The sequence below is a fragment of the Delphinus delphis genome, chromosome 16 (genome assembly GCF_949987515.2).
Source record: "Delphinus delphis chromosome 16, mDelDel1.2, whole genome shotgun sequence".
NCBI classification, from domain to species: Eukaryota; Metazoa; Chordata; class Mammalia; order Artiodactyla; family Delphinidae; genus Delphinus; species Delphinus delphis.
Window position 1 is genome coordinate 71183617 of NC_082698.1, and position 72089 is coordinate 71255705.

At 40.8% G+C, this 72089-nt stretch overlaps 1 protein-coding gene and 1 pseudogene across 2 annotated transcripts; one reads left to right on the forward strand and one right to left on the reverse strand.

Moving 5' to 3' along the window:
• The first annotated feature begins 10244 nt into the window (after positions 1-10244).
• LOC138414289 (ferritin light chain pseudogene) lies at positions 10245-11321 on the forward strand (annotated as a pseudogene).
• Positions 11322-22133: 10812 nt separating this feature from the next.
• CDK1 (cyclin dependent kinase 1) lies at positions 22134-35405 on the reverse strand. Of its 2 annotated transcripts, none has more exons than XM_060033767.1 (8): positions 35300-35405; positions 33152-33213; positions 30680-30836; positions 29744-29867; positions 26838-27008; positions 25496-25659; positions 25244-25385; positions 22134-22499 (listed from the first exon to the last, which is right to left on the reverse strand). In XM_060033767.1, the coding sequence occupies exons 2-8, from the start codon at positions 33186-33188 to the stop codon at positions 22401-22403; spliced, it is 894 nt and encodes a 297-aa protein (XP_059889750.1). In that variant the 5' UTR covers positions 33189-33213; positions 35300-35405; the 3' UTR covers positions 22134-22400. The 2 variants fall into 2 exon arrangements, with proteins under 2 accessions (XP_059889750.1, XP_059889751.1); XM_060033768.1 differs by having other exon boundaries at positions 35286-35323.
• Between the last annotated feature and the right edge of the window lie 36684 nt (positions 35406-72089).

The following is a 72089-nucleotide window of genomic DNA, read 5'->3' on the forward strand; positions in this document are numbered from 1 at the left end:
AATGTATACCAGGTGCTTTGCTAGAATCTTGACATATGTTAGCACTAAGATTGACAATTCTCCAAGGTATCTATAAAAGTGAGAAAAGTGAGAGTTGGAGAAATTAAGTGCCCCAAATCACACAACTGGTCGGACTGGGATTTGAATTCTCAGTGGGCTCTAAAGCCCCTCCTCTATACACTACACCTGGCTCTCACTGCCCTTTTCAGCAGATGAAATACTTTACACACACCTTTAGTGTCTCAGATCTCCAGAATCATAAAAGCAAATTCCTTTAGAAGCCATTGAAATATATCCTGAGAAGAACCCCTGGCAGGTGCCCCTCAAATTCCACTGTTACGGTGAACACCTTTATCCACGTGCTCCTCATGTTTCCATAGGAGAAGAGGTTTTCTTCTCCACTCCCCCCAAAAAAGAGTGGTAAATCCTTCTGGTTGCCTCTCTTCCCCATCACTCACTCGACCCCCTAGGGAGAGGAGTGTGATATTTCAGTGGTGATACTTTTGAGAGTCTAACAGCCTTTGGATCACATGAACCAAGGGGCAGGACCCCTGACTGTAAAGGTAACACATACAGCCAACAGTCCCCTCTTTGTTAACCAATGTGTTATACAAAGCCAATAAAATATTAACTTTTCACATTAAATAAGTTAATTCTAAAGTTTAGTTGGAAAAACAAACAGGCAAAAGTAGTCGAGAAAATTCTGAAAAAGAATAATTACCAGATTTTTTCCAAACCAGAAATCAAAGCATATTATAAAGCTATAGTGATTAAAAGTGTATAGTGCTGATACATGAATAGACCAAGAGATCAATGAAAGAGAATTAAAAGTCCATAAATAGACCTAAGAGCATGTGGAAGTTTAGTATGTGATAAATTTAGTATAGCTTAAAGAACAGCATCTCAAATCCATGGAGAAAAGATACGTTTTTCAATTAAAGGCTTTAGGACAACTAGATGGCTATCTAAAATAAAGTTGGATCCCATACCTCACAACTTCACCAGGAAAAATTCCGAGTGGTACAAAAATTTAAATGTAAAAAAGAATAGCATATGACAAGTGACATAAGAAACCATGGGAGAATTATTTAATAATCTCAGAGGGCAGCATATCTTTGCATTTATGACACACACGAAACACAGAAGTCACAACATTCCGCAGAAAAAATCAAAGACAAATGACAAAACTGGAAGGAAAAAATATTTGTAATAGGCACAATGCTAATTTTTCTAAATATATAAAGAATTCCTAAAAATCAACAAGGAACAAACCAATGGCCCAATTAAAAACTAGACAAATGATTTGCAGCAACATGGATGGACCTAGAGATTATCATACTAAGTGATGTAAGTCAGAAAGAGAAAGACAAATATATCACTTATATGTGAAATCTAAAAAAATGATACAAATGAACTGATCTACAAAACAGAAATCGACTCACAGACATAGAAAACAAACTTAAAGTTACCAAAGTGGCAAGTGGGGAGGGATAAATTACGACCTGGGGATTAACAGATACACACTACTATATACAAAATAGATAAACAACAAGGACCTACTGTATATTCAATATCTTGTAATAACCTATAATGGAAAAGAATCTGAAAAAGAATGTGTATATATATATATATATATTTATATATATATATATACACACACACATATGTATAAGTGGATCAATTTGCTGTACACCAGAAACTAACACAACATTATAAATCAACTATACGTCAATATAAGTAAATACATAAATAAATTTTAAAATAGGCAAATGATATGAACCAACTCTTCCCAGCACGGAAAAGACAGAAGTTTCGGGCTTCCCTGGTTGCGCAGTGGTTAAGAATCCGCCTGCCAATGCAGGGGACACGGGTTCGAGCCCTGGTCTGGGAAGATCCCACATGCCGTGGAGCAACTAAGCCCACGAGCCACAACTACTGAGCCCGTGTGCCACAACTACTGAAGCTTGCGCGCCTAGAGCCCGTGCTCCGCAACAAGAGAAGCCACCGCAATGAGAAACCCATGCACCACAACAAAGAGTAGCCCTGCTTGCTGCAACTAGAGAAAGCCCGTGTGCAGCAACAAAGACTCAACGCAGCCAAAAATAAAATAAATAAATAAATTTATAAAAAAAAAAAAGAAAAAAGAAAAGACAGAAGTTTCTTAAAACATCTGAAAAGGGGTTCAACGTCACTCACAATTGGAGAGACGTACTTTACAACTATCAGGGAGCGTCGTTTTGCACCCGGCCCGTTGGCAGACCTGAGACTTTGGTAGGAGACTGTGCTGGTGAGGTTGTGAGGAAAGAGGCCTGCTCCTACACTGCTGGTAGAAGTGGAAATTAGAACAGCCCCTGTGAAGGGCAGTCTGTGAATGCCCATATCCTTTGACACAGCCATTCCACTCCCAGGGATTTATAGAACAAAAGATGCTCCCGTATGTAAAATGACTTAGGTACACGGTCATTCATTGCGGCAATGTTTAAACACCAAAAAGCTGAAAACATCAACCGAATATTGGTTAAGTAAGTTATAATACACCCACCTAAAAGGCTACCACGCAGCTATAAAAGAAGAAAAGGATGACATTCGTTATGTGTGGATATAGATCATCTCCATGAGATATTGTTAAGGTAAAATCCAGGGCTTAAAAGTGCATAGACTGTGCTATCATCTTGTGTTACAAATCAAAAAAGGAACGCAAAAAAAAAAAAAAAAAAAAAAGGAACGCACTGAATATACATATCTGCTGATGTTTACATAATCTCTCGCTTGAAGAAGTGCTAACTGTGTTTAGTTAAATAGCCAGAAAGAATGACCTCTGAATGTCTCAAACTCACTCAACATGGTGAGACCTTCGTGATGGTCAGGGCTATGCTCTCCACCCAAAGGTCAGGGGAGACCAATAGCTGAGGCGTGAACAGTACCCTCGGGGAGGCCCGAGCACTCCAACTACCGTGTCCTCCCCAGAATGGGGGGATCTTTTCAAACCATGCGGACACTTTTTTCTTAATTAATTGATACAAATCTGATACATTGATACATTCTCGTCAACAACATATTTACACTCGTTTTAAGATAAAAATAACGATTTATTTTTCCCCAAGGAAGATGCACCATATGGGGCTGAGGTCTCAGATACTCACAGATATATGGTGGTCTTCACCCAGTTTTGGCAGCAAAAGAGAATCACTTGGGATCCATGCTCACATCTTTAACTACCCAACATTTTATGCTTGATCTTTCCTCCTGACTTCCAAATAATAACAAAAATAACAGATTTTTTGCACGCCAGGCATTTTGATTAGATGCTCACGGCAATCCTAGGATGTGAAGATCATTATTATCCTCACTTTAAAAACACGGAAGCTGGACTTCCCTGGTGGCGCAGTGGTTAAGAATCCGTCTGCCAATGCAGGGCACACGGGTTCAAGCCCTGGTCCGGGAAGATCTCACAGGCTGCAGAGCAACTAAGCCTGTGCGCCACAACTACTGAGCCTGTGCTCTAGAGGCCACGAGCCACGACGACTGAGCCCGCGTGCCACAACTACTGAAGACCACGCGCCTAGATCCCGTGCTTCACAAGAGAAGCCGCCGCAATGAGAAGCCCGCGCACCGCAACGAAGAGTAGCCCCCGCTCACCGCAACTAGAGAAAGCCTGCGCGCAGCAGCGGAGACCCAACGCAGCCAAAAATAAAAAATTAAAATTAAAAAAATAAATAAAATCGCGGAAGCTGAGGCTCAGAGGGTTAAACGCTTGCACAGCATCACACAAGCTAAAAAGCAGAAAGGCTGAAGTTCCACCACAGATGGATCGGATGACAAAGTTATTTCTCTTTAACTGTATCAAGCAACTTTCAATTCTCTCTGCACTGTTATTTTTTGGGTTTTTTTTTTTTTAATTTATTTTTGGCTGTGTTGGGTCTTCGTTGCAGTGCATAGGCTTCTCAATGTGATGGCTTCTCTTGTTGTGGAGCATGGGCTCTAGGCGCACGGGCTTCAGTAGTTGTGGCACGTGGGCTCAGTAGTTGTGGCTCACAGGCTCTAGAGCACAGGCTCAGTAGTTGTGGCGCACGGGCTTAGTTGCTCCGCAGCATGTGGGATCTTCCCGGAACAGGACTTGAACACGTGTCCCCTGCATTGGCAGGCGGATTTAACCACTGCGCCACGAGGGAAGCCCTGCACTGTTCCTTAATGCCTTCTTTATTTGGTTCTCTTTCTAGTGGTCCTCTATGACATGTTAAACCTTATACGCTCCTCTGGCTTCAATGTCTACAAATTCTAGTGGTTCTCAATCCGAGCTGCACATTGGACTCTCTCGGAGAGATATTAAAACATACCCACCAGAACTCACCCACAGATACTTTGTTTTCATTGGTCTGGGATGGGATCTAGGAATCAGTGTCTTCAACCCCTTCCTCCACTCCATGTGTGTTTTATTCAACTTTGCATCCCCAGTGCCTAGTAGGCACTCACTAAATATTTGTTAAATGAATGAATGAATAGATGATGAATGAATGAAAGAAGGAAGGAAGGAACGAACGAACGAACAAACTTCCGGGTAAGGTAGGAGCCAAAATTGTTTTTGACAATAAAGCAAGAGCAGTTCTGAAAGCCCTAGGCTAGGTCATAAATGCAGAGTCATTTTGATCTCCTTCTGGGGCGCTGGAGAAGGAGGAAGCTGCATCCCTGTAACCCGCTCCATTTCCACACAATGGAAAACTATAAATAGCAGCCCTGAATCACATGAGGGTTATGTAATATAAGGTTCACAGAACAGGCTGCCTTTATCACTCAGGCTTAAGTTGCACTGAAATGGAAACTCAGCTGATGCCCTATGTATTAGTTTCTCCAAAAGATGAAAGTCTCTGGCATTTGCCCAGACCATCTATTTCCATTGCCCAGGTTTGAGGCCGGTTGCCAGGGCCTGTCTTGATAAGGAATTCCTGCTGTCTTTCCAGATAACAAGTAGGCAATTTCAGCAGAAGAATTATTTTTATTTGCAAAGATAAGACCAGAATTTCCCCTGATCAAGTGAAAAGGCCGTGTATATCAGCTTTTCAGACACTTGGGAACACTGGATCATAGCCTCCAGTGAGAAGGTAGATATGCCACACTCTTGTGTACAGTTCCGGAGAGGTCACCCCTGCTTGTTCCCGTAGAGATTTGCCGATCATCTGAAATCCTTTGGTGAGACACTCGAATCCACTGTGCGCCATTTAGAATGGGTTTGTCATCCTCTATAAAATGATAAGGTGGGCTTCCCTGGTGGCACAGTGGTTGGGAGTCTGCCTGCCGATGCAGGGGACGCGGGTTCATGCCCCGGTCCGGGAAGATCCCACATGCCGCGGAGCGGCTGGGCCCGTGAGCCATGGCCGCTGGGCCTGCGTGCCCGGAGCCTGTGCTTCGCAACGGGAGAGGCCACAACACTGAGAGACCCAAGTAGCGCAAAAAAAAAAAAAAAAAAAAAAGATAAGGTACCTCGCCTGCCTAGGAAAGGGATCCCTGAGCTACTTCTGAATACACAATTGATTCTCACTGGTTAATAAAGGGGGACTTTGGAATAAATGTTTCCATGAGCCAAAGCGTAAGGATGTGGTGGCAGAGATGGGCACCCACATTCTCCTTTTCTTCTTCAACGCCCAACTAGCCCTCATTTCCCATCCTGGCTTGCAGTTAGGCATGGCCATGTGACCGTGTCTTAGACGATGGAATGTGACAAGTGAGGTGTGCCGTGTCCACACCTGGCCAGGCACATTGCTCCATGTTTTCATCCGCCTTCTGGATGGCTGGTGTGGAGACGCCTGCTAGGGCAATTCTGGAAGCCATGGGATGAAGATGCTAGAGCGTCGCCGGTCTGGGTCCCTGAACGACTGCCTATAGGAGAGTCATCCTGTCATCCTTTTCATTACCCAGTGCTCTCATCAGAGCAAGAAATACACTTCTTGGAAATTCCCTGGCGGTCCAGTGGTTAGGACTTGACGCCTCCACTGCAGGGGGCACAAGTTCAATCCCTGGTCGGGGAACTAAGATCCCACAAGCCACGCGGCATAGCCAAAAAAATAAAATAAAATAAAACTTCTCTTGTGTTTGTGCCATTTTACACTATAGGCAGTGAGCCTTCCCTACCTAATTATAGATGTCATGAACGTGTCATTACACTTTAGCATCAAGGACAGGAAGCCCTCATTTGCTTTGGAAGAAAAGATCCCCACAGAATGGCTTACTCAAAACAATTCTGCCAGACTGCCTTTGCCCCCACGTGGCCCTGGGAGTTGATAAGCTCAGAATTCTTGTCTGAAACCAGATGGGGATGTTTGCAGGGATCATCTGGCTTACCTCTAACGTGGATGAGCAATTTTTCCAAATTTCATCTCAAAACACAGACACTCCATGCAAGGACTTTAGCAAAGGCCTGAACTGGAAGAAAGGGATACTTCAAGTAAAATTCACATTGCACAACAGATGGGTCTCTGGAACAGTTGATCAAAATTGAAATTTTGATCAAACTGATCATATGTCAAGAAAATAAAAAAGAATTTTTTAAGACCTTTTTGCAATTCAAATAATCACATTCCCCACCTAAGTACTTTTTGAAATATCATAGACTAGTAATTCTTTTAGTGAAACAACCTCTATTTTTCAGAAGCTGTAATGATTTCCACGATATCACTGAAGCGAGAGCGGAGGTGGAGTGGAGAAAGAAGAAAATAGAACACTTAGATGAAAGTGAAAATAGTCCTCAGCCCAGAAATCCACTACGGTACAGCAGAAAGGATTCCTGGGCAAGAAAGTAGGCAAAGAGTGTTCGATGCCCAGACACTGGATAAGTGAGCAGAACTCGTTGGTGAAGTTGGTAGAATGCTCTAGAATTCCATTCCAGAGATAGAATGCTAATGATAGAGGATGCTTGCTTGGTATCCATTGCCAAACGTAAATGTCTGGCAATAGAAGAGAGGGGAACTCGGGCCCCAACCAATTCCCTTCCAACTCCAGATCAGGGGCAGGAGGGAAGGGGGTTGATAAAGCACGGTGCTTACTTGGGAAAAGAGGTGAAGACTCAGTCTGCAGAAGAGCTCCAACATCAAATAAACAGAAAGCGAGTTCTCCAAGTATAAGGGGAAAAAGTACGCTCTTAAGATTCAAGATCCTGGCAGGAAGGAAGGGATTACTGAGCTAAGAAGAAATCTATCCTTCCTCTGTGTAAGAGAGAAGGTCTGGCACAGACTGTAAGACCTCACTCAAACTCTACTGCTCTAGAAACTTTGTATAAGTCTCTCCTCAGCCATCAGGCCAAATCTGAACCCAGTGACTTTGGAAAGCTCCCCAGATGAGCCTTTCAGCAGGGTTTTATATACTGCTGAGAAAGAAGAGGCAGTGTAGCTGTGGCTGTAGAGCAGGGAAACCCAAATTCTTGACTGCCCCCCCTTCGATAAAACACTATTGAGCACATGACATATGTGTAGTTATGGATTCAGAAAGTATATATGTGCACTACTGCATGTAACACTAACATATTGTACATTATGGAAAACACATTCCCAATAAAAGAAATGTTACAAGGATACATCAAAATATTTTCTTTTTGCACCCCATGTGGGCTGTCTTGTACATGTTGGACTCTACCACCTTCAATCTTGGTCCTGGAACAGAGCCCTTATCTTCACAGGGGTGACTATGGTATGAAAAAGAGAATAATGCCGCACTCAAGTCTGTTGCCCAAGTAACTAAAAGAGTCACGTGGAAATGGAACTCCTTAAGGGGCTAACTCAGGTTTCATTTCTAGGGCTAGCAGGGCGCCCTAGGACACCAAGGACATGCTGGGTCCTCAGTGATGCTTGTTGAATTCAAACATGATCGAGTAAATGACTGAACAATCGAACGAATGCATGACAAACATTTTTAAGCTACAGGAGAAACACAATATTTAAGGCGTAATTCTCACTTGTCAATGAAAAATTTCCATTGCTGGAGGAGTGCACATCTGCCTGGCCTACAGTCTGGAATTCCCAGGACCAGAAATCAGCTAAGGTTCTTTCCAATTTCTCATCAGGAGTTTTTCTTCGAAGGCCTTTGAGGTCTAGGTGGGTGCCACAGAGGCCAGAAGAAGACCAAGTAAGGCAACAGGGAGAAGTGATGGAAACTGGCTAAATGAAGGATGATGCATAGGGCCTGATGAGGGTGATCATATTTGCCTCTGTTAGGCCAGGTGTTTTCTTCTCTGGGTGTCTAATGGTTTTGTGACTCGTCTCATCAGCTACATTGCAAACCTAAACAGGTCTGGGGACATAGGGTGTTTCTTCTTTCTTCTGTCCCCTCCATGGTCTGGTGGAATGAGAACTAGACTTGGAATCCAAACCTACAAGTCTCCTACCCAAGTAGCTAGATGGCCTTAGACAAGACACTTAACCTCTGTGATCCTCAGTTTCCTTATCCAGCCAATAAGAATAGTACTACCTCACTCAACGGGCTGTTCAAAAGAGCAAAGAAGACTTTTGCAAACTGTGGTACTGTATACAAATGTAAGGAATTACTGCTATAATTAAAGTAGAGAATAAATACGTGTTGAAACGCCTTGAACTGAGTAGAGAGGTGATGCAATTCTTTACACTAGGCAAAAAATCAATATGTGCCTCTACTTAAGACTCCTTTTAAAAATAACACGTATAGAGAATATATATATACACATAGAAAAAAATTTAAATATACATATATATAGAGAGAGAGCAAACTAATGCATACATCAACACATCACATTATTGTCACCAATGAATTGGAAATATCGAACACTTGTGATTTTATGGTAAATAAACAAGCATTGATTAATGTTTTTCCATTTTACAGTTTAAAATCTATGTTAGGGCTTCCCTGGTGGCGCAGTGGTTGAGGGTCTGCCTGCCGATGCAGGGGACACGGGTTCGTGCCCCGGTCCGGGAAGATCCCACATGCCGCGGAGCGGCTGGGCCCGTGAGCCATGGCCGCTGAGCCTGCGCGTCCGGAGCCTGTGCTCCGCAACGGGAGAGGCCACAACAGTGAGAGGCCCGCGTACCGCAAAAAAAAATTAAAAAAAAAAAAAATATATATATGTTAATTGTATATGTGTTTTATTGGGACATGCAATATACCCATTATAAAGTATTGTATCCTAAACACCATAATGGTGATCACTGGAATCTTTCTGCTAGTAGAATTACTCTTACATTTTATTTTCTTCTTTGTGCTTTTCTCTATTTTCCAAATTTTCTTTAATAAACACATCACACAACTTTTTTTTTCTGATTCTGAAGTATTTAAAAAGAAAAAAAAATCACCCTTTTATACCTGACTTACATCTGTCTTGGACTGGTGGGTGACCACAGACTTTTGTAAGGAAATTTGCAAATGATAAGATAAGGAGGGAATTCCCTGGCGGTCCAGTGGTCAGGACACCACGCCTAATCTGTCTGTATATGCTGTTTTGGGGTAAAAACAGAGAGGTATAACAATATACATTCATATTTACTTGCATAAAGAAAATATCGAGGGGAAGGAGAGGTGGGAACCCAGATGACGAGGGCAAGAAAGAAGCAGGGCTTTGTGTACTTTTCGTTATACTGCTTGAATTTTTAAAATATCATGTGCAAGTAATAACCAGCCTAAAATGCACATGTTAGAAGAGCTCCTGACCTTTGTTCTGGGGAGTCAAGGCCTCACAGTGCGTCTGTGCTACAGGCTGCCGTCCCCAGTGGAGGGATGGATGTGCGGGCCTGGGCGGCGTGCAGGCGCCAGGCTGGTCCTGGGCTGGCCCTCCTCAGCCTGCTGTGTAGTCGTGCTTAAGATTTATCTGCTTCCTGTGGCAGCGCGAGGCCCCGGCCGCACACTGCCTCTGTTCTCTGCTCCAGCCCAGCATGGCTCTTGGTTGCCAGTTGGTCACATTGAACGTAGCTGGCTATGTTTCAGGGACTCACCCTGTTCAATACACTTTCCACGCCAGGCTCAGTACAAATTAAAAAACAAACAAACAAAAAAAACACGTTCCCTTTATAGGCTTGCGTTCAGCTGAGTCTGAGATACAGTTGGGCTAGAAAAGCCTGGGAGGTGCCCCCAGTGCGGCCAGGCCCCCTCCATGCTCCCACGTAGGACGGATCTGCAGCAAATAGAGCCTCAGACTTCCTCCCAGGAGTCTATTTACTCTAATGGGAAATGCTGACATAGGGTTCCTGACTAGCCAACTGCAAGCTGCCTTCTGCACATGCTCTGTCGAGGGGATGTGGGTTGCAGAATTTTGCCAATACAGGTAGGCTGGTCACATCTGGTGGCCCTCATCTGATCAGCAATGTTCTCAGGGAAAACATTGGGAATGTTTTCTCAGGTAAAACTCAGGGAAACATGAAAACTTTGTGAAAACTACATTACAATTAGAAACGTCTGTCCACGAGAACATACTATTGAAAAAAATGGCAAGACGAGACAAGGAATGGGAGAAGGTATTTACCACACGTATAGCCAACAAAGAATTAGTATGTAGAACATAAGTAACTCCTATAAATCAGTAAGAACCAAACAATCAAAAAATAGGCAAACAAGCAGTACGCTCCGTGGTCCCACGGATCTCTCTTGCTGCAACGGCGTTTGGAGGCCACAGACCCAGGGACGCCCCTCGCTCCAGCCTCCGACTACCCTCCAACGTTTCTTCCAGTCGCAACCCTCAGAATCAGCAGTTCAGGATCCTTGGCCTCGGGACCCGCCAACACCCTTTTTTGAGCTTAACTCCTTATTACGAACCAACCGTGAGCTCCCAAATTGGTCAGAATGATTCCACCGAGGTGGAGGCCATTGTCCACCGCCTGGTCAACCTGCATCTGCGGACCTCCTACACCTACCTCTCTCAGGGCTTCTATTTCCACCGCAAGGATGTGGCTCTGGAGGGCGTGGGCCACGTTTTCCGCAAATCAGCCAACGAGAAGCGGGAAGGCTCCCGGTGTCTCTTGAAAATGCAAAACCAGCGCAGTGGCTGCGCCCTCTTCCAGACGTGCAGAAGGCACCCCAAGATGAGTGGGGTAAAACCCAGGACGCTATGGAAGCCGCCATGCTCATGGAGAAGAACCTGAGCTAGGCCATTTTGGACCTGCGTGCCCTGGCTTCTGCCCACGCAGACTCCCACCTGTGTGACTTCCAGGAGAGCACACGTCCTAGATGAGCAGGTGAAACTTATCAAGAACATGGGCGACCACCTGACCAACTACCGCAGGCTGGCTGGCGCCAGGCTGGGCTGGGCGATTATCTCTTCGAAAGGCTCACCCTCAAGTACCACTAGGAGCCGACCAAAGCCCAGCGACCTTTGAGGAGCCCTCTGATGTCAGGGCTTCTGCCTGAAGCCCTTCTCTGCAGCCAGTAGGCAGCTTTTTAACTACCCTGGAGCCCTCTCCCAAGCCCTGGACCAAGTGGAAACAATAAAGTTTTTTGCAGGAAAAAAAAAAGGCAAACAATTTTATACCTCTTAGGTAGTTAGAGGTGGAATGGCTCGGTCATACTTTGTGGTATATTTCCCTTTTTAAGGAACCAACAAAATTTTCTGAAAAATGGTTGCTAGTATGCAGAAATGCAATATATTTTTCATACTGATATTATATTCTGTAGTCTTGTAAAACTCATTTATTAGTTCTAGGTTTTTTTGTAGATTCCATAGGATTATCTATGTTGATGATCATGTTGTATGCAAATAAAGACAGTTTTATTTCTAAAGCCAAGCAAGCAATTTACCAAAGGAAAACCTGGATGGTCAATAATATATAGAAAGACCCTCAGTCTCAAGGAAAGAAAACTAAAACTTCAGTGAAATATTGTTTCGGACTAATTAGATTAGCAAAATTGTAAAAGTCTGACAATCTTATTTATTTATTTATGGCTGTGTTGGGTCTTCACTGCTGCGCGCGGACTTTCTCTAGTTGCAGTGAGCGGGGGTTACTCTTCGTTGCGGTGCGCTGGCTTCTCATTGCCGGTGGCTTCTCTTGTTTCAGAGCACGGGCTCTAGGCACGCAGGCTTCTGTAGTTGTGGCTCGCGGGCTCTAGAGCGCAGGCTTCAGTACAGTAGTTGTGGCACACAGGCTTAGTTGCTCTGTGGCATGTGGGATCTTCCCGGACCAGGGCTCGAACCCGTGTCCCCTGCATTGGCAGGCGGATTCTTAACCACTGTGTCACCAGGGAAGCCATGACAATTCTTAATATTGGTTATTAAAACAATGGGAACACATACACTGTTGCTAGAAGCGTTAGTAGGTGTACCCACTTTGGAGAGCAATTTGGAGTTGAAGATATGCACAACCTATATATTAGGATGTAACTGGAAAAGAAAATCCATTCCAGGTCTTGAAACAGAAGGAATTTAATCAAAGGAATGGTGACCTGTGGATTGAAAGAGCTGGGAAGTCAAACAGCAAACAGTGAGGCAACCAGGGACCAGCCATTTCAGGAACTCACTCCCATCTCAGTCTATTGAGACAAAAGACTGAGGCTACAGAAGACCAGGAGTTAGTTGGGGTCTCTGGGCAGAAGCTAGAACCAGGGTGGACCTGTGGGATGGGAGCCGGAGGTGCAGAAGCGACATCATCTGAGCAAGAGGCAGATATGTACTCTGACTTCTCTCTCCCGCCAGCGCCTCCCATTGGCTAAGCCCAGAAGCAAGCCAGGGGACACGGGAATCTGGGAAATGCAACCTATGGGGGTCAGGTCCCTGAGATACAGAACAGAGCAGGGGAAGGACACGGAATGGGTCTGTAACCCCTACAAAAAAAGCCCTTGCACACTAGCAGATGGAGACATATATAATAAAACTTATAGCAGCGCTGTTCATAACACCAAAACAGGAGAAACAAGTGTCTATTAATAGAAGAGATGAATAAATTATAGTAGAGTCATACAATGGAATGCTGTAGTAAAAGCAAATGAACTATAGCTACATTTATCAACATGGATGAATCTCACAAAGCCAAACAAAATAAATAAATGTCAGAATCTTTAATATTTATGTAAGGCGTAAAAGCATGCAATATGATGATGATGATGAAGATAGATATGTTGTAAAAGTATAAAGAAAAGTTGAAAAAGTGTAAGGAAATACATCTTTTTGAAAAAGAAAGGGAGATGTGGACAGAAAGAGATATGCTGTGGGTTTCACATGTAATAATAATGACACTGGGTAATGGGTACACGGGGCCGCTGTGTATTGCCATTGACAGGTACCTTGACTTTACAAAGGGGCCTGGAGGAGCGTGAGTCTGAGTGGCTGTTCTACATGGCAGGAAGAGACTCCACTAGCTTTGATTGGAGGCAGAGCTTGATGCCATTTGGCGAATGCAGACTGGCCCCAGAAACCCCTTCCAGCTCTCTCCCCTTGGACCCAATCCAATTAGGCAAACAACCCTCGACCCCGCGAGCTCTAGCCATGCGCTTTGGTCCCATCCCAGCGGCACCCTCCTGACTGTCCTGCAGATATCGTGGGTAGGAGCTACGCTCCCGGTAAGTCTTCAGTGTTAGCTTCTCAGCCCCTCCGGCGGGCACTGGTTCTGTGTCTCACCATGGCAGGAAACACGTGTCAGAGCTCTTCAAGGGTCCCTCTTCAAGGGTCCCTGTGAACCGTCCCCGCCACTAGACTTGGGTTAGTTAGACGGTAGCATTCCCAAGCATAGCCCAGCTCTCCAAAGATCACCATCCCCCAAATCTCTCTTCTCTACTCTAAGCTTTTTCACTTTGTTTTGTTTTGCTTTTTTGGCTAAAGGATCTAAGCAGGGCCAGCTTCACAGGCATGTGACCTGTGCAGTCACAGGGGCCTCCACACTTGGAAGGGCCTCGGGCCTGGTTTAACGCTCTGTTGTTGCCGTCTGGAATTTAATACTTTCACTTTGCCCCGGGCCCTGGAAAGGCTGTACCTTTATCCTGGGCCCAAGACTTGTGGGACAGGTTCTTAGAGCCATTTCCTTGTAAGTCTGCGTATCAGGTATGGAATTCTGATAACTGCTCTGACAGCTACCTTACTGGTCAAAAGAGGCAGGAACATCCCATTACATTTATTTACTTGCTTATAATCTGTGTTCCCAACAAGGAGTTGTAAAGTCCATGACGACAAGACGAGTTGAACACTGTCCTCACGACCTAGTTATTTGGCTAATAAAACGTTTTCAATAAATACTCATTGGAAGAACAAACATTTACAGAATCATTAAACCTGTGCTTGTCCCAGAATTGTTTCCGAACAATAGTTTATATGAAAATCATATACCAGATTTTAGACAGAGGATATATCCTTGAAGAATGTGCATAACTCAATACTGATTTTTCCACAGAAGTTAATGGGAGATGCTTCCTCAAAATCCACAACTATTGTACATTTTTGCTTTCATGCTGCTTTTTATTTTCTCAAGATTATCACTAACATTTTACAGGGTCCTCGCTCTAAAATGTGCCACGGGAACTGTTTGTTTGGCCTTCATGACATTAAAGCCAATCTGAAGTTCATTCCAAAATGCCAAATTTTCAGGTCTAGCATTGTCACCCCCATTTAATGAGTGCTCAGGTGAGATTGCCTCAGAAGGTAAAAATATTTCAAATTATAAAACAGTCGATGTGAAAATAAGGAGAGTCAGGACTTTCCTGGCAGTCCAGTGGTTAAGACTCTGCGCTTCCAAGGCAGGGGGCGCGGGTTCGATCCCTGGTCGGGGAACTGGGATCCCACATGCCCAGTGGTGTGGCCAAAAAAAAAAGAAAAGGAAGTAAGGAGATTTATCATCACATGCACCTGCAGGAGCTCTAATTCAGGGAAGCCACAGCCTGGCTGACACAATGCTGACAAAGGGCTGCAGGTATGTTTTCTGTCAAAGTGCCAGTCGGCAATGGCATACACCAGTTTTACAGTCCTCTTGGCTTGCCAAACTTCAAACGAACTTTCAAACACTGGTGGTATTTCCATTATTTCAGACTCTATACGTGATCTGACACATACACTTATACTGACATTTGCATAATTAAATCCACACAAATGCCACCATACTGTGTGTCACTAGGTCACCTGTGTTTCAATGTGTCCATAAACACACCGCTTTACACTAAACAGAAGAACTAGTGGAGGGTGAGGCAGCACAGCAGCAGTGGCTCTGCAGCACCAGATGACCTGAAGTGGTTTGGGCAGCAAAATCAAACACAGGGATACTTCTTAAATGTAATTTGCTCCACATGGCAAATGATGGAAGAAGTGAAATATCTGACTAATACCTAATATTTAATTCCTAGACAAAACATTTCAGTGCAAATAGGGAAGTGATTTACTCTGATCCAAGTCAAAGGTAGCTGGATAATTAGTTTTCTTTAAACAACATTCAGCTTTGCTGACATCTCATTTTCCAAAAGCAGCTGTTAGCCAAATATAGTATTGTTTATTCACTCCCTGGAAGGCTGTTTTTAAAAAGAGCTTCTTCTGGTAAAAATATTGCATCACATAATTGGAGATAACAGGAAAAGTAGGAGTTGATGTTTGTATTTAAATAAACATCTGCTCAAAAGTCCAGTTTTCTGTTTGTGAATAACTGCTTTATTTTGTACCATCAGGCACACTGAATGATTGCTGTTTATTCCTTGCTTTTTCAGCCATGCTAGGAAATATTCCAAACATGGAAACACATGAGATATTTCTCTTGAAAAGGGATAAAAGAGATAAAGCTGAGTTCTTTGCCTTTTCCTTTATTATACATACGCCAGCTATTCCAGTGCCAGAGACCATATGAATATGTAATATTAACATCACAATGTTTATTACATGATACATACTTAAATTGCAGTTGGACAGTTTCTTTTTTCGGTTTTTTTTTTAGAATGTGACTATTTACAAATACCTGTAACATCTGAGTTAAACCCCCCATTACCCTCTGAAGGGAAGTAGAGAATGAAAATCGCTATTACTCGTGCAAAGAACACGCTCAGTACCTCTCACTGACAATGTGCTTGGCTTGCACGTGCTACTTGCATTGTTGGCTATTTCACTTTTAATTTCTAGTAACTGAAAATCTACGCAACGTTCTCTGATCTGACTTCTATTTTCTCCTCACTGATTACTTGGGTTCTCTCCTGTCTGCACATTTTATCCTTAAAATACATAATTTCTTTCTTGAAGCCATTATTGACTCCCAGCTTCACTGTCAGAGGCAATCTAAAACAGAGTAGAAGTCTCTTTAAATTGGAAGTCAGAAAACCTAGGTTCTGTTTCTCACTCTGTTGCTGACATCTGTAGGTTCCTCCTTGGGAAAATAAGGATTGAACCGAACAATGTCCAAGATCCCATTCAATTCAAAATTTTATTTCACTAACTTGGAAATGAGATTTGTTGCAAGTGGGTGGGTCACAGAGTGCCAAAATCTGGGGGGAGGGAGGTGAGATGTTGGCTCTTTAAGGTTATCCAAGCCGCTAGAACCTTCTGTTGGCATGGGTAACTAAGAGCTCTGAACATATAAATAACATTGCATTTGTCATCCAGTCCATGTGGCTTCAGATTGATGTTGACTGGTCTAAAATGTTTTGTGCCCACGGGGGAAATTGCAATCTTTCTATGTTCTGAACCATTTTCCATTAGTGCCTATGCATGAGAAGTAATTCAAACAAGAAGCCAAAAAGCATTTCTAAAACTATGTTCAAATTCTAGCAAGAAGATTTAAGATGGAGCAAATGTTCTGCTTCCCACTTGGATCTTTGAAGCAGTGAATGCAGTTCATGAAGAATAGATTTGTATTTTCTTGCACATAAATATGTCTGTCATGATACCAGAACCAGAGACAAATGGCTATGGTCGGTTGGGAAATGTATCTTTTCTGTCCATATTATAAAGTATGTTTTATGGTATAATTATTCTTGAGGTTTTATAGTTAAGGGCATTTTTATAGTATAGGAAGCTTCTGGCTATTGAAATAGCATAGGCCACTTAATTACTACAAAGCTCTTTACAAATACAAAAAACTACTAATACTCATTAGGAAACAAATTCTCCCCAAACATTCTGCTTTTGTCATTGCATTATTTCCTTAGCAGAAAAGTAGAGCATGGTTTTGAAATCCTATCTCAAGGAAAGGCATGACTGCCCATAGAAATAAATGCTGCAGATTTTTACTCCTGACTGGTAAAGAGTAGGTACACGTATGTAAGCATTCCTCAAAAGTTTGTAGGTTCTCTGAAAGGTCAATAGGAATACATCTATATCAGTACCATTCTACACAACCAATACTAGAAACAATGAAAACAATGATTATGAGAAATAAAGTGCTTTTAAAGGAAGATATTTATGTAAGGATTTATAACTATGAGGGTGCTTAAAATTCGGGGTTCCTTTAGGATTATTCTTCCAAGTGTTATCTTGGTATTGACAGCTGTGGCTCTTGGGGGTTGAAATGACAGAACCCCAACTCAAACAAGATTAAGCAAAAAATAAACAACCCACAACTCCTACCCCTACAAGGGATAGTGGGTAGCTCCAAATATTAAGGCAGCACCGCCGGAACCGGGACATCAAACTCCTGAGAATCTTTCTCTATTCACCACTTTCTTGGCTCAGCCAGTTCGGCAGAATGGGGGAGATGCCTCAGGCTTCCAGCCATGTCATCCCAGCTTAGCACTATCAGCAGAAAGACGACTTCATTCTCTCGAGGTTTCTACAGCAAAAAGGACCCTCATGGGCCTTGCTTAGATCGTTTGCCCACCCCTGGACCAATTACTGCTGCTGGGTTATGGTTTACTTGTTCGTTTGTTTATAAAGGTCGGGTCACGGTTTACTGCACTGATCCAATCTGGGTCATCCGTATGAACAAGGAGCCGGAATTAAGCAGCGCAAGAGGGCCACGTGCAACGTGATAAAAGGAGACAGTGCTGCCTAAAATGGGATAGCAAATGAACTGGACTGGAAGCGATCTCACCTTGGTCCTTTCAGCCTTGAGGTAGAGGTCTCAGGAGCTTCGGCGCTAATGAGGGGCTTGCAGGCCTGTGAGGGCTGGTTTGCACAACCCTGAGCTGGGTGCTCCTTGGCATCTGGGCTGCGCTGGCTTTAGCATTTGCCTGCCTTCTTCAGGTTCTTTCTTCTTAAGCTTTAGAAACTAAACACATGTTCACTTTATTGGTTTATTGTGGGAAACAACATGATGCCATGGAAAGAGAACAATGTGAAGCCAGAAAGCCCCCAGATCCTCGCTCCAGCGTTTACTAGCATCGAGACCTTTGGCAAATTATTTATGCTCAACGAATCTTAGTTTCACCACCTCTGTAAGGTACAGTTGCCCACTCCCTTACAAGGTTGCTGGGAAAGACAGGGAATGTGTGTAAAGCACAGTGGCTGCTCACTATAGATGTTCAGTTGTTATTGAAGGGGAGGTGCCATAACCCTTGAGCAACCTTAAAGGGCTGGGATCGTGTCTAGTGCTTGAGGTTCTAGACCAAAGGCTGTGAGGATGAAAGAACAAGACATGGCCCCAGCCCTCACTGGACTTAGAATTTAGTAAGGGAGAAAGTAAAAGTGCCAGAAGAGGTAATATAAGAAAAAAGTGCTGACACTTCAAAGGAGAAAGGAATTACCGTGTGCCAGGAACTTTACCCATATTCCCCATCTAGGGCACCTTGTGTTGCCGTTTAACAGATTTAAGCACCAATTACTGTGGCAGAAAAATAGCTCTAACTGCCCAACTTTTGTAAGGTATTGAAAAAAGAACATTTAGGGCATTCTGACAAGACATGTACTATATAATACATGCAAGATGCCTGGCAGCCCTATCTACATCCCTCACAACAATCCTACAGTCCTACCTATGTATTTATATAAATAAATCCCATTTATTACCTCCATTGTGCAATTGAGGAAATAGATTCAGAGATGTTGAGTGACTTATCCAAGGCTACAGACAGAATTGGCAGAACTGGGAACCAAGTTCCAATATGGCTCTAAAACTGGAATCTTCACATTACACCGTTCACTTTTCTCAATTCTCAATGACAATGGAAGATTTAGGTTCGAATTCCAGTTCAACCTCGAAATGTATGCCTGGCTCTAGGCCAGTTTCTCCTTCTGCACTTCTGTTTCCTCTACAAATAAGCTGACCAAATAGCTAGGTTTCTGTTCAGTTCTCTAGAGTTCTGAGAACCACTCAGGCAGTGATTCTCAAAGTGTGGTCCCTGGGCCACCAGCAACATCACCTGGGAACTTGTTAAGAAAGTATATTCGTGGCTACGCAGGATGTACTGAATCACATGCTGGGGATGGTCCAGAAATCTCTTAACAAGCTCTCCAGGAGACCCTAATTCAGCATTCTCAGGAATGCTGGTATTGTGATAACTTCTTTCCTCCTCAACAAGTCTATGACTCTCAATGCGTCTCTTCTGAAGCTTTTAAGGCATCTTAGAAACTTGATATTTACATGACAGCATGGGACTAAAAACGTCTAGTCTTGCTTCCAAATACTTCATTAAACTTCACTCCTTTCTCCAAAGGGTCTAAAGTTACAATCCTTGTCAGTACCATTAATATCCCACCTGAGCCTTCTACTAGATGCTATTTTTAGGTCGGAAGTACCTCCCTCTTCAGGGACTTTCACCCTTGATCCCTCCATCCCTCGCTTTCCCTTTAATCACTCAATACTCTATCCATCTTGTCCCAGACTTATTTAAACAATGCCCACTACTCTCTTAACTCCATAGCCCACAAACACCTCTAATTGTCTCTACTCTGTCCGCAAAATGTAAAATGATCCTAGGGTCCTATGGAACCTCACCGACTTCAGTTTGAATATGGCAACATTTAAAAGGCGTGGAGCTGAAGTTGACCTATTATGAACTACAGTTTGCTAAAGGCACTAAAGTGGAAGTGTATTCCACCTCGTAGAACTTTCAAGTCTCCTTAAGTACTTTAAAAATTACTTTTTACTAATTAAAAATTATTTTAGTATGTTAATCCGAGTCCCCAAAAGACCTTTTATTAACTCTAAAACACTATCATTTTTTTTCAAACATTTAATTCACATACGCCATGTCCACACATAAATTAGTAAGATTTTACTACAAATTACGTATTAACTTCTTTGCACCATTACTGCCTATATATTTTAACTTTAACAGCAACAACAAAAAAAACCCTTCTCTAAAGCCTACGGACAATGAGAGGTAGAGCAATTGTCATAGTATATGGAAGTCTTCTATTGGTGATGAAATATACAAGCCCCTCTCCTCACTAAAGAGTACAGCCTGAAACAGAAATAGAACAAGTTAAATATAATGCAAGGTGACATGAAGTTTTGAGACAACTAAAACTGAATGTCGGTCCAAAGTTGTTAAACTCACCACCAACTGGTGATAACTGGCTACGTCAGAATCACCCTGGGGAAATTTTGAAAAGAGACAAATTTTCAATTTCAGAATTGTTCAGGGTGGGACCAGCATTAGTCTCAGGTGTTTCTAGCACACAACAAATATAAGAACTATTGGCTCAGAGAAAAGATCCACTTTAAAATTAATCAGAAGCACCATGGCACAAGCCAATGTAAAAATATGCACGAGATGAGGACCCAATTCAGTAGCTCTTCACCCAGTCACTGAAGCTGACATAAACACTTCACATGGGACTACACAGATAGCTGGAGCAGGACAGAAGGGTGGTCACTCATTACAGCAACTGTTGGCAGTGTTCTACCGTCTCATTTCCCTGGTCCACTAAGTAGGTTCTCAATTGATGAATTACTGACTTTTCAAACAATTAGACTGCATGGAACAATAGTAGTGAGGATGCATGCTGCTTCTACCAAGTCCACAAGGCCCCAAACATTGGTGACACCAGTGCATCTATATATTATTGAAACAAAAACACCAAGAAATAATTATATAAGATACACCGGTAGTTTCAGCGTGGGGGGAGGGTATCATTGATTAATGCTGATCCTGAACCGCTAAAGGGCTGCAATGCACCATTTGAAAAGTAGACTCACTTCAATACTTCACTTCATAGGTAAGAAAACACAATTCTGCAGATACACCACGTCACCATCTCAATTCAATCTTTGGTGTGATCTCTCATTTAACAAATTCCCGCCATGAAATCTCTCCACAGTATGACCTCAAATGACTTCCAAGCTCTGCATTCCCTTACTGCAGGCGGGCTTCCACCAAAGCACCTAGGACAAGGCCACCAAAACTCCCAACTTATAAGCCCTGTTGCCAAAGAAAGTGACCCATCCTTTCTCCTCAAGTGCAAAAATTCTAAGACAACAAGATTAGGTAGATCACCCATTACATGTTCAATCAACTGGATCAGTCACACAAGAATGCCCATTCTAGCCATAGGTAACCAGGAGGAAAAATAGAGTCTATGGGCAGACAATGGATAGATGTACACTAAAAATGATAAAACTATTTTCAGAGACATTTCTCTAGGCTATAACAAATAAATTAGCCTGCTTACAGGTAAAAATCACAACGAGCAGCATTATTAATTAAACAATTCCCAAAGCTAGTGATTTTAGCTAAATAATTTTACATTAGAACCTTCTAAGAAGGCTGCTAATAAACTAGAAGAAGGCTGCTAATAAACTAAACTATGTCAAAATTTACAAACCGAGTTTTAAAGTCAGGCTTGAAAGCCAAGATAAGCCACTACTCCTTTGTATAGTTATTACCTCTGACCAAGGCACAAGAATTCACTCAGACAAATAACTTTCATAACCTACCTAAAAATAGGATAGCCCATAAATTTTCTAAACTGTTCTTCCCTGCTGTGGACAGCCCTTAATCTCTGACTGTAAAACTTAGCAAACTTTGGCATACGCTAATGTTAGTTTTATAAGTTACTAAAAACCTCTCTAAATTAAGCATCAGTTCTCAAATCTGGATAGTTTTCTCATCTGAATGCCTAAACATTTAGGTCACGAATTGAAATACCAGTAGAAAAATATTCATCTTTGGGCAGGTTGTAGAGTTACCACATGGCAAGAAACTGACAAGAAAATTTAAACATTCAGAGCATAAAAATACTTCAAAGCATTATGAATTTTCAACTTAGCACACTTTCGTAAAGTTTAGTATTTCCAACTACAGGAAAAGCAGACTGCTATAGGATTTTAGATGATTTAAGCTAACTCAAATTTTTCCCAATTCCTGACATCAGTACTAGATTTATATAGTTTTATTATAGTAACAAATAGTTGTTATGGTGGGATCTACAAACATATACAGAATTATTATATTTAAATTCATATAGAACAGTATTTACATTTTTAAGTTACACTTTTGAAATCAGAAGATGAGGCACAGCTTAAATTTTACAACAAAGAAAAGAAAAATACACAACACAAAAACAGTTAACAGTAAAAATACAGCTATCTGTTCTCGACACAACACATGGAAACTCTGTCAGAAAGCTACATCTTCTTAATCTGATTGTCCAAATCATTAAAGTATGGATGATTCAGTGCCATTTTGCCAGAAATTCGTTTGGCAGGATCATAGACTAACATTTTCTGTGGGAGGAAAAAGATTTTTTAAAAGGTTAAGAAATAAACCATTTAAAAAAATCTCCAAAAAGCCTTACTTTTCTACCAATAAGCCCTAAGCTAATAATTTTAATGAAAAACTACTAAATGAACATTTCTGTTAGTTTAATACCAAAGCACATAAATGTCTTACTTCACCCCCTAGCTCTAAATAATCTATTCCTTAAATCACAGATATCTCGATAACCTCTTTTTGCTATAAATTATGGTTTAAGACACAAGCATTCAGATAGTTTTAAAACCAAGGCATAAATTGAAGAAAGATTATCTAGTTAATTATATTTACTTTGAGAATTAAATGGCCCTCTGAGTTATTTACAGCATTGCTGAAGTGGTGGCAATTAACTATAGAGGTTTCTAATGTAGCTTCCAGCAAGTTCCAAATAAAAACAAAACCAATGTGTTATAAACATAGTTTAAATGAGTCACTAAATGAATTATGGTCAGACAACCTAGTATTAAAGTCTATTTACACATTAACAGAAAAGGCTGAATAAAGTTAAAATTTATCTTAAAGAAATATTATTAATCTTAAAGAAAACTAAATCAATAAGCAGACCCAGAGATACTTTTACTATCTAGTTACCATTTGAGCTCTTATTATATAGCTAGCACTCTATTAAGTGCTTTGTACGTTTCATGTTACTTAATCCTCACAAAAAAAGGTAGGAATTAGTCCCACTTTACAAATAAGAACTTTGAGGCTCAAAGAGGTTAAGGAACCTGCCCAAGTTCATAGAGTTTAGGAGTGATAAAGCTGAAATTTGAAACCAAGACTGACTTAGGATTTACAGCAGTGATTGTCAACTGGGTGAGACTTTGCCCCTCAGGGGACATTCGGCAATGTGTGGAGACATCTGGGGTTGTACAACTGGGAGGAATGTGTTAATGGCATCTATAGGACAGAGGAATGGGATGCTGTTAAATATCTTACAACGTACAGGACAGCCTCCAGCAGCAAAGAATGAGCCAGTCCAAGATGTCAATACTGGCTAGACTAAGGAACCATGATTGACAGTATGATTTTTCATTTCATTAACTAAAGTGAAATTCTTCATGTTCAAGAATCACGGAAGTTAAAAAGACAGACTGGGCCAGGAATATAGAAGGCCTTTTACATCATATCATCAATATTAATGTACAAAATATCTGAGTGGCAGTAAAGGATCTTGGACTGCACTTGTAAGCATTTGGGAACTCTAAGCTGAATTTGGTGGCATGATTTATAAATTGTGAAGGGGCTCAAAGATCAGTTAGAACATGTGTATGATGATATAGCAGTAGATTTTTTCCTTTGTTTAGTAACCTGTCAAAATCTTTTTTTTTTTTTTTTTTTTTTGCAATCACATTACCTGAGATTCATAAAAACTAGTCCCTTCTAAAATCCCAGTATTGGACTTCCCTGGTGGCGCAGTGGCTAAGAATCCGCCTGCCAATGCAGGGGACACAGGTTCGATCCCTGGTCCGGGAAGATCCCACATGCCACAGAGCAACTAAGCCCGTGCCCCACAACTACTGAGCCTGTGCTCTAGAGCCCGCGAGCCACAACTACTGAGCCTGCGCGCCACAGCTACTGAAGCCCGTGCACCTAGAGCCCGTGCTCTGCAACAAGAAGCCGCTGCAATGAGAAGCCCGCGCACTGCAATGAAAAGTAACTCCCGCTCACTGCAACTAGAGAAAGCCCGCGTGCAGCAACAAAGACCCAATGCAGCCAAATAATAAATAAAAATAAATATAAAAATAAGTTTAAAAAGAAAAGAAAAGAAAATCTCAGTATTTAAATACTGTTCTAAAACAAATTTCCTGAGGCAGGTCTATTATCCTAACAAATTTGTTTTTTATCTTGTTTTTAAAGAACACAACTGTTTAGTTGGGAACAGCAACATAACAGAGGGGAAAGGTTTTAAGAACTACATTTGTCCTTCTGCTAACCTGTCTGATGGGGAAACAAGGCAAAGTGAGAAATGGGAATTCATGCAGTAAAGACTTTAAAAATTAAAATGACTGTGTCTAAACTAAAAAGCAGTAAATACTGAGACAAAAAACCCGGAGAGGAAGGCCACTCCAAGTCCACAACTTAAAGGTTTATTAACCTCATCCTCTCCTTCAGAGTATCTACAGCTACCTATCAGATTAAAAACAAGTGAACAAGGGCTTCCCTGGTGGCGCAGTGGTTAAGAATCTGCCTGCCAATTTAGGGAACACGGGTTCGAGCCCTGGTCCAGGAAGATCCCACATGCTGTGGAGCAACTAAGTCCGTGTGCCACCACTACTGAGCCTGCACTCTAGAGCTCGTGAGCCACAACTACTGAAACCCGTGCGCCTAGAGCCCGAGTTCTGCAACAAGAGAATCCACCACAATGAGAAGCCCGCGCACTGCAACAAAGAGTAGCCCCCGCGCGCCGCAACTAAAGATAGCCCGCGTGCAGCAACGAAGACCCAATGCAACCAAATAAATAAATAAATAAATAAATCTATATATGAAAAAAAGTGAACAAATGCCACATCCTCCTCTCGAAACCACTAGTGGTTTTTGTATCTAAAATGGAGCTAGTAATGTGCTCACTTCAGCAATAAACATAACAGACATAATAGTTATGTGCCTGGCTCAGTATATGGTGGTTTTCTTCCTATTTCCTACATGAAAGAAAGAATTAAGTACATTCAGAATCATGCACAGTGTTGAAGTCAATATAAAGGGCATTCCTTACCGAGAGCAGATCCAAGCCATTCTCATCCAAGTTTTTGACATGGGATGCTAAGCTTCCTGGTTTCCATTTGGGAAATGTATTCTTATAGTCCTGTAAAGATTCCACTTCTGGCCACACTTCATTATTGGGAGTACCCAAAGCTCTAAACAGCCACAGCAAAACAAAAACTTATGGTTAAAGTATAAACATAACTCTTGTTATATACATGTTAATATAAAAGTTCTTAGTAGCTCAAGTATAAAACAAAAATACCTGAAAATTCTGAAGAGTTGGTCGATTTCTGAATCCCCATGGAAAAGTGGTTTCTTAGTTGCTAATTCAGCAAATATGGTACCTATACTCCAAATGTCAACTGGAGTTGAGTAGCGAGCTGACCCCAGCAATACTTCTGGAGATCTATACCAGAGTGTTACTACCTATTACAAAGAAAATATCTTACTTGGAATAAATGTGGCACGTTAAATTACCCAAATGTAAACATTTCTATTTCATTAGGACTGTCCTTTAGAATGCTGCTTGATTGCCTCTGATAACAGTGTTTAAAAGTCAATTAACTATACACAATACTAAATGTTAGATAAATAAGGAAGTATTTCTAAGTTATATTCATTAGGGGGAAAAAGAAAAAAGCATACCAAGTCTTTTCAAATCATTAAAATGCGAGGAACAAAAGAGTCAAGATAGCCTTCACTTACAAAAAAAAAAAAGCCCAATGATAACGGATTTGGGGTTGACACTGTACAAGTGCATGTAGCGATTACATGCTAAAATCAAAACGAAGTCAAACAACAGTTTATTAGTAGTCTAGCACCAATCTACTATTTTAGCATATCTAATTTATCACATTGGAGATCAGTGGCATATGTTTACGCCAATGGAAACCAAATAATCTTTATTTATAGAGCCATGGGAAAAATGATAAAAAGGAATAATTAAAAGAAGCCAAGACATCTGACCAGCTCAGCACTGTCATTAAGTTTTGATCTGGAGGAAGTCTTTGGGCAGAAGGGTAGACAACTCCACAGAAGACAAGGTTTCCCAATAATCCTTAACTATGTGAGTCAACATTCCCTTTCTCTCCAGAAACAGCAAACAAAATGCCAAGTCATCAATATAACACAAACAAAACTTGGTTATATTTAGAAGCTTCTAAATACATCTGAAACAGTAGCACTTAAGCAACAAAACCTGTCTTTTAACCAATCTTATTGTTTCAAGAGAGGATCCAATCAACAGACAGAAATCTCATGGTAATTTGAATGGGGAAAGTCTACTGTAAAAGATTAGTAACTATAACAGAGGATTGGAAGATTTAGATTGACTAGTAAGAATAACGACTCCTTCCTGTAATGCCTCTCCAGCACCCTCTACTGTCAAAGCGTAACATCACAGCAACTGGCAAAAGAAAAATACTCAAAAGGTTCCAGATACATTTTCACATAGCAGGCAATGAAGGATGACTTTGGAGCAGAGAGGCAATAAACTGATACTGGCACAGAGTGGAAATCTTTCTGATTGAGTATTTCTTTCTTGACTTAAAGAATATAGAAAACAATCCAGCAATCACACTTAACAAAAGCACCAAAAAACATACCTCATGTGTATATACTCTAATAGGTATTCCAAAAGCTCTGGCAAGGCCAAAATCTGCCAGTTTAATTGTTCCTTTATCATCAATCAATAGATTTTGAGGTTTTAAGTCTCTGTGTAGAACTCTTCTAGAGTGACAAAACACAATCCCTTGTAGGATTTGGTACAAATAACTCTGGAAGAAGGAACCATAAGTTAGAAACTTAACCATACCATTTAACAATTTTCTAAATAATCTTGGTGGCTTTCTTTCAAAGACATGAGAAATGATAATGCAGAGAAATAAACAATTTACAAAAAAAGTTCTCAGGGGCTTCCCTGGTGGCGCAGTGGTTGAGAGTCTGCCTGCTAATGCAGGGGACACGGGTTCGAGCCCTGGTCTGGGAGGATCCCACATGCCGCGGAGCGACTAGGCCCGTGAGCCACAACTACTGAGCCTGCGCGTCTGGAGCCTGTGCTCCGCAACAAGAGAGGCTGCGATAGTGAGAGGCCTGTGCACCGCGATGAAGAGTGGCCCCCGCTTGCCACAACTAGAGAAAGCCCTCACACAGAAAGGAAGACCCAACACAGCAAAAATAAGTAAATAAAAATTAAAAAAAAAAAAGTTCTCAGGCAATTTGAGACTAACAGGAAGTATTTGGGGGTGGGAAGCCCATTTACATAAGGTATTCATGTTTGTATACCTATGACAAAGATATTCACCTTATGGGCACATGTTTATGAACTCACTTATTCTTCTTTTACTTATTTTGGCCCCTAATTCTTAAGTTAGTTTTCTATATAGAAATTTTCTTAAACTTTTGTTTTATATAATTATAGCAACTCTATTTCTACCTTGAATAAGGTTAGTCTTTTCCATTTCAGCCTTTTATCTTTACATATTCATTTCCTCTTTGGAGACATTGGTCACAGACTCCAAAAGAAACAACAAAGAGAATATTATGACTGTGTATTTAAAGAGATACAATTATCGCAAAATCCTGTTTGGTAAGTTCAGAGAAGTGTTTTATAAGATACTTGTTGCCAAGACAATGTAATTGACATTTGAAGCAACATGGATATTACAGAAATAGAAAATATACATAGTTATAGTATTGACTTATAAAGTTCAAAATTATAAAATACATAAAATCAATCAGTTGGAACAACTGGCTAGCCATTTGGAAAAAAATTAAGAACCCTCGTCCTTACACCAAAATAAACCTTTGATCCATCTAGAATTTAAGACAAAAGGAGGGGGTGGGGGTAATCTACTAGAACTACTAGAAAAACATTGCCATGTATTGTTCTAATACATGTGATCTTTGAGTGAGGAAGACTTAAATAAGACATAAAAAATCTCAAAGTCCAAAAGTCATGTATAAGATTGTTAAATTATAAAAATTACTAACGGTGTACTCCATTAACAAATCAAAAGACAAAAAAAAGGAATAAAAGAACTATTATCAACATGTTACTGATAAGAGGCTCTTAGAAACCAGTGGAAAAAATATCCTAACAGGATCATCAGTGAAGAATATGTATAGGCTGTTTATAAAATGGCTAAGAAATGAAAAAATGTTAAATGACATGCAAAATGATATTAGTCTTTTTCACATAATAGATTATTATCAAAAAGATTGATAAAAACAAGTTTCAACAGTGAGGTATTAAAAGAAAATACACACCATGATGTTTAAGAGTAAATTGCTCTAATTTTTTAGAGGGCAAATGGCACTCTCTATCAAGATTTTAAGTGTAAATAAACATCTTCAACCCATTGATTCCACCTGTGAGAATCCATCCTATGAAGATGTATATGAAGATATAAAGATATTCACTGCAGCACTGACCATAAAGGCATGAATCACCAAGCTGGAAAACAATTTCAATGTCCACCAGTGTGGAACTGGTTTACATAACTGTATCAAAAATTAGGAAGACTCTTGAACAAAATGGAATTGAAGAAAAAATCATAGTGGGGATTTCCCTACGAGGTGATATTACAAGGAATACTCATTACAGTTACGTTAAGATATAGATGGATGTCAAAAATAAATAATGTTTCTGAGTAAAAAAAAAAAAATTAGAAAGACAGGTAGACCTATGGTCGAATAATGTTTTACACAGAAAAGGGAAAGTAATGCATATATATATATATATAAGTATATAATCCCATTTTTATAAAAACAGTATATGTATATACACATACAAAGTTGACATATAAGTATCTCTAAGATTACTAATAAAACAATGGCTACACAGGGAGATCAGCTCCGTGCTTTGTGACCAGCTAGAGGGGTAGGACAGGAGGGAGACGCAAGAGGGAGGGGATATAGGGATATATGTATACGTATAGCTGATTCACTTTGTTATACAGCAGAAACTAACACAGCAATGTAAAGCAATTATAATCCAATAAAGATATTTAAAAAAAAAAAAGAATGCCTACCTCTAAGGAGAGGTTTGGTAGAGATGGTGTAAGGACAATTACACATTTAAAATTTAAATGAAATTTAATGTCTAAATAAATTAACCAAAATATATTTAAAACCAGAATAAAATGAAACCGCCTGCCACCATCACCCTGCCCCAGGCTTTTGCTACTTTGTTTTACATGTACCTGACTGCCAAATAAAGACCAGAATATCCTAGCTTCCAACAATGTAATATGTACTTATTACTTTTGTTATCTCAGGCACTACTTTTCACTTTACAGCTAGAAGCACTATCTAGTAATAAAATGGGTAACCATTAACAACCTAACCCATAGACTAACTGTGTGGGAGAAAACAAAATATTCTTTTCTTCCTTGTTCTACTTTCTAACACTTTTTCCAAGCACATTTTCATGAAACACAGGGACTTCTACAGAGTAAATACTTTACATTCACAGTGGAAAAATACTAATAAAATTAGGCAAGATTCTTACCTTAACAAGTGAAGGATCCATGAACTGACCAGGAGGGATAGAATCCAAGTATTTCTTGAGATCCATGGAAAGGAATTCAAAGATGAGATATAACCTGGAATCCTGCATAAGCACATCTTGAAGACTGAAGAATAAAATAATTATATGAAAATTTAAAACACTAACATTTTTGACCTCTCACAAAATAAAACTATTTCTATACATTTCACAGTTGCTATTACAAAAAGTAGGGCCATAAGAAATTTTACTATACTGTTTTGGGAAAGAAGAGGTGGTAGCTTCCCTAGTTGTGAAAACCGTAGCACTAACCTAGAATTTGAGAAAGGAACCTCAGGGCAGCAATTGAAAATTAAGTCATATTATATTAGGCGCTAACTGGCAAGCGGCTTCTACTCCAGAAGAACGTTTCTAGGTTGACTGCTTGTTGCTCAGAGCTTGTCTTTCCATTGAGGTAAATAATAGAAACAATAGTATCTGACTTTACTAGTTGCTCACTATCTCTAGCCCCAGAAAAATGCAGTTAAATCCTGATTTGGAAAGATGCCAGTCCAAATACTTGGAAAGAAAAAGTTTTTCTTCATCTGACCTATCTACCTGTCTCAGGTCTCTGATTAAGGAGTCTTTAAGGATCAGAGCTCTCAGAGTGGGAGCAGTGTCAAAGCTCTGTGAAAAAGACTTCCTTTTCTCCCTTGACCAGTTTACCCTGATTTTCCAGCCCCCACTACTAATCTTCATCACCAAGCTCCTCTAACTCTGTTCCTGCTTTACCAGCCTTTTTTTCTATGCCCAGCATTCTCAATGAACAAAAATAGTAGGGTTCTAGTCAGCTCAGCAAGGTTACACCAGAAATTAAGCAAATGTAAAAGTTTCCACAATGAAATTCACATTTTGAAATAGTATGCGGAAAATGATTCAAATTCAGATATTACACCATACCTGACTATATTTGGATGACGAAGTTCTTTTAATAGAGATATTTCCCGAATTGCAGTACTAGGAACTCCTTCCTCTTCACTTTCTAGTCTGATTTTCTTCATGGCTACCACTTGACCTGTAGTTTTGTGTCTACCCTTATACACAACTCCATAGGTACCTGAAATAGACAAAGTGTCTGCTATGTGACAACCTCCACAAACTAAAAAAGATTTTAAAAATGATTGAATCCCATAAGGTGTCACATGATAGAAATGTCTGCTGTGGCCAGAGAGGAAGCATCTTAGTCATAATTATACCCTCATCACTTCCAAAACAACACTGAAGGTAACTAAAACCTATCATGGCTGTAGTTTAGAGAATTCATATAGTCATCACAGGTTTCCCATACATTTAAATTACCAGTAATTTTCCAGCACATTTTAGAGAAAAAGGATCGTTTGCAGATTGGAATGTATCTCCTGTCAAATATCCTACCTGGCAACAAGGTAGGCATAAAATACAGTGCAAAGATTTGGGCTCAGGAAATATTACTAACAGGAGTCACTGTGACACTTTCAGAAAACTTCATATAGAGTGCTTCGTACATTTCAAATATACAGTCAACAATCCTCATCTAGAAAAGAATGAGGATAAAATATTTTATTAAATATTTGATCTATTCAAGCTCATATTATCTACTATATAGCAGAAAGCCTCACATCCATTTGGAAGTTGAGAACACTGATTCTGAGATATGGGCTTCAGATAATGAGCAACAATGTCAATATTGACATTGACAGGGATCCTGGAGCAGACCCCACTCAGGAAGATCAGTCATTTGCATAATATAGTCAAATAAACTGTTAATGGTAAATTCAGAGCTTTTTTTAAGTATGCTTACCTCTCCTCAAGTGTACAACATTCACCTGGTCCTAAAATTTACTCATAACAACCACTGATAAACTTATAGCAAACACTAGATATGCATTTTAAAATATATATTTATTTATTTGGTTGCGCTGGGTCTTAGTTTTAGCTTGCTGGTTCCTTAGTTGCGGCACGCGGGCTCCTTAGTTGTGGCTTGCAAACTCTCAGTTGAGGCATGCATGTGTGATCTAGTCCCCTGACCAGGGATCGAACCCAGGCCCCCCGCATTGGGAGCGCAGAGTCTTAACCACTGTGCCACCGGTTAGGTTCCTTGATATGTACTGAATTGAGTTTTAGACATCACAAGTGCTCTATGTCTCTCTTCTGACTCTTTTTGAACCATATCACTTCTCAATGAACTACTGGAATAGAACGCTAGTTAAACAGAGCACAGTGATTCTACTGGTTAATTACCAAAAATTATTTGTGACATACAAGGTATGGGCTCTGAAATGAACTAAGCATTATAAAATTTTAAAATGTTCGATATGGACAAGTTATGGAGACTGAACGGTAAAGAGAAAAACCTTTGATCAACAAATGTTTACAGAGTGCCTACTAAATGCCAACTAAGGTTCCACATCATGGATATAGCTATGTTCTCTACAATCTAAAAAGACATTTCCTTAAGACAGGAAGGAGTTCCAAGACTAATGTAACAACACTCAGATTTTTTGTTATTCAGAAGAAACCAGAGAACAACTTTGTAATAATTGAAATAAGAAAAGTCTGGATATATTTAAGAAATGAATTGGGCTGTCAAAAACTCAATGTCAAAGGGGAAAAGTCAGGGGGACAATTCTAAATCAGAAGACATTAAGGAGACATTAACCACCAAATGAAATGCATGACCCTGACTAGAACTTCAAGTATATATGCAGAAGTATTTAGAAGTAAAGTACATAATTCCACTGCCCTAACACCCTTCCCTACAAGATATCAATAGTGTTTTCAAAATACAAATATTGCTTTAAGCATTTAGTATTAGAAGGATGTAAGATTATTGGAAGGGGGCTGTTGGGGAGACATGTCAGAATAATTTCAATTCTCTTGAAATGTGAACATTTTTGTGTTTTATTATGTAGAGAACATATGTATTAATGCACTAATATACTGTTAGACGTACCTGAGAGATTGGATTTTAAAAAACTAACTAGTTAATTAATTTTTTTATTTTTAGCTACATTGGGTCTTCGTTGCTGTGCACAAGCTTTCTCTCTAGTTGGGGCGAGCAGGGGCTGCTCTTCGTTGCAGTGCGCAGGCTTCTCATTGCAGTGGCTTCTCTTGTTGCAGCGCACGGGCTTCAGTAGTTGTGGCTCACGGGCTCTAGAGCGCAGGCTCAGTAGTGGCGCACGGGCTTAGTTGCTCCATGGCATGTGGGATCATCCCAGACCAGGGCTCGAACCCGTGTCCCCTGCATTGGCAGGTGGATTCTTAACCACTGCGTCACCAGGGAAGTCCCAAAGATTAGATTTTAATGAATATTTACATGTTTTCATGTCAAGGACATTACAGCATCATTAAATCATTTTTAAAAAATCCTTTTATATTATTAAAACCACTCACCTTCTCCAATTTTCTCTATTTTGGTATAGTCTTCCATAGTTAATCAATGGGTATGGTAGATCCTAAAATGAGAGGAAAAGCTGATTTGATTACATGTCACTAACTCAAAGCGTGCTTTTACGTTATTAATGAGATACTATAAGTAAAGCATTTCCCACAGTGCCTAGTGCAGTATTAATTTTCCATGAATATTAGCTATTATATTGGAACAATAGTTAGAAGGGAAAGAACTCAAAGACTCTCCCACCCTTCTTAGTTTCTGAAACATTGGAAATATTCGTATATCCTATACCAGTGTAACATTTAGCCTCTTCCAAATTAACCCTCAAATTCACACATGGACTTACCTATTCTTCCCAAACACATCCCAGATGTTCTCTTTATGTAACACTTCTAAGGGAGCACCAGTGTGTGCCAGTTATACCCAAATATTTTAACAAGGTTATTTGACTGAATTTGTACAGCTTTATATTTTTATGAAGATAATTTAAAAAAAAAATTTTTAAAAGACATGAGTAGGGAGCTAAAATGTGGTCACACTGCTCACCCATTAGAGGGTTTAAAGCAGCGAAAAGTATATGTGTTTCAACTTGCTCAAGTGACAGTTTTAATCTTTCTCCTGTTGTCAGCAGTCACATAACACAAACATGACAAAAAGTTTCAAGGTACTTTTTGTAAGGTAGGAAAGATCACTAAGCACTCTAAAAGAAAAAGTGCAATTCCACACATAAAATCTAATTATACCCCACAGAAATGTCAAGAACAAAGTAAAAAGCCATATACTTGAATCACAAAGAATGGTAAAAAAAAAAAAAAAAAAAAAAAAGAGCTGAAATGACAACCAGTTACTCAAGACTTCCTGGTAAGTCTTGGCTGGTAAGTTTGCAATGAAACAATAGCTCCAGCAGCCCAAAGCATCATTTTATAATACATCACCGATGAAACCATATATAAAGGTCACTGAGCCTGAGGTTATATTGACCCTTAAGTTATGTTTCTCACATTCTTCTTCAAAATCATTCCAGAAACAAGTAGAGATAAATCTTTTTAAATGAACAAAATTGCACTACCCTGGCCATCTTAAAAATGGTTAATTTTACAAATGACAGTGGACGATTAGGATAATTATCTTTTCTTCAATATCCAGATGTGATATGCCTAAAGCACAATGAAACTGCTGAGCTCACTTTAGACAAATAACTGAAAACCAACCCAATTTCAAAGCTTACTCTTCCACCCTTTCCTGGTTGTAACTATTTTAAATAAAGGATGCGGCCTCAGCATAGCTTTTGAAAGCCCCCTGTACGTGGCAGGATGTAAAATACCAGCGGCTTAATCCACCCAGAGACCTCCAGGTCGTTAGAGGAAGCAAGACGTGCACATTGGTAACTTTAGTATTAAATAAAAATTGATTAAAGGATTTAAAAACACACGTTTCTAACTCTCGGCATTTCTTAGATTTCCACTTTTTGCCAATTCCATAGAATGTAACCACCACCAAGCATAAAATAAAAACGACGACGACGACAACAAAAAATCCAAGTTCTCTAGTGTTCTATGCCTTGGCTAAGCGTTCTTAAAAGCTCTAGGAGGCCTGGGGTCATGGGCACAGAGGCAAGCCTGAGACGGCCCACAAGGTAGTTCATCCGATCGGTTTTCCGGGACAGCCTGTGATTGGGAACGGGCTTGGGTAGCTGACCCAGGGGCGGTCTTGCTTTCCACCCCCGGAGGCGAGGGCAGGACGCACCGCGGACGGGCGGGAGCTGCAGGGCCGAGGGCCGAGCCTGGCACTCCGCAAGAGCTCAGCGTCGTCCAACCAAGGCACGGATTTGGCTTCAATCAGGACCCGGGAGCCTCCTCAGCCACCCGCGTGACCCCAGACTGCAACTCCAAGGCCAGGGCAACCCCAGCCCTGCCGGCGTAACCCCGCCGGGGCTGGGCTCCCACAAGCCTCCCGCTAGAGCCGGCCGGCGTCGCTCCCACGCCCAGGCCCCGGACCCCAGGTGAAGGCCCGGCCTGGCCGCACGCAGACCCCAGCCGCCAAATTATCACCCGGTTCCGTAATACACCCCCTCCGAGGCCCGCGAGTCAACGCCGGCCTGCCGAGTCGACGCCCCATAGGCATGACCCTGACCCCGGCAACTCTACCCGGCTTATTATCCCCCGGCGAAAGCGGCGGCGGCTATCACGTCAGCGGCGCTCTCCCCTAACTTCGAAGCGCCAGCTTTGAAGAGAAGTGCGAGCAGTTTCAAACTCACCGCGCTAAAGGGTCCTGGATCCACCAATCAGGTATCCCGTAGACTTTCAAAGAAGCCAATCAGTGCCCAGCTTCCCTTAGGATGGGCTTTCCGGGTGGCTAGAGCGCGAAAGGCGGAGGAAACGGCGGCTGGAGAAAAAGCAGGAGGGCGGGCGTCCACTGAGTCTGAGCGCAAGCGCCGTCTTTCATTCCAAGAAAGTGTCGTCTTACTGTTTCTAGTCATCAGAAACCTGCTGTTCGCTGTGGGTTGGTTTTTTCCCCCCCTCCCAATATTGGCACAATTAAAATTTATTGTAATCAAATAGCTCATCACAAAAGCGATACTACACGCAATCCAAATCCCATTACTTTCACTTCTAATACTTAAAGCTAGTGTATATTTATTTTTTTCTAAATTAATGATTCTCAGGCTGGGCCAAAGGAGCACATTTCGGTTACCTTAAGGAGGAGATAACAGAAAGCTAGGAAAGATGTCCTCAATAATGTAAAGAAAATTTTCCTATATATATAGATAGAGGACTTAGATACCTTTTTTCTACATTACACACATATATATATGGCTGTGCTATGTTTTTACCTCACTTTTTTATTTAAAATTTTTAATCTATTTAACATTTTATTTAAAAATTAAAAACAAAATTTTTCTTTTTTAAAATTTTAAAATATTCTCACATCAGAATTTTAAATGTTCTTTAAAACACAAAAATTTGCACTTCTGCGGGGGAAGAAAAAGAGATCTAAATTACACTTTAAATAAACCAGTATCCCCAAATTCTTTCGTTGCCCTCCACTGTATCCTAAAGAGAGATTACTGCACTTGGTCATCATTGTGAAGTCTTTAAGAAAATAAAAAAGTAGGGCTTCCCTGGTGGTGCAGTGATTGAGAGTCCGCCTGCCGATGCAGGGGACGCGGGTTCGTGCCCCTGTCTGCAGGATCCCACATGCCGCGGAGCGGCTGGGCCCGTGAGCCATGGCCGCTGAGCCTGAGCGTCCGGAGCCTGTGCTCCGCAACGGGAGAGGCCACAACAGTGAGAGGCCCGCGTACCGCAAAAAAGAAAAGAAAAGAAAAGAAAAAAGTAAAATAGAACTGGAGATAATAAGAGTCTTTGCACTGACTCTAAGGGACCTAGAACAAAGATTGATTACCATGACCGCTACAATTACATATTAGATGACCCAGATTAGGATAAGCAATGGAACTAGCATATCACATGCATTTAAGTGTTTAATACCTTGTTACACAAGGAGCAGCATCTGTCATCTGGCCGTATATGTGGCACAAACACTCAGCCTTGGCAATTTTGTGCTACTGGGTAACAGAAGCAGAGCATTTGGGATTCAGGGTGGAAGTAGGGGACTGGGAAATCTTGGCCTGAACCTAATAACTTTTAAAGCTTATTTTTAAAATCGCAAATTCACATTTTAAATAAAAACTGCCCCAGAGAAGTGCTCTACAGAAGACTCTTCTCTGCTAGTCTAGGATATCACTTTTAACTAATTTTAACAAATAAATTTATATATAGCTTTCTCTCTGGGAGGCCCAAGCAAGGGATTCAATTTATATCTAAAAACAGCTAGTAATTCATTATATACATTTTGCATTCAACATAAAGAAGACCACAAGCTTCCATAGCTCTGACGCTAGATTTTTATTTAAATTTAACTCAGGGGGAATTTCTTGCCGATGCAGTGGTTAGGACTCTGCACTTTCACTACGGTGGACCTGGGTTCAATCCCTGGTCGGGGAACTAAGGCCCTACAAGTCCGGTGGCAAAGCCAAAAAAAAAATTTAGCTCCGTTATCTCTCTTTTTTGCGTGTGTGACTTGTCTTTTTTTGTTTGTTTTTTGTTTTGGCTGTCTTTCTTTTTAAAGTTTCGGGGTTATTGTAAGTTCAGGCTATCATCTTAGCAAATACAGTTTATTGTACATTGGGCCAACTTCTATTCAGTGTCACAAAAAATAAGTCAGATACTTCTGCTCTAGGTGTTGGGGGTGGGAGAACACAACCATTACTTATAATTTGCTTCTAGCACTGAGGTTGTACGTTCTACTATAAGCCGATATGAAAACACCGACCAGGAAATGACTAATTCAAGCAGAGGATGTGACATTTGAAGGAACACTGGAGAAGGAATTGTGGAGTGAGCCTTCCACACAGAGGAAGTTGCATGAGTAAAGCACTGAAGTCTGCCCGGGTTATTCAGGGTACCTGCATCAGAGGGTGTAGGGCTCTTTAGGTGATAAACAGGGAAGGGAAATTGGAGTCAGAATCTTGAAGAGCCCTGAATATTGTTCTAAGGGGCTGCTCAGGAGACCTACAGCCTTGGCACAATATCTTAGACCAATTCTGGAAGTGGCGTGGAAAAAAACTAAAGAGGAGAGGATGGAAAGGCATATGCTCCTCAAAGTTCCATATTTATATTTTGGCAACCTCCATTTAGAAGGGGAAAAAAAAAAGATCCATTGGTACTGCACCTAAGTTTTGTTTTCTTTTGAGATATGTGTTACTGTGAACTGAATTATGTTTCTCTCCACTACCCCTTCCCTCCCATCCATATCTTGCAGCCTCTGGCTCAGTGTGATGTCGTTTAGAGATGGTGCCTTGGGGAAGAAATTAAATAAGACCGTGAGCGTGGAGCCCTCACTGTGGGATTAGTGTTCTTCTAAGAAGAGACACCAAAGAGCTTGGTCGCTCTATTTCCTCCACAGGGGGACGGACACTGCTAGAACGAGGCACCATCTGCAAGCCAGGAAGAGAGCTCTCACCAGATTCTGACCATGCCAACACCTCGATCCAGCCTCCAGAACTGTGTGAAATAAATATCTGTTTACCCCACCTGACCTATGGTCTTTTGTTATGGCAGCCTGAGCTAAGACAAGTATTTTTTCAGATAAAAAAGTTTGAGAAACGTACTTTTAAATACCTAAAATACCCTGGAAGGAAATGCAACAAACTAATAACAATGCGCTTGTGTGGAGTGGAATAGTGCCTGGGGCACAGAGGTGGGAGGGAGGCTTTGGTAGCTTTTGAATTTTGAACCATGTGAGTGTATGGTTCAAAACTCAAAAGCTAGTCACCTTAGTCCAAAAATGAATGAAAGAGTAAATGGATGAATGTATGAAGGAACGCATGCATGAATGAATCTTGCCAAGGCTTCTTTTGCTACTGGATAAAATTCACAGAAGTTTCTAAAATAAACATATCCAAAAGGAAAAGACTGTTCTTTTACATTAATTCAGAAAGTAAAACAGTGGAAAAAAGCAAGACACATAGTTTCAAGACCTTTTAATCACAACTGAAAACACTGAACTCTCATGGCTGTTCCTCAGACATTTCTCTGATAACAAAATAATGGGTTTTTTTAATAAATGTTTCAAACAATTCCATAATAAAAGTGTGTCACATAGCATACAGAGTGAAGTAAGTCAGAAAGAGAAAAACAAATATCGTATATTAACGCATACATGTGGAACCTAGAAAAACGGTACAGATGAACCAGTTTGTAAGGCAGAAATTGAGACACAGATGCAGAGAACAAATGTACGGACACCAAGGGGGGAAAGTGGCGGGGGACGGGTGGTGGTGGGATGAATTGGGAGATTGGGATTGACATGTATACACTGATGTGGATAAAATGGAAAACTAATAAGAACCTGCTGTATAAAAAAATAAATTCAAAAAAAAAAAAGAAAGGTGTGTCACATACAATCTCCGTGCCTCCACCCTCATTTCCTCAACAAAAGACAGACAGAGGGATCACTGCTAACATTTTGGTACTTTATTTTTTTTAATTTTTAATTTTTAAAAATTTCCCTCACCTATTTCACTCATCCTCCTACCTCCCTCCCCTCTGGCAACCACCTGCTTGTTCTCTGTATTTATGACTCTTTCTGCTTTGTTATATTTGTTCATTTGTTTTTAAGATTTTACATACAACTGAAATTGTATAGTGTTTTTCTTTCTCTGTCTGACTTATTTCACTTAGCATAATACCCTGTAGGTCCATCCATGTTGTCGCAAATGGCAAGATTTTATTTTTTATGGCTAATATCCCATTGTACACATATACCGCATCTTCTTTATCCACTCATTTCAAGATGGGCACTTAGGTTACTTCCATATCTTGCCTATTTTGAATAATGCTGCATGAACATAGGGGTGCATATATGTTTTCGAATTCGTGTTTTTGTTTTCTTTGGAAACTTACCCAGAGGTGGAATTGCTGGACCATATGGCAGTTCTACCTTTAATTTTTTGAGGACCCTCCATAAATGTTTTCCTTAGTAACTGCCCCAATTTACATTCCTACCAACCGTGCAGGAGGGTTCACTTCTCTCCAGGTCCTCACCAAGACGTGTTATTTGTTGTCATTTTGATAATATTCATTTTGATATCTCACTGTGGTTTTGATTTGCATTTCCCTGATGGTTAGTAATGTTGAGCATCTTTTCATGTGCCTGTTGGCCATCTGTAGGTCTTCTTTGGAAAGATGTCTATTCAGGTCCTCTGCCCATTTTTCAACGGCATTGTTTTTTGTTTTGGGGGGTTTTTTAAATCAAGTTTCTTTCACATATGAGCTGTTTGTACTAATACTCTGAGTTTATGCCCTACAAACACAGCAACTGTGGAAGATTCTAATTTACAGGATTCTAAATATTCCAGATCCCAAAAACTGTCTGATGCATTTATAATTGTTCATGCTGTGTTAACGAGCGTGTTCCTAATACAAGAAAAGTTCATTTTAGAGGAGGCAACGAGATACTACAGTATCGAAGACTCTCTCTTTCATTGCTTCCACTATATCCTTAAGAGAGATTTCTGCTCTTGAACATCATTCTTAAGTCTTTAAGAAAATAAAAGAGTGAAACAGAGCTGAGGATAATAAGGTTTTCCTTTGGTAAGGTTTTCTCTTTGCACTAATGGGATATGTAGATATAACTTTACACATCTGATAACTGGAAGAATTTTCCACAGATTAGCTTTTCCCCTGTTACCCACTACCCACTTATTTCCAGTTCAGATAACATCTCTTGCCCTATATCTTCATTTCGAGATGCCTGGAGGGTGAGCAGAATGGATGGAAGGGGTTGTCCCAGAAGCTTTTCTTATATTAGGACTGCTGGGAGTAACTTGGAAGTGTGAGATACCACTCATCCTAAACTCAATATATCCTTTTTTTGTTTGTTTGTTTTTGTTTTTGTTTTTCTGCGGTACGCGGGCCTCTCACTGTTGTGGCCTCTCCCGTTGCGGAGCACAGGCTCCGGACGCGCAGGCTCAGCGGCCATGGCTCACGGGCCCAGCCGCTCTGCGGCACGTGGGATCTTCCCGGACCGGGGCACGAACCCGCGTCCCCTGCATCGGCAGGCAGACTCTCAACCACTGCGCCACCAGGGAAGCCCTCAATATATCCTTAATTCAACATCTCCTGAGCTGAATCTCAACGGTGTTCATGGTCGTGCCAGTGTCACTGGACAGGTGGAGAAGTGTGACTGACTGGAAGTTGAAGTGGAAAGAAACAGCAGCCTTAACAAACTGTGTTCAAGATATCTTACTTCATACATTTTACAAAGCCACGACCATGTGAACACCTCTCTCAGAGCCCTGGAAGGGGCCTGTGCAAAGCCAGGATCCTGATATGTAAGTTTCATGAGATCCATGGTGATCTGCTTCATGTGACATGCTTACTATCATTGACAGATTCCAAAGAGCGAAGTTACAGTTACCCTTTCTTACTGCTAAAATGATACGGAAACATAATTTACTCTATCTTTAAAAAACAAGACAGGCACTTCAGAGCCTTGTAGCACCCGAGGGCCTCCCCAAGAACCTCAGCCGTCTGGCTCTTGCTCGTGCATCAGTTTCTACCTGATGTGAGAGTGAAGTACAACAGCAAATTAAACTCTATCGGCTCCACTCACCAAATATTTGAGTTTCTTCTGTTTGTCTGGAATTATTCGGTGGCTACTAAAGATACAAAGATGGATTAGATATCTGTTCTTATTGAGCTTGACAGGAGGGGCCGAGATAAGAAAAATGCACCAAATGATGATACTTCTTTTATGCTAATTAATTAAATACTTTCCTTCCGGCTGAGTACTGAGGGAATACAAGGTAAAGTGATTTACATTCGAACAAGGCAAAAAGAGAAAGATATCCACTGTTTCAATAACATTTGACAACTTTATGGAGGCCTTATTGCGTCCCAAGCACTAGCTTAAATAATGGGCATATACAAACAAGAATCAAATGCAAGTCCCCGAAATTCAGACTCCAGATGGGGAAACACACAAAATGAAAACATTTCAAAGAGGAAAAGTAGAGCCTTTTATTCAACAAGACAAAACAAAACCTTTTTCCTACCCCAGGAATCAGTTTCGATTTCTTCCACAGCCAATCCCAAACCAAACATCCAAAATGAAAAGTAGGAGGAAAGCCATTCAAGAGACACTGTCCTGACCAAGAGCCCTTCTGGAATAGCTGTACCATCACAGTTAAAAGCTCAGGGTCCCAATGTCCGTAGCAGCACTATTCACAATAGGCAAGACACGGAAGCAACCTAAGTGTCCACCGATAGATGAATGGCTGGGGAAGATGTGGAATATATCTACAATGGAACATCACTCAGTCATAAAAGGAGAATGAAATACTGCCGTTTGCAGCAACATGGGTGCACCTAGAGATTATCATACTAAGTGAACTAAGTCAGAGAAAGACAACTATCATATGATATCACTCATTGGTGTAATCTAAAAAAAGATACAAATGAACTTATTTACAAGACAGAAATAGACTCACAGACCTAGAAAACAAACTTATGGTTACCAACAGGGATAGCAGGGGTGGTGGTGGGGAAATAAATGGGAAGCTGGAGCTTTACATATACTCACTACTATATACAAAATAGGTAAGCAACAAGGACCTACCGTACAGCATAGGGAACTACGCTAAATATCTTGTAATAATCTATAATGGAAAAGAATCTAAAAAATAAAAGATATGTATATGTATAACTGAATCACTTTGCTGTACATCTGCAACTAACACAACTTTGTAAATTAACTATACTTCTATTAAAAAATAAAGCTCAGGGTCCAAAGGTCACCTGGGCTCAAATCCTTTTAAATCCTGACTGCTTCCCTTAACTTCTCTGTGGCTTTGGGCAAGTCACTTCAATTCTCTGTGCCTCATTTACTCAAATGATGAGAGTAATAGTACCCAGTTGTGTCGTTTTGAGCGTGAAATGAGGTAATCCATGAAACATCTAGTTAGATCAACGCCTCGCCCACAGTAAGGACTTCACACATAGGATTTTCCTTGATTGTATTGATCACCGTCTCTCACAAAATTAGCTCTGGTGGTAGATACTGGAACAGAGACTTGAGTAAATTGCTATGGGGTCACAGGAGAGACGGGAGAAAACAAAACTGGGGAGGCAGATCAGGCTTCATTAAATGACATGACCCTTGCATTGGGTTGGGGAGGAAAGCTGATGTCAGTTTACATGGGAACTGAAGGGGAGGAGCCTGCGGAGAACATCCAGGCAAAGGGAACAGCATATGCAATAGACGGCATAGTGTCAGAGGTACCCGGCTTACGTGAAATTGGTGAAGGGAGCTTGATGATGCTGAATAAAAGCACATTTGAAAAAAGTCTTGAAATATGAGCACAATTCTGGCAAATAGAAATGAAAGAAGGAAGGTTGGTGGGGTGGAGATGACTGCACGGGTGGCAAGGGAGGCAGAAAGGAAAATCACAGGGCAGGCGTGGAGAACACGCAGCAGTGAGATTTGGCTGGAAGGTGGGGTGTGACAGGAGGTAAAGGGATAGGAGAGGGGAAAGGAGAGTTGGATTCATTTTGTGAAGACTTTTGGAAGTCACTGTGGGGAAGTTTACCAGCAGCACTTCAAACAGCTCAAAGAGAAGGAAGGACTGAAGGTTTTTTCATTCATTTGAGCAGGGGAGTGATAGGATTTCCCCTTTAAACAGACTAATCTGGCAGTATTTTTCACAAAGGATTAGTGTGGGAAGAGAGAGGAGCAAGAATGTCAGTTAAAACTGACATTAGGGCTTCCCTGGTGGCGCAGTGGTTGAGAGTCCGCCTGCCGATGCAGGGGACACGGGTTCGTGTCCCGGTCCGGGAGGATCCCACATGCCGCGGAGCGGCTGGGCCCGTGAGCCATGGCCGCTGAGCCTGAGCGTCCGGAGCCTGTGCTCCGCAACGGGAGAGGCCACAACAGTGAGAGGCCCGCGTACCGGCAAAAAACCCCCAAAAAACTAAACTAAACTAAACTGACATTTAAACTGACGTTAAAACTTATAACTCGTTCCAGGAGTTCATCATATCTAAGGCTGGGACCAACTCTGTAAAGCTGAAATTTATAAATCTGTGTGTGTGTTTGTGTGTGTGTGTGTGTGTGTGTGTGTAATCTGGAAGCAATGCTGTAAGGATATTATGACTATGGTTCCACTAGAGGGTAGTAGAGACAAATTGGTAAAGTAGATGAAGCTGTTTCCATCTCCACCTGTTACCAGCCAAGTGTTTTTCTTCTTGTCTATATTTTGTAATGGTTGTAAGCTTAATTCAGTCATTCCGTGGCTAAGAAATATATGACAAGTACATTTAGTAGGTTGTAGCTCTAGATAAGTTAGTAAATTCAAGGTACCCAATTTTTAGAAGGTGATATAGCTGGGTTAGGAAGACCAGAAAACCAGTTGGTATTTAGTTAGCCTCTTCACAACAACCAATATCTCATTATGACCTTGAAAAGAAACTTTTTTTAAAAAAAAACGGAACCAAAAATATTTCATCCAAGTCTTTTATTGATTATAGTAAAGGAAAAAGAAGGAAAAGGAGAAGAAGAGGAAGAAGAAAGAAGAGGAGAAAAGAAGAAGAAAAGAAAACTTGGTACAAGTTAATTCTGGTGTGTTCTCTTAGATAATTGAAGTTGGAAGAAGCATATTTTTAATATACTCATTTATAGATAATGTCTTAAAATATATATTGCTATGTTGTATATATTGCTATATTTTATACACATACACACATCCTTTTGGAAACTAATATAGCACTGAAGAGCTATAATACCCATACTCTTTTTTTTTTGGTAAACTTAGTATTTCCTCCAACGTTATTTTATCATAAGTAAAACTTTTTAAATGAATAAAAGTCATATATTTGAAAAAACTTATTACAACATTTTCCATAATAACAAAAATTTAGAGCCAACCTAGAAGTCTAATAGGCAAATAGTTAAATAAGCAAATTATGATATTCCCCCCCTTAAGCAGTTACCACACACCCAAACACATACGTTATGATTGCAAGTTTATAAAAGTATGAATTTATTGTAGAATGAAAAAGACACAGAATTGTTCTCTTAGTGTGATGGGATGTGTGGTCATTTAAACACATTTCCATCCAACTAGTTTTATGGTGTTTTTACAATGACCACACACTAAAAGGGAATGTACTGCCACTAACATTTTACTTACAATTTCAAGATTTTGTCATTTAACTTACATTTTTCAAGGCTGCACGGTGCAAATATCACTATATATTAAACTTCTCATCACAATAACTCTCTTCAATGACCTCACCTTGTTTAAAAAAAAAAAAAAGGAAGGAAGGTACGGAGGAAAGGAAGAAACTAAATTGAGACATCTAGAATGAATATGTCTACAATCAATATATCTCTGGAGTAAAATATACTATTTGAGAAGATTTATAAATACCTTCCCCAGCAGCTTAAGAAAAGGAATGCAAAGGAGCCAGCAGAGCAAACGGTAACTTCAAATGAAATGAGTCGGTATTGCAGCAGTACTGTGTGTTACTAAATATCAAATAGGCACGTCCTAGTGTAGGAGTAGATGCTTCCGTAAACTTGTTCAGTCATGAAAATGTCTGTGTTGACCACCCTCTTCCATCGGTAAAAACATGATAAAACTCCCAAACTACAAATAAACTCACCTTCATTTCAATGCCTTCTAAACACTTGCAAAGGCAATAATCATAGAATTTGTAAGATAAAAAATGTTAAAGCTGTGGAGCCTTAGAGATCATCTTATGAGGAACGAAGAGAGTGTTAAGGAGATAAGTTTTTACATTTCCCCTATTTTCAGAGCTCCACGGACTTATTTGTATTGTTATTTAAGTTCCAGGTAATAAACAGTGTAACTCTGTTAGTAAGCAGGAAATAATGCAAACATGTATTAATATATGTATATGTGTGCATAGTAAAATAGATAAAATAAATCAGTTTAAATGTTTTGGGACGATAATAATAGCTACCTTTTAGACCATTTAGACTTACGCTATAAATTGCGCTAAGAACTTTACATGGTCTATCTTTAAAAATGCAACAGTCCTATTGGCGCAGATTCAGCTTCGAAGGAGGAAACTAAGATCTAGAGAGGGTAAATAATTTGTCCAGTGTCAGCTGACAAGAGGTAGAATGGAGCCTTGAACCCAGGATTTTCTGACTCTAAAGCCCAGCTTCTCCACTACCATGCAATCTTCCACTTATGTGTGATCAAATAAATCTGACCCTCTAAGATGATAAATTATTGGAAATGTTATTAACACTAATTTTGGTAAATAGGAATTATACGTTTATCCCTTATACTGCATATCTTAAGGACAATTTCATTCTCACTAGTGTCTCCTTAAAGAACAGTAGAAGTGTATCATTTTCTTTAAATAAGAATATGATTAAACAAGGTTGAATCATAGGTTAATAGTAGAGTATTTAAAATAGTTGTTCATTATTCTTGGAACACCACATAATTAGCTTCAGATGAAAGGGATGAAAAAATTCAGAACTCATTCTCAAATAGCTGTTGGTCCAGCTTTTCTCTCAGTACTAGAATTTTCCACTCAGGATATCTGGTTATTTTCACTGTTTTTGTGGGCGTAGGCTGGTGGTGCCTTAAGAACACAGAAGTGAATTAATGGTTTGTGACACACTTTCATCATTGGTGCATTTTTGACCCCCTTTATTCATACAATTATTAGTTTATAGAAATAATATAATAAGCACCCACGAAACCATAACCCGACATCAAAACTGGGACCTTAACAATGGCTTACATGTGTGTGATCCTTTTTGTACCATATCATTCCACAATCACCCCCAGCCTCGGGTAACTGCTATCCTGAATCATCATTCCTTTGCTTGTATTTTTGTGTAATTTTACCTTGCCTGTACAGTCTTAAAGTGTGTGTGTGTATATGTTTCCCCGCGACTTTTTATTAAAAAAATTTTTAACCGACCAAAAAGTTGACAGTAATAACAGTAAAACCACTATGCCTTCACCTAGATTCACTGATGATCACCATTTTGCCAAACTTGTTTTATCTTGTCTTCTCCCTCCCTTCACCCCTACCTCCCTCCATCCTTAGACTATGTAACTGAGCCCAGGAAATGTCAAGGGAAGGAGTGGGGAAGCACCAGTCAAGACTTGCTGGTCTGGGGACTTCCCTGGTGGTCCAGTAGTTAAGACTCTGAGCTTCCACTCACTGCAGGGGCACAGGTTCAATCCCTGGTCGGGAAACTAGGATCCTGCATGCCAAAAAAAGAAGACTTGTTGGTCTGCGGTTGTTTTCCCTGCCCTTCACCTGCACAGCTTTCCCGTGCCGCCCCCTGGTCCAGCAATTTCTGTCAGTCTCCTAGTGACTTCCAGTTGTTTAGTTTAAGATGACAAGAATGCAAACTATGAGGGCCTGGAGGCAGAGACTGGTTACCTCTGGCCCCACAGGAACTGGACAGGGTTTAGCACATGGTAATGGACCAATAAATAATTCTGTAGTGAAGTAGTGATAAATGAGATGAGGGTGGGACAACAATGGTATTTACATATTGATGACAAACACATATTGGCTATTTAACAATATCAAAGGTAAGGGTATATAAAGAATTTGAAAAAAAAGGTAAGTTCATTGGGTTATTTTACAGAAGTAAACATTATTTGGTTTGTTACTCATACAGATAGAAAAGTCAGACAAGAAGCATTTATTTGCTATACGTACATAAGTTTGTATGAACTCTATGAGGCATTCAGTATTTTTGCAAAAAACTTTGGCTTTTGAAACTCTGTTTTAGAAGACACATCTTTCAGAAATAAATGAAATAAAATAAAAAAATAAAAGGCACATGTTTCTCACACCAGCCTGTCTTGTGGTTTTCCTCTTACCACTGGTTTCTGCTTCCCAGTCTCCTTCACTGGCTGATTTCCTTTCTCTCCATCATGATTGCCAAGATTCCACCCTGGGTGTTCACTTCTCACTCTGTTCTCTTTCCTTGCATAGACCGTCTCATTGAACCCCAAGGTGATAGCTACCATCTACAGAACGGTGATGACTAAATGCTTATTCCAATCCTCACCTCTCTTTCGAGCTCCAGGGTTACTCCTCCTGGATTTCCCACTGGCATCTTAACCTCTAATACCTTCCCCAACCAAATATAGTCTCTCCATTTCACCCACTCCCGGAGTTGCACTGGTCCACTGTTCTCCCCAACCACTCTTAATCTGATACGTCCATTCTACCTTTTCTTTTCTCTCCATTCCAACTGCTACTCCTGTAGTTTGTCATCATCACTTCTTGGTTACGGTTTCAATAACTGCCTACCTGGTTGTCCTCCCTTCAGTGTCTTCTCAATCTCTACAGCCAGGTTAGTACTTTCTTTAAAATTATTCAGTCGCTCTCCATCACAGAGATGATAGGGCCTAAACCGATTAGCATGGCTTTCTCCTTTCTTTACAGTACAATTCCAGTCTACCTAACCTATCACACCTCCTTATAGCCCTGACGCTTCATTCTGTGCTACATCCAGTAGCTTCAAGCAACTTGTGATTCTTCAGTCACATCATATTGCATTCTCTCTCTCTGGAATGACTATCTGCTTTATCTGTACTTTGTTGAGTGAATTGGTCTGTAATTTTCTGGCTAAGAGGAAGAGAAAGGCCTCAATTTTAGCTGGTAGTGAAGGAATGAATTCAGTAATTTCAAGAGAAACTGAAGGTCAACCAGAACACAAGAGGCAGCAGCCTTAGAGAGTGGAAAGCAAAACGAGGAAACAGAACTATTAGCTAAAGTTTCATTGTCCATTATCAGGTTCTGGTTTACCTTGGCTGTGGGATCATCATTTTACGGTCATTATACCATAACGAGAAAACCTATGTGCAAATAAAGTAAATAGTCATTAGGGATCTTGGCCTAGTAAGCATTCCTTGGAAGAAAGTCAGGGGATGATTTGGGGAGGTGTCTGTGCTATAAAGAAAGAATGAAGTCATGGAGGGGAGGGAAATGTTTATGTATTTACAGGATTAACCTGAGCCTGTGCTTGGGAGAGCTTCCTGGTACCATACATCTGTGTTTTCCCCACTGTTTTTGTCAGTCAGTGTAAAGGAATAAAGCATGTGGTTATAAATGTCTCTCATAGTCTATTCACCTGTTTCTGTTTGGAAGGAAACCCTAGAAATCAAGAAGCTAGACTGGAGAAATGGTGGACACTTGCTGTCTCCCAAAGGTTTGGAACAATTTAGGCGGTTTGGGCATTGGCTTGCCCTTCTGGTCCTGCCATTACTAAATGAGGAAGGTGGGGAGGGGTGTAGAGGGCAGAGACAAATTTATCCAAACCTATCCTGGGGATTAGAGCAAGGAGACAATCTATAAGGAACTTGTTAAATAAATGATATCTCCCCAAATTGTAATCCTAAACTATTAAGAAAAAAGAAGCCTAGGGCTTCCCTGGTGGCGCAATGGTTGGTTGAGAGTCCACCTGTCGATGCAGGGGACACGGGTTCGTGCCCCGGTCCGGGAAGATCCCACATGCCGCGGAGCGGCTGGGCCCGTGAGCCATGGCCGCTGAGCCTGAGCGTCCGGAGCCTGTGCTCCGCAACGGGAGAGGCCACAACAGTGAGAGGCCCGCGTATCAAAAAAAAAAATAAATAAATAAATAAAAAGAAGCCTAGGAGGGAAGGGTGTGGAAAAGAGATAGTTTCTTATGTATCAAAATGGTATCATCCCCAATGTACAAATAAATTAAAAAAAATAAGATGCAGAACATGAGTATACTATGCTAGCTTTTGGGTAAGAAATGGGAAAAATAAGAATATACATGGAGCATTTGTTAATATTTGCATAACAACACTATAAACTTACACAATAACCTAATAAAAATGGTTTTCTATGGTGGGAGAAATTAGGAAACAAGATGGAGAGTGTTAGCAAGGTATCTTAATTATGATTTTTTTATATTGTTTTGATATTTGAAATATGCAAATGTTTTATCTACTGAAAATAAAAGATGATAAAAGTAAGTTTATGGAACTTATGGTTACCACGGGGGGAAGAGGGCAGAAGGGATAGACTGGAAATTTGGGATTGACATGTACCCACTGCTATATTTAAAATAGATAACCAACAAGAACCTATTGTAACAAAAATAAATTGAAAAATTATAAAAAACATAAAATAAAATAAAAGAGAAAAAAAGATATAATAAAGAACTCACAATTTGGTTCCAGCAAAAAAAAAAAAAAAAGATCAAATGCCGAACACAATTTTGCTTCTGCCTCTGCCCACCTCTGTACTCGTCATTATATTTAAGAATTTTCTCATTAAAAAAAAAATATCTAAGTTTAACTGTTGATGAGTTTTTGCTACCTTCTAGAAATGAGTCAGAAAGAAATTATCAGATGATTATTAGACAATTGACAGGGAGAGATAGAGAGGGAGAGATGTTCATCACAATGTCGATTCTAATAGAAGCAAAAGAACTCTGACAGGCAATCGACCAAACACAATAGCATGCAATTATGTAATGAATACAGGGAGCTATAAATTATGATATAGATGCATTATTGAGAGTAATAGTGGGAAAATATGATACCAAATAGTATGTGTAGTATGATCTCTCTATATGCAAATAAAAAACTGGAACGATATGCACCAAAGTGTTCATTTGAGAATACAGGTGAGTTATGTTTAATCTCTGTTTTCTAATGTGGTTAAGTAATGAGTTAATTTTTTATGTATTAAAGAGGGGGGGGAGAGATAAATTAGGAATTTGGGATTAACATATACACACTACCATATATAAAATAGGTAAACAACAAGGGCGTACTGTATAGCACAGGGAACTCTACTCAATATCTTGTAATAACCGATAATGGAAAAGAATCTGAAAAAGAATAGATACATACATATGTATAACTGAATCACTTTGCTGTACACTAACAAAATATTATAGATTAAGTATACTTCAATTTAAATAAGTAAAGTTGACAAATAAAAACATTTTATTATGTATTAAATAAATAAAAGTTTAAAAAATACCACCTCTCACTGTCCCTCTCTCTACTCATTAAGTAGGGCATTCTTCCATATTTTGTACTATTAAAGAAGTGGTAGTAGAAGTGCTGACATTTACTGGGTGTTCCCCAAGTCCCAGGCATTGCTGTAAGGGCTTCATAAGGATTATATAAGTTAATAGTCAAAACATCATTATAAGGTTCTGAAGTATGAGTTATTATATTTCCATTCTACAGGCAAGGATCCTGAGGCTTAGTGAGGGTAAGTCCCTAGCCCAAGTCACATTGATAATAATCAGTGGTGAGGGTCTTGAACTTAGTCTGACTCTAGAGCTTATGACCTCATCATTGTACTATTACATTATCTATACCTTTGTTGGGCTCTTATCTCACTTTGTTACAACCGTACAATCTTGGCTCCCCAAGATTTCTTTTACCTTTCTGTCCCTACAAAGCAGCTCACCGCCAGGATTTTAACACACAACTAAGTGTTTGTTGGCTGAATGAATGAATTGGTTTTAAGCCAGAGTAGAAGTCGTTCAGCTTAGCACGTCTCTGGGTATTACAGAGTGTGGTGGTTCCTAATCATATTGGTTGGTTGCTTCTCAGGAATATCTCTCTATCCAGACACATCACTGTGAATTCCATGTTTCTGATAGTCATGCATTCCTGTACTGTGTAGCTGAGGAGTAATTTTTTCGTTCTATCAATAAGCCTGTCGAGGAAAATTGATAAAACATGTACCGGGTACCTAGTATGTAACAGGCTTGGTCCTGCGCACCAGATGTACAAAGATAATAAGAAAGTCTGCTGTCAGAGAAAGACAAACATCATATGATATCACTTATATGTGGAATCTAAAAATATGATACAAATGAACTTATTTATAAAACAGAAATAGACTCACAGACATAGAAAACAAACTTATGGTTTTCAAAGGAGTGGGAGAGGAGGGATAAATTAGGAGTTTGGGATTAACATATACACACTGCCATATATAAAATAGGTAAACAATAAGGACCTGCTGTATAGCCCAGGGAACTATAGTCAATATCCTGTAATAACCTATAATGAAAAGAATCTGTAAAAGAATATATGTGTATATCTGAATCACTTTGCTGTACACTTGAAAATAACACAACTTTGTAAATTAACTATACTTAAACAAACAAAAAACTCAGTTGTAATGAACTCATAGGCAGAGGCAGACGGTGGGGGAGGGGTTTCCCCAGTCATCACACCTTTACAATAGAGAGGAAAGCACACAAAACCAGACAGCCCAGAGGAAGAACAGCTCCCTCCAATTGGGAGTGGAGCATCCCGGAAGACTTCCCAGAGGAGGTGGCAGCGACTGAGCTGAGTTTTACAGGATGAGTGGGAATGAGGCTAACAGTAAGGAGTGGATGGGCAATACTGTTTTTTTTTGTTTGTTTGTTTGTTTTTGCGGTATGCAGGCCTCTCACTGTCGTGGCCTCTCCGGTTGCGGAGCACAGGCTCCGGACGCGCAGGCTCAGCGGCCATGGCTCACGGGCCCAGCCGCTCCGCGGCATGTGGGATCCTTCCGGACCGGGGCACGAACCCGTGTCCCCTGCATCGGCAGGCAGACTCTCAACCACTGCGCCACCAGGGAAGCCCTGGGCAATACTTTTAACAGGAGCTTGATGTTAAGGCAAGCCCTTTTACAATTTTGAGAAAAGACTTCTCTGATAAGAATACTAATAATTTATATGTGGATGTGTCAATTAAAGTAGGAGAGTGGAGATTTAGAAATTGCGTGCAAGGAGAAGTGTATGTGTGCGTGTGTGTGCACAGGCGAGCCTGTGTGATTGTGCAAGATCAGGGTGAAAGGGAGTTTACATTTAGGAGAAAACTAGATCTTGTTTCAGATCACATCTCTGTTTTCTGACATTCTCAACAGTAACTGCAGTAATTGTGACTAGGCCAGTCTCCTGTACCTTGGCTTGAGCACTGTGAATTCCTTTCTCTGATTCCAGTAGCCTGAGGCAGAGTCAGAGTGATTTCCTCATTATTACTGGTAACTCGGTGACTAGGAAGAAATTAACAAGCTTCAAAGTATGTCAATTTTTTATCCAGAGAGAATTTTAACTCTTATGATTTTATCAGCCCAAATAAATAAATGGCCAAATATATTCATGGCATTTCTTCTTTCTAACTCTAAAAACTTTTTTAAAGACTAGGAAAGTAAGCGGGCTCATCCTTCATGATCTCCAGAAGCCCAGAGGCCAAAGCAAAATTTCTCCAGGTACTTCAATAGGTAACTAGGTGGGGACCCAGGAAAAATGTCCTGAAAGAAGACTGAGCTTATATAGTCAAATCACCCAATTAAAAAAAAAAAAAAAAGACAACTGCTTTAATTTCAACTTATATATTGAAAACTGTACCCCAGATTTCTTCATCTCAACCACTTTGCTTGTGAAGTGGAGGAAGTAGAGGAATTAATTAGAAGTCAATTAAAATCCAGGCAATTTAATTAAGGGGTTAAAAACTAATTAAGACAAACTTAGAAATGTTACCCAGCTCTACTTAGAAGAGCAGTAAAAATCAACAAAGTCATCCAATAAACCTATATTTTACCTGCAAACTTATACATCACCTAATTAAGTGGACCAAAAAAACAGGGGGCGGGGGAGGGAAGGGATTATATTTGAGCATGAACAATTTGTGGGAGAGATACCAGAGATGAGTAAAATCAGATTTCTATTTCTTCTGTACCTTTAGTGAATTGTATTCAAAGCTCTCTCTTTTTTTTTTTTTTTTTAGCGCTGCGGAGCACAGGCTCAGGACGCGCAAGCTCAGTGGCCATGGCTCACGGGCCCAGCCGCTCCGTGGCATGTGGGATCCTTCCGGACCGGGGCACGAACCCGTGTCCCCTGCAACGGCAGGCGCACTCTCAACCACTACGCCACCAGGGAAGCTCCAAAGGTCTCCTAACTGAACATCTGGTGGCTTTGGGTGATTCTGGACAGGAAGTAGATAGATCTTTATGTTGAATACACGGTGCATTCTTGGAACACATTAAGTGCAAAATACTAGCCTCTTGGATCTCACACCACACAAGGTCATGGAGAAGTTCATTAAAGGGCTTTTTTAATAATGACTAGGTTTTACTTTTTTTATATATAAATTTATTTATTTTAGGCTGTGTTGGGTCTTCATTGCTGCGCATGGGCTTTCTCTAGTTGCAGGGAACGGGGGCTGCTCTTCGTTGCGGTGTGCAGGCATCTTATTGCAGTGGCTTCTCTTGTTGCGGAGCACGGGGTCTACGCACTTGGGCTTCAGTAGCCATGGCGCACTGGCTCAGTAGTTGTGGCTCGCGGGTTCTAGAGTGCAGGCTCAGTAGTTGTGGCACACGGGCTTAGTTACTAGGCAGCATGTAGGATCTTTCTGGACCAGGGCTCGAACCCGTGTCCCCTGCACTGGCAGGCGGACTCTTAACCACCGCACCACCAGGGAATCCCTGACTAGGTTTTACTTTTCCTAAATGATGAAACAATACTGGTGATTCAGGGTCGGTATAATTTGTGTTTGATGTTCAGAGTGGTTGGTTAAATAGTACATTTCCCATCCCAAGGCTATATGTATCCTTGGGTACCACCCCTTGCAAGACTGGAATTGCTGACGTGAAGACAACCATTGCCCCCATACTGAGAAAGAGCTGGGAGAAGGTGACTGGATTTTAGGGCACCAAGATCCTCTAGACAGAGAAGATGGGGCTTGTCTATCTGACCTGTTTACTTGATTTTCTCTTCTTTGAGTCCAGCCATCAAGTCTTCATCCAGTCAACAGATCACTACGCCCAGTTCTCCCAGTCACTTACAGCTGTTCTCACTTTGACTCAGTAGGAATACTCCAAGGTATAATTTTGCTGCCTGCAAACATGAGGTTTTCACTGGGAAAGACTGATACCTAATGTATGACTAAAGTGGAGGCTGTCAGGGCACCTTACCCAAGAGCAGGGTTTCCTGACCTCAGCCCTATTGACGTTAGAAGACAGATAATTCTTGCAGAGGGCAGTCTTGTGCATTAGATGCCAGTAGAAACCTTGCAGGTTGTGACAAATAAAACTGTCTCCAGACATGGCCAAATATGCCTGGGGGAACAAATAGCTCCCAGTAGAGAACGAGTGCCCTAGATCCATGTCCCAATAGGTGTAAAGAGGAATTTCTGCTCCCTGGTAAGTTTGAAGAGTCTTATCTCTTACCTCTTGACCTAAGAAGAGAAAGGCATCCTCTCCTACCACACTTCACAGCCACCACCCCCCATGTAAGCCAAACTCAAGCCAGCCTCCAACAGGAGGCTCCTAAATCGTTTCTTCACCAGTTTGACAAATCTCTGCTGATGTCACCTGGTAAGTTGTCAGTTCCTCTTGTAATGATTTGTTTTAATACACCTTTATTGGAGAATAATTGTTTTACAATGTTGTGTTAGTTTCTGCTGTACAACAAAGTGAATCAGCTCTATGCATACATATATCCCCATATCCCCTCCCTCTTGAGCCTCCCTCCCACCCTCCCTATCCCACCCCTCTAGGTGGTCACAAAGCACCGAGCTGATCTCCCTGTGCTATGCGGCTGCTTCCCAATAGCTACCTATTTTAAATTTGGTAGTGTGTATATGTCAATGCTACTCTCTCACTACGTCCCAGCCTCCCCTTCCCCCACTGTGTCCTCAAGTTCATTCTCAACGTCTGCATCTTTATTCCTGCCCTACCACTAAATTCATCAGTACCATTTTTCTAGATTCTATATATATGTGTTAACATATGGTATTTGTTTTTCCCTTTCTGACTTACTTCACTCTGCATGACAGACTCTAGGTCCATCCACCTCACTACAAATAACTCAGTTTCATTCCTTTTTATGGCTGAGTAATATTCCATTGTATATATGTGCCACAACTTCTTTATCCATTCATCTGTTGATGGACACTTAGGTTGCTTCCATGTCCTGGCTATTGTAAATAGAGCTGTGATGATGAACGTTGTGGTACACGTATCTTTTTGAATCATGGTTTTCTCTCTTGTACTGATTTTGCTGCTGGAGCTCCATCTTCCTTTCCTTGCTCTTTTGTTAAAGATAGAACTTACTATTTTTTTTCAGGTCTCTGGGTTACTGGGATGCAAGATATTTTTCTACATATCCCATGTTTCCCTGTCATATTGGTTGAAATGGTTCTCTTTTCTGTCACCCAAAACCACACTCCAGAATCTTTCTGAATTCTCTCCACTCTATTAGTCACGTGATTCCATACTTTGTCAATTGCTTCTGTCTCCTCAGTCATAGTATAGGGTCAGAGCTCCCCATCCCAACACACCAGAGAAGAAAACCCTTAGGTATAATTATTTTCATGGTCATTCTCAACTTGGGAAGCAAACCTTGCTCTCGCTCTTTTCTCCTGCTCACCCACCACCTACACCCAGAGAAGTCTGGCATTGACTTAAGGAAGTGGTTCTCACACTCGAGCTGACATCAGCAGGGCTTGTTGAATCAGATTCTGGGCCCCAACCTCAGACTTTGGATCTGGTCTGGGGTGAGGCACAATGTGATGGTCTGGTGTGATGGCAAAGGAAAAAGCCCTCTTGGTGAATCTGATTGGGTAGGGTGCCACTTAGCACAGATTCACTGGTTAATTTTCCCTTTTCCCCCAAAGATCAGTGTTTCTTGACAAGTTCCATTATCACTGGCAATGCCAGCTGAGCTTGTAAAGAGCTATGAGAAAGCTTCCAGACCTCAGGGAACAAAGGAGGTGGGCTCAAACAAAAAAATACACAGCACTTATATTTAAAATGGATAACCAGCAAGGACCTACTGTATAGCCCAGGGAACTCTGCTCAATGTTATGTAACAACCTAAATGGTAAAAGAATTTGAAAAAGAATAGATACATGTGTATGTATAACCGAATCACCTTGCTGTACACCTGAAACTAATGTGACATTGTTAATCAACTATACTCCAACATAAAATAAAAAGTTAAAAAAAAAAGAGTTACAGGGGCTTCCCTGGTGGCTCAGTGGTTGAGAGTCTGCCTGCCGATGCAGAGGACACGGGTTCGTGACCCGGTCCGGGAGGATCCCACATGCCGTGGAGCGGCTGGGCCCGTGAGCCATGGCCGCTGAGCCTGCGCGTCCGGAGCCTGTGCTCCGCAACAGGAGAGGCCGCAACAGTGAGAGGCCCGTGTACCGCAAAAAAAAAAAAAAAAAATAGAGTTACAAACCTTCAGTTTTATAATAAATAAGCCATGAGGATGTAATATACAGCATAAGGAATATGGTCAATAATATTGTAATAGCTTCATACAGTAAGTCCCTTACATACGAACGAGTTCCGTTCTGAGAGTGCATTTGTAAGACCAATTTGTTCGTAAGTCCAATAAAGTTAGCCTAGGTACCCAACTAACACAATCGGCTATATAGTACTGTACTGTAATAGGTTTATAATACATTCACATCTTTGAAAGTTTGCAACGTGAAGGTTCATATGCAGGGGACTTACTGTATGGGGACAGATGGTTACTAGACTTACCATGGTGATCATTTCATAATGGATGTCAATGTCAAATACTATGTAGTACACCTGAAACTAACATAATATTGTACAACAAATATATTTCAATTTAAAAAATATATATTATATATAAAAAATACACAGCACTACAACACATACATACTTTAATTACTCCACCCTCAGGTGGATTTCTAGCTTCACTGGCCTTTAGGAGGAGTCGTTTTGCCATATTCCTTCCATGAAAGAAAACATTTGCTAACTTTGAAATGCATGGATATTTATTAAGTAATTACATTCAGAAATAGGGGAGAGAGCAGGGGGCTTGGAATGGGAACACGGGAGCTCTAGTCTAGGCAAGGTGCCTCGTGGCATTTTGCAAAATTCATTCTTGTCATCTATAAGGTGAAGGACCCAGGTGTCTTCTCAGAGGGGCCTTGCAGTGCTATGATTCTAGAAGCACTTCCTTAAGGAGGAAGCTGTTAGGATCCTGTTGAGTTGGAACACACTTGGCTTGATGTGCCAAGGGGTCTGCCTGGTCTCCCTTGCTAGGCATAAATGCATGTGTAGCATCACTCAAAAAAAAAAAAAAAAAAAAAAGAGGCCATTCATGGCATATTTTAACCTACCCATTGTGGTAGGCTGAATAATGGCCCCTCAGAATGTCCAGATCCTAATTCCTGGAGCCTGTGAATGTTACATGGTAATGGGAACTTGGCAGGTGTGATTAAGTTAAAGGAATCTGAGATGGGGAGATTAGCCTAGATTATCTGGGTGGGCCCTAAAAATGTAATTACAAGTGTCCTTGTAAGGGAGAGGCAGAGAGAAATGTGATGACAGGAGATGAGAATGCCATGTGGTGACAGAAGCAGAGGGAGAAAAGACGATGTGATATGAGGACATGAATCAAGGAATCAGGACAGCCTCTAGAAGCTGAAAAAGGCAAGGAACAGATTTTCCCCTAGAGCCTCCACTTGATAATTTTCACTTCCACTCTGCTCACACCTTGTTTTTCGCCCCATAAGCCTCATTTCAAACATCTGACCTCCAGAACTATAAGAGAAAAAATATATCCTTTTTTTTTTTTGGCCACGACCAGGGATCGAACCTGTGCCCCTGCAGTGGAAGCACAGAGTCTTAACCACTGGACCGCCAGGGAAGTCCCATATGTGTGCTGTTTTAAGTCATCTAGTTTGTGGTAATTTGTTATAGCAGCCAACGAAGACTAATACACTAAGCTTAGATCAGCATGACATTCTCCCGATTCCTAAAGTAGAACCTTTTGACAGGCTGGCTACAAGAGGTAAATTGGATGCATGGCAGATGGGCCCCTTGTTCCAATGAATCTCATTGCCTGACCTTCAACATTAGAACTGCATTTCTCTAGATCTTAGAGTTTCGTGGTTATTTATTCAAATTGCAATGTCTCTAACAGGCACTCTGCCTTAGTAGCTAGCGGGTTTAGCCCAAGTATTTGGTATACTGTGGGTACTTCCTAAATGATACTGGTTGACTTCCACCTGTGCACAAGGCACCATGAGAACAAGATCTATAGTTGGGGAAGGTGGGAGGGAAATGTCTGGAAAGATACAGTGTCTGTCCAACCCTACTTCCTCAGTTCCATGCGTTCCTTCCAAGTCCATCCTAGAACCAAATACACATCATTTCACCAAGGGCCTGGAAAAGATATTTTTATTGCTATTGTAGGGGAAGCTCCACGATCACTCATTCCTGATTCCACCATTAGTACCGTTTAGTTGTAGTGATCCACCAATACCTCCCATGAAATCATAGAAAATTTATATTGGTCTCTGTCCCTGGTTCCTGACACAGAGTTCCTGAAACCCTTGTAATTTCCCGGGTGTTGGGAGTGTCTTTTGTTGTAATGAGACAGCTCTGGGTGGTTTCCCGGATGAGGCCTGGTTATAGGAAAGACCAAGTCATGATGAGAAGCTTGGGATTCTCAGTCCTGCTTCCCATTCTCCTGAGAAGGGAAAAGGCATGAAAATGAATTGATCATGCCTACATAATAAAGCCTTCAGCAAATCCCCAAAGTACAGAGTTCGAAGAGCTTCCAGGCTGGCAAACACACGTCTCCTGGGAAGGTGATGTACCCCAGTCCCCCGGGGACAGAAGCTCCTGCGCTTCGGACCCTCCTAGGCCTCACCATATGCACCTCTTCATTTTGCTGTTCATCTGTATCTTTTATCATATCCTTCATAACCTGGTAAACACAGGTGTTTCCCTGAGTTCTGTGAGCCACTCTACCAAATCAATTGAATCTAAGGACCAGGTTGTGGGAATCTCTAATTTGTAGCCAGATAGGATGGAAGTTGTGGGTAACCTGGGGACCTACTACTTGCAATTGGCATCTGAAGTGGGGAGCAATTTTCTGGGACTGAGCCCTTAACCTGTGGGATCTGACACTATCTCCAGGCAGATTGTGTTAGAATTGAGTTAAATTGTAAGACACTTAGCTGATGTCATGAAGAATTACTTGTGGTGTGGGGAAAAACCCTACTCTCACCTTCCACCTCTAAATACTGCCTGTGTTCACAACCTTCTTGGACCTTCTTTGGCCTAATTGTTTCTGGCAGCTGACAACCGTTTCCCCAGGCTCTCACCAGGAGTCCATGGTGATGATAATAACCATGAAAGCACTAATACCTGTTTATGGGGAGCATCCTACGTGACAGGTACTTTACACACAGTATCTCTAATTACTCCAGTAATGATGCAATGTACATATCGTAATATCTTCTAATAGATACATAAGTTAACTGGGGCAAACTATTATAACCCGGGCCATACAGGTGATCAGTGATGAAGCCGAGATTCAAACCAAGGTCTGCCTGATGCCAAAGTCTTTCCATTTTGTGACATGTCTGTGACCATAAGAAAATGTACCCCAAGTGTTTAGCATGGTGTTTGGCATATGACAAATTCTTGATTAATGTTAGCTTTTGTTATTGTCATTATATGTCTGTGTCTATGACTGTAGCTGCCAGCCCAAGTAAAATGGAGTGCAGTCACCCTACAGCCAGGGTGGCCTAGCGCCCAGTAGATGGAAAGGGCCTCTTTGGCCTTTCCGTAACCCATATCCCTGGAGAGCTTCAAAGCCACAGAGATGCTCTTCTGCTTCCACATCTCCCTCCTTCCACATATCCCACTGTTTCTAGAAATGAGAAAATAAAGGTGCTACAGCCAAAAGGAGAATGAGTGGGGAAATGTACACATAGAGAGGGCCTCTTAGATTGAGCCCCTCTTCACCTGGTATCCTGCTAAATTGATTCCCTCTCTGCCTCCCTTTAAATGCCCTCAGGTAGGCCTCTGTGCCTGCCCTGACACTATCCAAGAAACCTCCACATCCTTGCCTTCAACCTCACACATACTGCTGAGAAGCAGAGGAGCTGAGGAGCAGCGGGATTTAGGGAGAAAGTGAGAGAACCCCCTTTTAAGAACAAATATCTCTTCTCATTTTCTTCTTCCATCTTGGTACTGGAACACTTCAACATTGGTAGAACTTAAAAAGAAGATATTTTCATGTGAAGAGACATAACATTTGAATTGGGACAAAATGTTCTCATTGTGATGCAGGAAAACAGGTCCCTGAGAGATCTGAGCAGGTAAGACAAGCATGTGGCACACATGGTTCCTTTTTCCCATCTCTGACCTGCGGCAGGCATCACCAGTCGATCACAGCACTCTTCTCTACTGAACCCAGACCAATCAATTACAGATGACACTTTAAAGGACACTTATTGGGCGTGCTTGGAATATGACACAGCTTTGAAGATAGGCAACTCTGTGAACTCTTTGCAGGTTGTGAATTCACTGATCAATTTCTGAATTCTATCCATCTATTAAAGCCCAGGTCCTATCCTATCCACTCTAGGGAGCCTTCCCTAAGCATACTGATGTTGGTCTTTCCTAAATTCCTCTCCTTTGTTACTGATACATCCTGGGGAGAATCCAGATTTTGTGGGGACTGAAACTTGACAACAGTGCTGTAATACTTTCTACGGAGAAACTGGAAAGATAATTCAAGTTTTCCTTTAGGTTAATCTGAATTTGTTTAGAAAAGTTTATTTTGATTTTGCACTAATTATTGATAATATCATGTAAGTTTTCAGGATGTTCTTTACTTTGAGGAAACCACTAGCAATTTTCTTTCATATATGAATGCTAAGATTCCAGAGCATTTCAAATTTCCTGTGCAGCGTCTAACCGAAAATAGCCTAATTGACGACACTCAGTGACAAGGTTGTCTTCAATGTCTTCATATCATCCTGTTTTCTAGGAAGGGTGCATCTAAATATCTAAGAGTATTGCAGCTGACCCATCACATCCTGGCAAAGGAAACTGGGCAGATTCCTTGGAGAATCATGTTAGGAATGTTCCTTCCTGAGCTCTACGGACTAGAACCAGGTATACATACTCCAAGCCTCGTGATCTCTCTCCTATCTGTTAAGGGAGCTCAGAATGCACTGAGTATTTTAAAAATATCCTTAGGATTCATTCTTCTCACTATATTTAGTAAAATATCTGTGAGGATTCAAAAATATATCTTTGAATTAATGGATGAATGAATGAAAAAGTGAGTAAATGAAGAATACAAGTCCAAACATCTCCGAATATTCTATTTGCTCTTTTTTTAATATTTTCTATATATTTTTTCTATAAATTTTCTATATACATATATATTTTCTCTCTATATATTTCTGTATATGTATTTTCTCTATATATTTTTTCTATATTTCTATATTACCTTTTTTCTATATTTCTTATACTATGATGGAAATGTGGCTTATTTAACTGAATTACAGGCTTATCTTTTCAGCTGCTGAGATTAAAATCTTGGTGAAACCACACAATGTTAGCATTGGAAGATATACTAAGGATCACCTAGTTCAATACCTTTTTGTTTTTAATGAATAAAGAAACTGAAGCTGAAAAAGTTATTAAGTTATTGTCCAGGGCCTCAGAGTAGCTCTTCTAAATCCTGACCCCACCTCTTACCACAACTATACTCTTTTTTATTTTTCTAATGTATTTTTTTTGGCTGCACTGCATGGCATGGGGGATCTCAGTTCCCCAACCAGGGATCAAACCCATGTCCCCTGCACTGGAAGTGCAGAGTCTTAACCACTGGACCACCAGGGAAGTCCCTATACTCTTTAAAATTGTAAAATAAATGCTTACCTTTTAACGGGCTCCCAATTCAGAATCCTTTCACTTACCTTAAAATCAATCACTTGGGGCTTCCCTGGTGGCGCAGTGGTTGAGAGTCCGCCTGCCGATGCGGGGGACACGGGTTCATGCCCCGGTCCGGGAAGATCCCACATGCCGTGGAGCGGCTGGGCCCGTGAGCCATGGCCGCTGAGCCTGCGCGTCCAGAGCCTGTGCTCCGCAACGGGAGAGGCCACAGCAGTGAGAGGCCCAAGTACTGCAAAAAAAAAAAAAAAAAAAAAATCAATCACTTGCATAGTTCTTCCCCTTCCTTAGTTTTTATTCATTCAATGTATGTGTGTTTAACATATGGGAATGTAAAGAAACATGGTCCCTACTCCTAAAGAACTTACAGTCTCGTTAAGACAAAAAACATATAACTTAATTCATGGCAGGGCATAATTACAGGAAAAATCCTGTTGATTTCCCTTGAATTCAGTGTGAAATGAAAGTTGTTTCCTGTTTAGACCATTTTTTTGTTTTCATTTTTAATGAGACCTTTGAAGAATGTCATTCTAAGAGTTAAATCACTTCGGCAAGGCTGCTTATCTAAACAACAGAATTTCAGCCACATCAGGATACGGCTGTTGTTTTCAAGGGTATTATTCTTTAAATGGAACGTATCATCATCTTTGGTCATTGACCTAACTGGCCAAACATAGTTGGTATATTTTGTTTTTCTCTGCTTATGTCCTTGGGGTTATAAGTTAACGATGTGAATGTAAGAACACAAACCAAATACTTCCCCAGCCAACTGCGATGATGTGTCTTATGGGAAATAGCCTCAGCCAGTCCTGGGAAGCGGTTAAAGTGTGATGAAGAGCATGAGATTTTGTTAACAAGCATTCACTCAGCAGATGTTGATAAATATCTCTTGAGTCTTTAATACATGCCAAGCACTATTGAATACCCTGATGACGTAGTGGTGAATAAGAGAGAATGATATCCCTGCTTCTACGGAGCTTACATTCTGGTAGGACAGACGGGCAATGAACAATAGCCTGGAAAAGTCACACAGTAATGAGTTATGCAGAGAAGAATATGGTTGATGATAAGGCATAGACTGAGAACCAGGGAAGATTTCTGGGCGAAAATGACCTTGAGGTTAAGACAAGAAGGAGGCAACTGGGGAAGACCTGGAGGAAGGGCAGGGAAGATGCTTCAGGCAGAGGAAGCCTTGTGTGCAGAGACCATAAGGGCAGAAGGATCTGAGTATGTTCTCAGCCTAGAACTTAGGCTGCTGTGGCTGGGACCTGAAGGAGAAAAGTAATAGGGCAGAGGGTAAGGTCAGACAGGCAGGCAGGGGGCAGACCACATCAGGCTTTGCAGGCAGGATCAGGAGTTTGGTTTTAACTCCAAAGGCAATAGAAGCCACTGGAGGGTTTTAAGCAGGGCAGTCATGTGATCTAATTTACATTTTTTTTTGGCCGGGCCACTAGGCTTTCAGGATCTTAGTTCCCCACCAGGGATCACACTTGGGCCCACGGCAGCAGTGAAAGCGCCAAGTCCTAACGACTGGACTGCCAGGGAACTCCCTAATATACATTTTTAAAAGAACATTCTTGGGACTTCCCTGTGGCGCAGTGGTTAAGAATCTGCCTGCCAATGCAGGGGACATGGGTTCGAGCCCTGGTCTGGGAAGATCCCACGTGTCACGGAGCAACTAAGCCCGTGAGCCACAACTACTGAGCCCGCGAGCCACAAGTACTGAAGCCCACGTGCCTAGAGCCCGTGCTCTGCAACAAGAGAAGCCACCACAATGAGAAGCCCATGCACCGCAACGAAGAGTAGCCCCCGCTCGCTGCAACTAGAGGAAGCCTGCGCACAGCAACGAAGACCCAACACAGCCAAAAATCAATAAAGTAAATAAATTAAAAAAAAAAAAGAACATTCTTGATGCAGTGAGAAGAGTGAAATATAGGGAGGAGAGAGGGCAGCAAGGAGACCGGTTAGGCACGAAGGGCAGTATTCTAGGTGAGAGAATGCAGTCTCCGGGCAAGAGTGGGCCTGTTGCACAGACAGACCAGGCTACTTGACTCAAGAGACAGGAGAAGCCAGTCAAATCGGCTGGCTAAACCCTAATTTCCTCCTCCATAAAAAGTGGAAAATAATACTCATCTTGGGGATTTGTATTGGGGATTAAATGAGATAAAACAGGATGTACTACGTGACAACCCACAGAACCAAAGGCTAGGGTGCAGGCAATCTCCAACAGGAGTCAGCAAACTCTGGCTCCTCTGGCCACCACTTGTTTTATTGAACATTGCCATGACCGTGTGTGAGGCATGGCTGCTCTCATGGTACAACAGTGAAGTTGGGTAGCTGTAACACAAACTGTATGGCCTCAGAAACCTAAAATACTCTCTGGCCCTTTACAGAAAAAGTTGGCTGACCCCTGACTTAGATTGGAATGAAGAGTAAGAGGAATGTAAGAGAGACGTACTAAATCTATACACCTGGGAGGCAGTGCATTCGGAGAAATGGTAGTGGCTTGTCATGGGCTATATTTTTCAAGTGCTCTGCAAAAGAGAAGGCCCCGGTTGTAAAGAGGTGATGAATAAAGGGACACATTTGAAACGAACTTCAAATGTCATTGTCACGTAAACCAACCAATAATACCATGTAACATTTACAAAGTGCCTCTATATTTCCATTCTATTCATCAGTAATTTTATTCAAATAATCCGCTATGGATTTATAAATTCAGTGCGAGACAGGATAAGCAATAGAAAAGATATATATCAATAAATTGGAAGAACCATAAATAAAACACAGAGTTCAGCCAGGCAGTCAACAAATGTGACTTTAGCATTAAGTACATGCTAGGTCCAGTGCAGGGGGCTGGAAGACACAGTGATAGACGTGGCAGTCGCCATTTTTGTTTTCATGGGATTTTGAATTTAATATTTCCACTCTCACTGTATGTGAGTGTCTTTGTGTGAATAAAGGAAGACCCTCTCTTCCTTCTGCAAGACATGTCATCTCCATCTGTAGGAAACCTTAAAACACATTGATTTGCTTAGGGCCCTCTGCAAAAAATTTAAGATAGATGTTCAACTCTAGTGTAATATGATGTGAATGGCGCTTGGGTATGGTGCCCTTTTGCAGTAAACTTGCTTAATTACATGTGCAGTCGCCAGACATATGCGTTCAGAAGAGAGAGGGATGATGATATTATAAAGAAGGGACAGTACTGAGCTGAAGACTGTGAATATTGTTTTTCTAGTTACCTATTTTTGTCAGTGATCCCTACTTATGGTTGTATCAGTAACGAGTGTCCACAAGAATTTCATATGTCCTCTGAAACTTACAATATGAAATTTAAGCAAGTTATATACTGTACTTGAAAGAGTGGAAAAGAGGAAGCGTGTGACAAAATAAAATGATCAGTTATAGGATGTCCAAGTGCCCAGAAATATTTGGTACTCCCTGAAGGTGGAGACAGTTTGGGAGTAGTGTTGGGGAATTGTGCTGGTGTTCTCATTTATAAAAAAAAATTTATTTTACATTAGAGCCTAGTTGATTTACAGTGTCTTGGTGTTTCCATTTTCATTGAATCTAATTTATTAATTTACTTCCTGGTTTGAATTTTAAAATTCAGATTTGAAGTTCAAGGTTTTATATCCCAGAGTGGTGTGCAGTTAGAATCCCTAGGTGAAGAAGGCCCCTAGAAACAGCTTTCTAAAGCACAAAGCCTGAAATAGGCAATTCTACTGGAGCTGGGAGCAGTGTGTTCATGGAGTAGATCAAGAAGGTTCGTCATTATTTTTTCCCTTTGTTCAGAACAAAAATGAAAACATATATGAATTAAGAGAGCCTGGTTTTGGCTCAGCAGAATCTGAATGGAGGAGAGTACAAGAAGCAAGAGGGAGCAAAAGGGAGTTTGTGGAAAGGAAGAAAATACTTTAATTGAACATCAGTTCCTTTTTATTCTCCCAAAGCTCGTTTTCAAGGTGTCACTTTCTTCTATTGCTTTCCTCCTGTGTCCTAGATGCCATGCCAATGAATGAAACAAAGTCCCTCTTTCCGGAGCACCCTCAACGAGAATCAATACCATTCATCTGACTGGGAATTCCGGAAAGGGTAATAAGGAAGGTTTGCTTTTCCTTATTACTATGCGGCTGAAAGTCACCAATTTATTTCCAATTGCTAATTAATTTTGCTTCACGTTAACTTTTTATATGTATTTTTGGGAATTGATATTACTATTATTTACATTACCATCACTTTGTTTTTGAAATCCCATACCAAACTAAGTAAGAGAAATTGATGAAAAGTTATTAGAATCAAAATGTGGAGATAGGGGCTTTCCCTGGTGGTCCAGTGGTTAAGACTCTGTGCTTCCAAAGCAGGGGGCATGGGTTTGATCCCTGGTTGGGAACTAAGATCCCACATGCTGTGTGGCAAGTCAAAAGATTAAAAAAAAAAAGTGTGGACATAAAGTAGACTTAACCCTATCAATCTTTTCTCTTCTGTAACTCTACTATGAAGTTTATTATTATTATAAAGTTATTAGGATGATGAGGTTTATTAGTCCCATTTCATAAACTGCTTTGTGACTGTTATTTTTTCTTTTACAAAGTAGAGGTTTATTCTCTAAATTATGAATATATAAAGTTGTAGTCCTGAAGATTAATGCAACATATAGTTTTAAAATATGAAAATTAAATGTGATTTTAAAAATCTCACTTGTAGAGAAATATACCCAAAAGAAATAGGTAAGTATAATATAAATAGTGATCTATGATTAGGGTATATTTTCCCATAGACATTTTAATTCTTTTACTGAAGTATAGTTGACTTACAATATTGTGTTAGTTTCAGGTGCAGAGCAAACTGATTCAGTTACACATATATATTAATATATATATATTTTTAGGTTTTCCACTATAGGTTATTATAAGATATTGAATATTGTCCCCTGTGTTATACAGTAAATCCTTGTTGCTTATCTATTTTATATATAGTAATGTGTAGCTGTTAATCCCATACTCCTAATTTATCCCTCCTCCCCTCCCCTTCCCCTTTGGTAACCGTAAGTTTGTTTTATATGTCTTTGAGACTGTTTCTGTTTTGTAAATAGATTAATTTGGATTATTTTTTAGATTCCACATATAAGTGATATCATGTAATATTTATCTCTGTCTGACTTCATTTAGTAGGATAATCTTTAGGACCATCCACGTTGCTGCAAATGGCAATATTTCATTCTTTTTTACGGATGAATAATGTCCCATTGTATATATATCACACCTGTTTATCCATTCATCTGCTGATGGACACAAGTTTATTCCTTGTCTTGGCTACTGTGAACAGTGCTGCTATGAACACTGGGGTGCATGTATCTCTTTGAATTAGAGTTTTTGTCTTTTCTGGATATATGCCCAGGAGTGGGATTGTTGGATCATGTGGGTGATTGTGTTTTTAAAATCAATAATTAGTTATCTTAAATTTGTTGAGTCAACAATATTTCTCATTCTAGGGGGGGATATCAGAAAAATCTCTATTTCTTTTCAAACGCTGAAGGAATTAAGAAATGGAAGTTGATATTAAAAAAGATTACTTAACCATTTTCTACATGGGATTGCAAAGCTTAATAAATAGACATCATACTCTTTTTCCAGTTGACTCTGATAAAAATATTGCTAAGCCATGATCTTTATTGTGTATTTAGAAGTATGAGTTTCTACCCAGTTGAGACCATAAATGGGGGAGGGAAAGCCAAAAGCCACAAGAGAGAAAACATTTTGGTTCAACTTTGTGCTTGGCGAGCTGTTTTCCCTCATAAAATTTACAGATTAAGGGATATATTTCTCTGTATGATCACAGTTCCCATGGGTAGTGGTAACCAAATATACATAGATACTCCTTTTATTTGAGAAATGCTTTTCTATTACTTGCTTATTTTGTGAAACAAACACACATTTGCTAACCATAATCTCCTGAACTTTAAAAACATTTTCTCACAGGATAAAAATTTCTGTATTAACTCTTACTTCCTTGTTGACTGGAGATTTCATGGACACCATCAAGCAGAAACCTCTCTCTTGCTAACATTCAGGTGGGAAATTCCTACTGTTTAAATGTAATCATAAGTTAGAGACTAATTATAGTAGGAATTACTCTGGAAGGAATAGAGTGTCCGATTGAAGCTGTGGGGAAATATCATTAAGTGTAGAAGCAGAGTGAGGAAAAAAGAGAGGAAAGTTCATATCGTCTTCCTTCTACTGGTGGTTCTTGAGCTAACAGGAGGTGGTTTAAGGATAGGGCATTAAATAATATTGAATCATAGAATGAGTTATTACCTTTTCAGTTCTTTTTCACTCCTTTGGTTAACATTAAGGAGAAAGTTCACATGTAGTGGCAGTTTTCACGTCCCCTTAATCCTTGCTAAGTGTCCTTTATCACAAAGAGAGAGGGCCTCAGCAGAATACAGAATAAAACAAGAAATTGGCAATATTTTGTTTTCATCATATCGTTTAGGGCAAGGGAAAGTGATTTTCCATTAGGATAAGAAGAGAAAGTTTCTTTTAAAAATGAATTTGTTTAGGTCGAAAGTTAATTTAAATAAAAATATTAAGTAGTGAAAGTGATGCACGAATATGACAAAGGTTGTGAAGTGACAACATAGTATGTTGGGAACATACTATTAGCGTCCTCTAAATAGAGATGAAATCATCTTCCCCCAGACTTCTTCCATTCTTCTTTTTTATCTTCCCTTCTTTCTCTCTCCCCCAATGTTCTTTTCTACCTTCATTCAACAAGATGTATTGAGCCAGTATATGTTTTTGATATTGTACTGCTCACAGCAAACCCAGAAATACAAAGGTTAGTACATCATTATCTTTGCTTTGTTGAGAGCTCAGTCTCACTAGAGACACAGTTATGCAAACAGTTATTATACAGGGAGAAATCTGGTGTGTGTGCAAGGTATCCAGTAGAGGGATAGCCATGTGTGGAGCAAGGGGAGGTATCGGGTTTCAACCTTGGAAAGCAGTCCTATGAAATACAGTCCAAGTTCATAAATATATCCTTAATTTCTTCAGCAAACCTCTATAAAACCAGATATTGCATTAGATACCGGGGATTTGGACATGAAAAAAGTACAGTTGAAGCTTCAAGAAGCTTATGATTACAAGGGGGAAAGCAATGGTTATAGAGGTCTATAACCCTTAGAGGACCTCCCTGGTGGTCCAGTGGTTAAGACTCTGCGCTTCCACAGGTTTGAGCCCTGGTCAGGGAAGTTCTGCATGCTGCACGGTCCGGCCAAAAAGAAAAAAAAAAAAGAAGAAAGGACACAGGTCTATATCCCTTAACTGAAACCCTTGGAGGCAGATGTGTTCCACAATTCTGAATTTTTAGAATGTTGATATGGTACACAAACTATATATTACATAATACCCATAAAAGGGTCTGGGGCAGGTACCCCATAACAAAAACATATTCATCCACGCTAAATGGAATAAAGACTATAAACAGCCCCACGTCAGTTCAGTGAAGGTTGTTGGCTTTTGTAACGTTAAGATTTCTGAACTGCAAAAAGTGTGGACCTATTTTTCACAATGTCTGGAGGTATGTTGCTCTGGAAGAACATTGAAAGGGCAATGAACCACACTTCAATAGAAACGAGGTCAGGGAAGGCTTCCTCAAAGATGTATTTTCCGAACGGAGTCTTGCTGGATGAATAGGCGTTAACTGGGCAGAGACGATGAAGGAGACAGAGGATTGGAGGATGGGGAGAAGGGTTTTCTAGGCTGTAGGGTCAGCCTGTAAAAAGGCAATGGACTTGGGGTTTGGGGGGAACTGCAAGTAATTCGGAATGGCTGTGTGTGATGTGCTGAGACGGAGATGAGGAAGGGTATGGAGATGGAAATGCTGATGGAGAAATGCTGAGATCAGGTGGCAGCAGCGGACAGGGACCCTTGCTAAATCTAATCTTAGCCTGAAGGATAAAGAGAGCTTTAAATGATTTTCAAATCAAGCGTGTAGTCATGTGAATAGATTTGAAATTATAGGACAATCATAATATTGGATGACAGAGCTGATGCGCTGCACAAAACTGAGGCAAATGTAGTTGTCTGGGTGAGAGATGATGAGAGAATGCAAATTGGCATGGTTTGGCACATAGTAATTGCTCAATAAATCATGGCAATTAGAAGGGCAAAGGCAAGGATGTAGTGGGGATGGCTAGGAAGGGACAATTTAGAGATATTGTAAAGAATTATTCGGGACTCAGTACCTGACTGGACTTGCAGGAGGTGGGGGGCAGAGTCTCCTCCCCTCCAAGATCTCCACGCCTCCTCTTTCGGCTTCAAGGTCTGTGTTGCTTGGTGTTCCATTTTTTCGGCCGTGCAGCATGTGGGATCTTAGGTCCCCCGACTAGGGATGGAACCCGCGCCCCCTGCAGTGGAAGCGTGGAGTCTTAACCACTGGACCACCAGGGAAGTCCCATTGGTGTTCTATTTTGGACATGATGAAATATGGGTTTGGGGCTCAGGGAGATTGTCTCCGCTGGATTTGGGAGTTGTTATGTGATAGCTGCAGCCTTCATGTGGGTGAGATCACAGAGAGACAGTGCGTGGTACGATAAGGAGGACTGAGGTCAAAAGCCTGGAAAATACGTAAGGGCAAGGGAAAGGAACTGTCAACCGTGTTAAGTACCCTCGAAAGATTAACTGAGACAAGGTCTGGAAATATCCCTGATGGACGTGGCAAATAGGAGGTCAACAGTGATCCGAGAAGACCAGCTTCAGTAGCTGAGCAAGGGGCAGAGGCTGGTGACTCTGAATAAAGGAGCGTGCAAGTGACAAAGCAGGGACACAGTGCTGGCTGCTGTCCTTTTAAGACACTTGGCTGTGAAGGGAGGGACACAGAGAAGGACAAAATTAGAAGCAGTCATGGGCTGTATGGCAAGGTTTTGGGGAGGAGAGATGCCGCTACACTCTCAGGAGTCAGCTTTTTCGGTTGTGTTGCAGCCGGCCTCTGGAGGAGACGTGTCTTTAACCTGAACACAAGTGTTTCTCAGAAACAGACGACTGCATAAACAGACTGGACTGGAATAGCTCCGCAGGAATGCACGTGTTTCTGGGCTCGTGTCCCAGGCGCTGCTTCTTGTGCTAACTTCCTGTAGAGTTTCTGCTCCTTCCTCCCTCTATTGTCTACCTGGTTTAAGATGGCTCTTGGGGCTGTGTAGGTGCCAGGGAGCTGGCTTGTAGAATACCTGTGTGTGTGCTGGATTCCTCAAGGTAATGCTCTTCCCAAGCCGCCCCCACTTATTCTTGTAGCCTATATTCTCTGCATCACACGTTTGATAATTTAGTTCGATCAGTTCCTATGAGTGGCTGGGGGGATGATGCACCAGGCTAGGCACAGGAGAGCTAGAAGAAGACAGGGCATTTGCCTTCACGGATCTTATAATCCAAGTCGTGGGACTGTCTTCCAAAAAATGGTAACAGTGGCTCTTAAACTTTTGGGGGGACCTATAGATCTTTTGGAAAAGTTGTTGAAACTATATACCTTGTTTCCAGGAAAGACCACACAGAATTTTTTTTTTTTTTTTGGGGGGCCACGTGGCCCGTGGGATCTCAGTTCCCCCACCAGGGATCGAATCTGCATC

What these genes read in the sequence shown, in the direction of transcription:
- CDK1 (XM_060033767.1), bottom strand. Translation starts at nt 33,188, where the DNA reads ATGGAAGACTATACCAAAATAGAGAAAATTGGAGAAG. An exon ending in AATAGAGAAAATTGGAGAAG is followed by an intron (nt 30,837 to 33,151) that starts GTGAGTGGTTTT and finishes TGTCTATTTCAG; the next exon opens with GTACCTATGGAGTTGTGTAT. An exon ending in CAACTCTTCAGAATTTTCAG is followed by an intron (nt 25,386 to 25,495) that starts GTATTTTTGTTT and finishes GTGGCTGTTTAG; the next exon opens with AGCTTTGGGTACTCCCAATA.